General features: G+C 37.1%; 1 protein-coding gene and 1 long non-coding RNA gene across 2 annotated transcripts; one reads left to right on the top strand and one right to left on the bottom strand.

Annotated features, from left to right (window-relative positions):
- Positions 1–13,703: 13,703 nt before the first annotated feature.
- On the top strand, positions 13,704–20,800 carry LOC126606721 (protein TIME FOR COFFEE-like). The gene is made up of 12 exons (XM_050274106.1): positions 13,704–14,116; positions 14,219–14,668; positions 14,769–14,932; positions 15,035–15,353; positions 15,543–15,954; positions 16,034–16,094; positions 16,235–16,309; positions 16,410–16,674; positions 16,763–16,829; positions 16,946–17,012; positions 17,125–17,493; positions 17,591–20,800. Exons 1-12 carry the CDS (start codon positions 14,020–14,022, stop codon positions 20,117–20,119), a joined length of 4,875 nt encoding a protein of 1,624 aa, XP_050130063.1. The 5' UTR covers positions 13,704–14,019; the 3' UTR covers positions 20,120–20,800.
- A 34,236-nt stretch (positions 20,801–55,036) lies between these two features.
- Positions 55,037–56,207, bottom strand: LOC126609050 (uncharacterized). The gene is made up of 3 exons (XR_007618089.1): positions 56,060–56,207; positions 55,429–55,539; positions 55,037–55,293 (listed from the first exon to the last, which is right to left on the bottom strand). It is a non-coding gene; the product is annotated as an uncharacterized LOC126609050 (long non-coding RNA).
- Positions 56,208–60,948: the final 4,741 nt, after the last annotated feature.

The raw sequence follows: 60,948 nt of genomic DNA, 5'->3' as shown, positions 1-60,948 counted from the left end.
AGGGTAGGAATTGTGGAAAAATACACACCCAATTGTCTTATAAATAGGGGTCAATTGCTTCCTAATGTTGTAAGGGAAATACATACCCAAATAGCAAAAGGAAAATCAAAACAAGGAAGCACATTCCAACCAAAAGAAGGAAGCAAATTCCAAGCAAAAAAGGGCAAGTTTCAGCTAATTTGCGCAAGCATGACGTTTTTGGTGATAATTCGACTTTCCGGAGGAATTTTGATGCAAGGCCAATTAGAGAAGGAAGCTAGAAGGCTGATGATTGTTGTTTCAAAGTTTCATAACTTTTCCTAAAGTCAAAAGTTCCAGTTTTCAAAGTTAATCCCATAGAAGTTGTTTTCCCATCAGAATTACGCAGCTGTAGGAAAATGACGAGTTGAAGGCTTTCCCGATTTTTCCTAGTGGTGTGCGATATATGCCTGAAACGATAAGAGATAAAGCTACGTTTTCCATATTTTTACAGAATTTTCCAGAAGAAAAATCGACCTCAAACTTGGCATGCAAATCAGATGACATATTTCCCAAACCAACAAGGAAAATACATGTTGTTTTTGCAACAAAAATCAGCAAAGAGAAAAAAGGGAAACAAAAAATAAATAAATAAATAAGGAAAGGGCTTCAAAATTTCCAAAACAACAAAGGAAAGAACCCCTCCTTACCGTGGAAAACAAAAGGGGAAAGGAAAAACACCCTCCTTGCTTTGGAAAAAAAGAAAGGGAAAGGAAAAAATGCATATCCTACTTGCCCAAGGGCAAACATTAAATCTTTCTAAAACCTTGAAGGAAATCACCAAATCACCAAATCTTTCAACACTTTGAAGGAAATCACCCTCATTACCAAAATTAAAGGTGGTTCCTAACATTTTTCCCACAACTACAAGGAAAAAGTCCAAGTCTCAAAATACACCAAATGTATTTTGTCAAAAAATTATGGAAAATCAATACACACAATGAGTATGTGCTGATTTATCCATTTTCAAATTTTCTTTCAAGATCAAGCATCTATGGCCCTGGAAGAAAAAATTTCATTTCTTTCAAGATAAAGCTTCTACGGCCCTTGAAGAAAAATTTCATTTCTTTCAAAATCAAGCTTTTACGGCCCTTAAAGAAAAGTTTCGTTCAAGATCAAGCTTCTACGGCTATTGAAGAAAAATTTCATTTATTCAAGATCAAGCATCTATGGTCTTGGAAGAAATGTTTCGTTCAAGACATACGCCTTAACGGCCCTTGACGAAATTCATCGTTTCAATTCAAGAAATATGCCTCTACGACCCTTGAAAAAGAAACCTAATTCAAGATTAAGTCTCAACGACCCTTGAGTTAGAACATTCACATTGCAAGACTTCAAAACACGTTTCCTACATGTGACAAGCACATGCCTACAACGTGCCTTGAAGTGGGCATTTGTAGACACGTAAATTTTGTTGCATACAAATGATGCATCATAAAACTCCACATGGCATATGACTCATCACAAACGGACAAGCCATCAATGACATGTGGCATAAATCAAGCAAGGGAAGTAAAAAACATTCCCAAAATTCAGCTCAAGGGAGAAGACTCCCTTAAATTCGGCAAAAGGGTCTAAAATGATCCTAAAAATGGAAAAAAGCTAAGGCATCTTCACAAAACAAGTAAGAATTGAAGATTGTTCACAAAATAGGCAATAAAGCCTCTAAATTTCGGCCAAGGAGTAAAGGTGGCAAAAATTAAACACAAAATATGCCTAAATTATCCCATGGATGAATCAAGACACAAATCGAAGCTAAATTCATACAAAGGTAAGCTTTGAGAAGTCTATAAATACAAGTTCCTCCCACAAGCATAGGGTCGAAAATTACACATTCAGAAGAACCTCTGCCAAATCTTTGAAGACTAATACGCTGCCAAAGCTCTATTCGAAGAACGCACAACCAAAGCCAAAGCTTTCTTTTGACCAAAGCCGAAGCATTCCCTTGAAGAATCAACAAGCACTCGTGCCGATTCCTTCAAGACTTTGTTGCAAGCTCAAAACTTGTAACAGCGTTTGATTCGTGATCAAGTCACCAAGACCCTTGAATCAACGAAATTCTACATCAATACTCCCTTTGCCACAACCCTAAACCTGAGGTGAAGACTATCCACGCATTGTTTCAAGCTCAAACTTGAAGCAATTGTTCAATCGTTCGTCCGAGATCAAGTCATCGCGACCCTTAGATCAACAACCTACGCATTTACATCAAATTTGAAGATTGAATCAGAGGAAAATTGTAAACATAGATTGTAATCCTACAAATTCATCAATACAAATCTACTTTGTACACGTGTTCTCGTTTCATTCGATACAGAATTTTCGTGTTTACAACTCCCTCTCCCTTTTTCATATGATAAAAGAAAAAACAAAAAACTCAAGATGAGAGAAGGTGGGTGAATGATGGAGAGAGATTTATATAGGACGGGAATATGGAGGAGAGAGACGGTGGGGGAAGAAGACAGAAGGTTTCAAGTGAGATTTTTTTTTTTTTAATTTATTAATTTTGCAGAATTATTGCATTTTGGTGTAACAAGAATTATTTAAATTCATAGGTTAATCTACCATAAAATTAATCTGGAAGACCATATGAAAAACGACCTCACATGTTTTCAAAATAAAGACCTTAAGAGAACAGTTTTGCGACGTATAAACATATACATAAAGAGATAGGGTTAATATTAATGCCAAAATGGGGCTCGGCCTAGAAATTACAATCCTATTGGCATTTATGTGGCCCAAAGATGAAATTAGCCCACTTTTGGAGAGCGGCCCACCACGTTTAACCATCTTATGTGCTTAAATAGCTAAATTTATGCTAGGAAGTTTGTGGTTGTTTGGTACCCAACTGGAGAAACAATTTCTAGTTTTCAAAATTAATAAATTTTTTTTTCAATTTAAAAAAAAATGAATTTAATTTAATTAAATTATGAAGTAATTATTAGTTTCAAAATAAAAAATTGAATCCAAAAATGAAACCAAACATGTTAATATTTTAATCATAATGCTTAAAAAGTTTAAAAGCTTGTTAGGGCGCAAACTAACATAAAAAATTATGTGAATGTATGGACCATAGTTGAAGAAAACAAAAAATTTATATAGTTTATTAACTGATAACATCGTGAAGCTTAGCCTAGATTATTATTATCTCATTGTGAGGTTTAATCCACTCTCCTACCTTTTTAGTGTAGTTAATATTGTTTGTTAAGAAAAAAGATAACAAAATACAAAATTATTTATCGACTCAAGTTTCACAAAATATGATAATAACAATATTGGTACCATGGAAAAATTGGTTCAGTAATTAAACCCCATGCATGAACCAAAATGTGAATGTCTAACTAAATAAGAATTGCAACCATTTAGTACTACAGTTTAGTAGTAAGTGAGTGGTCTTAGGTTCGATTTTTATCAAAGATGAGGTGAATTCAAAATAAATTAGGAAACTGTTATTAGCACTCCAAAAATCTCATTCTACACTCCTCATAAGTATAATTTTCCTTCTAATTATAGAAAGTTTAGAGTGTAAAATGAAATTTTTTTAATGCGAATAACAATTCTCTTAAATTATTATGGTAGTCATTATGAGGATTTAGCTCACTCCCACAACCCTTAGACAAGGTTTGGTTGGCAGAAAGAGACATGAGAAAGGGAAATCACTTCATTTCCCATGTTTCGCAAGTCCATGTCGAAAAACTGTAATTAATGATGGAAAATATAGGGGAAAAGAAAATCCTCACCACCATGGAGAGATTTTTCAACTATTTATATCATGACATTTTTTATGTTTCGGGCCATGCTCCCAGCAAATTGAAAAATTTCTCCACCCTATGAGTCCTCCTTCCCATATTTTTTTGACATTTATTGCAACCAATTAACATTAATTGCAAATTTTTAGTACAATAATACCTTTATATAATATTAAAAACTCAATTATATTGATAATATATATTTTTTCGATAATATATCTTCATACCAAAATTTTATTTTCTTACTTTATCCTCCTCATTAAACTAAAACACTGAATTGTCCCTCTCTTCCCTATTTCATTCCCAACTTCACCAATCATGGCAATGGAAAAATGCATTTCTTATATCCTAGGAAAAGTCATGGGAAATTATTTAGAATAAATTCTTTTCTGCTTACCAAACGTAACCTTAGCGCATATAATATCGAATATATTACGAAAGAAAAACTACATAAAATTGCAAATCATTACCTTGCTTTTTGTTACATGACTCGGTATTAAGAAACTCACTATGTCAATGCAATAAGAAATTATGAGTTATTAATTTGGATGTGTCGTATTATAAAACATATATTTGATCAACGACTATTTAGTCGCTCTTACAAGAACGATAGCATTTTCTCCCCGTAAAATTACTTTACCCTTTTGTCCACAATACGTAAGCTTTGGGATCTTGAGATTTGAGGACAATATAATTATGTTTTTTTTTATATCTCATTTTATAGTAATAGCATGAATGAACTTGTCGTGTACCACTACCACACTTAAATGAATAGTTTAGTAAATAAAATAATTGAATTATTGCTTACTTGAGGTACAAATAAGTGGAAAGAGATCCTCTGACACACCTCGTCCCGAAGGAGAGCATGCTGGCCGTCACGTGAGAGTGACGTAACCATTTGAGGCACTTTTTGGTAAAGATTGTAGTACACCTTTGTACCATAGGTACAATATTATACACTTTGGAGAGTGTGGGAATCAATGAATATGCTCATATGGTGCTAAATGATGTTGCTTCCGAACTGACACACCCCGTCCCGAAGGAGGGAATGCTGGCCGTCACGAGTCCTGAACACAATCTTAAGAACGGGGTGTGTCATCCTCTCTGGATCTCTCTCTTCAAAACCAGAGATCAAGTGATTCGAACTTTTAAATTTTGATCCAACAGTAAAAAATTATTATAATTTTTAAAAGTTTTTACTAATTTCTTTGTTTTTAACTGTTAAATCAAATTTCAAATATCCGGATCACTTGATCCCTAGGCTTCGGAGGGAAAGACGCGGAGATGATCTATTTCCAAATAATCCAAATTCCAATAGAATATTGTTTGAAAATGTAATGTGCTTTTCTTAAAGAATTGTTCCATGTATTTAAGCAAATTAAAGAGAAGATAAAGGGGCCTTCTCTCGAAATAGAATTTTTTTTCTCATTTTAATTCGACTCATTTTCTTTCTTTCTCTCACAATTTATTCTTTGTCTTAAAAAATAAATAAATCAATGCAAAATATTAATCTGTCTTAATCATAATCATTTAAATAGGATGAAAAGAAAAAGAAGGGAGATTAGAAGGTGAAGAGATAATCTTGCTATTTAAAACTCAGAACTCGCACACAAGGACAATGGGAAGAGAGAACTAGAACCTTAGATTGGATTTTTATAAAAAATAAATTTAAAAAGCAAAAGTTAAATTAAAATAAACAATTCGTGAAAAAAAATCACTGTATGATCATTGATGCTACATGCTTTGTCCCACTTTGTGGACCTTTCTTATGCATTTTTGTCTTAAAACACTGCACCGCCAAAAAGTTTAAAGCCAAATAAACTTCACAAAGAAAGTGGCTCTACCATGGTAGTAGAAAAGAATTTGTTCTTGCAACATGACGTGGATTTGAATTCTCTCGATTTTCTAATTTAATATATAATTTAATAAATCTATTGTGTGATAAAAAAAATAAACTTAACATAAAGTTTCGTCTTCTCAAATTTTATTTATTATTTTTCAATTTAGGGTTTGTGGTCCTATATGACTAGCTCATGAGAGATTCTTTCTTACAATTAAAGTACAATCTTAAAATTTTCACATGTTCAGCATATGTTTGTTAAGTGTTTTAACAAAGAAGTTACTTGTTAAATAAACGCATGTCACATAAATAATTAGCGACAAACACAATCTCTGTGTTTAATAATTTTTCAATATATATTGTGTCATACATATAACTTATAAGGTTGTTTATATGAGCACCGTAGTCTAAGTTTGCCTTTACATATTATAGTATTTGCATTCCTGCTTGAATTTTTAATACGTATTTTATAGAACAAAATAAACAAAGTGCTATATAGTGTTACTTCTTAGCTGTTAGCAAATATTCATAAACAAATACCCCTCACTAATTTTTTATGAAATACTCATTAATTAATGTGCTGAGTTCAACAAGAAGGGAAATTGGATCCCATCCGGATCTAGGATCCCCACGTTTTAGTCATTCATCGTGTATCATGCGGTCAGAAATCATTTGATTTTTTTATTTAAAATTAAACACAAATAATATCTAACGAAAACTGACCGTAAGGTATACGATAAACGATTAGGATGTTGGAATCCCTAGGATCCCAACAAAATGAATCCGGACAGGATCCCCCTCCACAAGAAGGAACTAGATTTTCCTTTTTACTTCCCCTCTTCAAAATAAAAAGCTATGGAACAACTCTACCCTATTCTTTTTCTCCTCTCCATAAGAAATAAGCAATTTTAAAAATTAAAGGCTTAATTGGATTAATAGTTTCTGTGATAATAGAGTAGTCGGAAGATAGTTTCTGTGATAAAAAAAGGGGAATTGTTATTGGCACTCCAAATTTATCATTATACACTCCAAACTTTCTATATTTAGAAAGAAAAATACACTTGCGAGGAGTGTAGAATAATATTTTTGGAGTGTCAATAACACTTCTCTAAAACAAAATTAGGATTTAAACTCATGTGGTAAAGGATGTTAGGATTTAGGCCCAAGATGAAATTTTTTGTCACCTCTTTGTTGAATGTTAGCACATGAGGCTAAATGGATAAAGTTAGTCTCACTTGTAAACCGTGCTAACAATTAACGACAAGTTCTGTTTTAGTCTCATATGTGTGACTCACGTACTAATAATTAATGGAGAGTTGACAAAATTTTCAATTTTAATCATAAATCCTAACAGACTTCATCACAGGGGCTTAAATCCTAATCTTTTTACCACTGAAACTATCTTCCGACTACTCTATGACAATAGGAAGTAATAATCCAATTAGGCCAAAATATAAGTAAGAGATGGTGAATGACAAAAAGCTTCATAAAAATTGCACACGATTTTGTAGGACACCCACTGATTTACCAGTTTTAAAAACAAGATAAATGTAATTGAATTTAAAGTAAACTACCTAAATTTTCTCACTTAAATAATACTCACTTTGTTTCAAGTCGTAAATTGCTCTACTGGATATATAGGCCCTCTTTTTCTACTCATTATAGTGAATTCCCTTCTGCCTAGTGTAAATTATAATAGTTATCTTGCTAGTAATTAAAAAAATACCACTCACTTTCATATATTCATTCCACTAGCCGTCTCAAAAGTCTTCTGTCGCAAAGTTCCATCTCTTACTCTTCACATTTAGTTAAGGGGGTTGCGTTGGACCTCTACTGCCTAGCAATTGATTCAGGTTTGACCTCTAATCCTCTTGGTGAATTCTTCCTCCCTTTAGTTCCTGTTTGTCTCAAATCAAAACTGTGTTTTTAGATCAACGCTCCTCTCACTATAAACGGGTAGCCAAATTAGCGTCATGTGAAGCCTAACTATGGTGGTTGTGCTGGGTATGGAAATAAAAATGGCACCGTAAACAAGACCTTGACATGTCCAAGGACTAGATGCTGGAATCTAACAGGAGAAAAACAAGTCACTTTCAAAGATAAAGTACTTGCTAAATGTGTTTGGGATATAGAGGGAAACGCTAGTCAAATGTGATATTTCATTGCTAGTTATATCCGAAAAGTTACAAAAAGGGTATTAGGAAAGTCCAAGAGTTTTGTTCCACATCAAAAGGAATCTTGGTGGTGGAAGAAGGATGTACATGAAAATGTTAATGCTAAAAAGCAATGTTGTAAAATCTTGTACAAGAATATAACCAAAGAAACTTATGAGAAGTATAATAGAGTGAAGAATGAGGCAAAGAAAGTTGTGAGAGAAGTGAAGCTAGTGGCTTTTGAACACAAGTATAAGCGATTAGATACAAAAAAAAGGAGAATTCAATATCTATAAACTGGCTAGATTAAGGGAAAGGAACACAAGAGACTTGAACCAAGTAAGTGCATCTTGGATGAGAATGGAAATGTTCTAGCTACAGAGAACTTTGTTAAAGATAGATGGAGAGCTTATTTTCATAATTTTTTCAATGAAGGACACGAAAGGGGTACTTCTTTGGGTGAGTTGAGTAATTCGGAATAATGTAGAAGTTACTCCTTCTACTGTCAAATCAGAAAATGGAAAATGGTTGTAGCTTTGAAAAAGATGAAACATAGAAAAGAATTGGGTCCGGACGATATATCGATTGAAGTGTGAAAGGTATCACAAACATTTTCAATAAGATTTTGAAAATGAAGAAGATGTCAAATGAGTGGCGAAAAAAACTTTAGTGCCTATCTACAAGAATAAGAGTGACATACAAAATTGCATGAAGTATAGGGGTATTAAAATAATGAGTCATACACTGAAGCTTTAGGAGAAAGTAATTGAGCATAGATTGAGGCAGGAAAAACAGGTCTCAGACACTCAATTTAGGTGCATGCCAAAGCTCGACTATAGAAACAATCTATCTCTTAAGAAGATCGATGGAACTATATAAAAATATGCAAAAAGGATTTTCACATGACCTTTCTAGATTTGGAAAAGTGCATGATAAGGACTCAAGAGAAATTCTTTGGAAGACTATAGAAAAGAAAGTTGGACGAGTATCATATATCCAAGCAATAAAGTATATGTATGATGGAGCAAGGACTACATTATGAACTCATGAAGGATAAACTGCGCTTTCCTATAACAATAAGGTTACACCAAGGCTCAGCTTTAAGTTACCATTTTGTATTGGTAATGGACGAGTTAATGGGACATACTTAAGATGATATCCCTTAGTATATGCTTTTCACATATGATATAATGTTGATAGATGAAACGTAAGAGGAAGTAAATGTGAAGCTTAACCTTTGGCGGGAAAAGTTGGAATTTAAAAAGGTCTTTGCCTAAGTAGGTCAAAGACAGAGTATATAGAGTGCAAGTTCAGTAGATGGGGTCTAAATGAGATAGGAGTGAGGATTGAAGATCACGAAGTACCAAAGAGTGAACGCTTTCGCTATCTTGGATGTATCTTGCGAAAGAACGAAGAATTAGATGAAGATCTCAACCATAGAATACAAGTTGGATGGATGAAGTGGAAGAGTACATCAGATGAGTTGTGCGATTGTCGTATGTCACTAAAGTTCAAGGGAAATTTTTATAGGATGACAATAAGGCTAGCAATGCTTTATGACACGGAATGTTGGATGGTCAAAAATTAACACGTAGACAAAATGAGTATAGCGGAGATGAGAATGCTTTGTTGAAGATGTGGGCACACGAGAAAGTATAGGATTAAAAACGAGGATATTCGAGGTAAAGCAGGGGTGACTACAATTGAAGATAAGATGAGAGAAAATCGGTTAAGATGGTTTAAACACGTGAACTGAAGACCTATTGATGTTTTGATTAGAAGATGTGACTATGAGACGGAGGCTCAGAGCAAAAGGGGTAAAGAAAGACCTAGGAAGACTTGGAAAGAGACTTTAAAAAAGATATAGAGTATTTGGAGCTAACGAAAGACATAGTGCAAAACCAAGTGCATTGGCGTTCTATGATTCATTCAACCGACCTCACTTAGTGAAATAAGACTTGGTTGCTGTTGTTAATAAATGGAAAAAAATAATACTAGTTTTGAGTTTGGTGTGTGGTTTATAGTCTCTTTCCGGGAGTTTTGTTTTGCATGTCATTCTATTTCGTTATGCGATAGATTGTATTGGGGACAAGAAAATGTGTGATTTCGGTTGGTAAATTAGGTTTTCTCTATATGCTAATTTGCACATGATTCTCTTCAAATCATTTCAGTTTTTTACTTTAGATTCGTCTCACTCTAAGCAAGTAAACAAACTATATTTTCAATAAATTTATTGGGTTAACTCAAGCGTCGAAGGAAGTGAAATAATGAAATAGTTTTATGATAAGTTAGGGGTCCGATCTCTCAATTTAAAAAAAAAAAAAAACCTACATTTTAAACATGTATACCAAAAACGCTATATTTGTAATTTCGCCCGATTCTTATCTCCAAAAAAACACTTTTGTTGAAGTGATGACACAAATTAACCAAAGGACGCCATGTTACCATTGTGATAAACTACATCTTACATTGCGATGAACTCATCTTTTACCACTTAAATCACTCAATTATGTGTTAATGCCCATGATTGTGCAAACTTATACTTTCACATGCACTATGTAGAGGTGGTAATTGACAAGTAGTGACATCTTGTGTCACATCGTGTTATTCCGTTTCGAATTCATGCAAAATACAAGTAAGCTCAAACTTCGTTTATTTAGCTAATCATGTTAAATGACTTGACATTAATTTGATTTGTTCATTAATCATGTTATGTTCGATACACGCATTGTTAAAATAATAAACAGAAAATGTGACTTTCCATCAGCGTTTTTGACGTGTGTTCATTTACTCAATTCATACAACACATATTATGAAACGAAAATGAAAAAAATAGATATCAAGAGAAACGCTTATTCTATCAAACTATGCCATTTTAAAAAGTAACAGTAATCAGTCTAACTATCCAAACTCCCTAACTTCTCTCAAACTTGATATCACCTTCATTGCAAACAAGCAACCACGGAAAGGGATCATCTCCGGATTTCTTCCACCTAATCCTCATCATCAAACAATTTGGATCATTGAAATTTGATTCAACGGCTAAAGTTATTAAATTTTAGAGTGAGCACGTGTTTGTAACCGTTTAATTAAATTTCAAAGATCTAGATTGTTTGATAAGAATGATTAGGTAGAAGGAATCCGAAAAGGATTCCTTTCCGGCGACCACCAAGCCTAACTAGCACAATCAAGTCAGAAAATGCCAATCAATTGGATATAGATTGGGGAAGGGATAGATCACCCCACGTAATGGCATTTGACCCACTTTAAATTATGTTTTACATTTTACTTTCACGAATGAGACATCCATAATTCATGCTTAATTGTCCATGGGTCAAAGTAGACCCCTTGTCATTTTCCCCGTATAACTGGAAAATTTTGATTTTACAACTTCAAAATTATTGCGAAATATAACCATTTTTTTGGATACATTCTAATTAAGTCTGATAAATTTTTGTATAACCAGTTAACCTGATGCGAAATGATACAAAAATAATTGGTAGTTTTGGGGTATTTATTAACGAGTCGGGTTATTATTGGATCACTTGTTAAAAACTTAATAAGATATTATTTGCCACATCTAGATATTAGATATGACAATTTTTTGCATGACTCATTAGCCTGACACAAAAAGACGCGACACGTTAAAAAATCAGGTCCTTATTGGGTCATCTGTTAAAAATTTGTTGAGAACTTGAGATAACGGAGTTTAACACAATACAATCCGTTATTATAACATATATAACATGAAAATGACACAACTAAAACAAACACAACTTATTTGCTGGGTCTAATTCTAACTTCATAATTTTATTTTTCTCACAACTTTGCCCGATTAACAAATTGCCCTTTTATATATGCACCCGAGTCGGAAAAGGCCACAGATTGCAAATGCTTACATGCAATTATGCATTTAATTGTTTATTCTTATTTTGGTTGTCACATTATTATACTCTATTATGTTACCAAATGAGATTCTATAATTAATATTATAGAATTAATAATTATGTCAATCAAATCCATTTGGATTAATTAATTATTTATCAATTAATGGGGGGTGACTACTGACTGGTGAGGTTAGTCTAAACGCAACTAATGTTTGTGCAATTTATGTGTGTTTTGGTGCTGTTGACGGCTAGGGTTTTACGTAAGCGGCCATAAACAATGCCACGTAGGACAATAGCACGTTTCCCCGACACGTGGCACACCATCTGGACCTTGACGATAGCGAGGGGACGAAAACCCAAAGACCCCGCAAAGCGACAAAAGCTGGAGAAAGGGGATCCATTGTGGTGGGTCAACCATTTTCGGGCGGGGCCCAGTTTGACGTGGCACGCTTGTCCCCCGTATTATACTTTATTTATATTTTTTCTGTGGAGCATGAATTAACCTACCCAGCTGTGCCCTACGACTAAAACATGAATGTGACAGGCAGGTGAGAATATCGGAAGGATCCGAGCAAAAAGATATTTACCATCTTGTGAGCGTAGAAAAGTAGCCAATCGAGGCGAAATAATGGGGGGACACGTAGAATGTGAACTCCGCCATAAGCGCGTGGAGTTAGAGCCGGAAAAACGAATTTATTTATTTATATGAGTTTTACTTTTTTTTAACTGCGCTGTAAAATTTGACCGCGCGAAAAAATAAAAGAGAAAAAGTATTTTGATATTATTTTATTTTTTAATTGCTGGGCCCCAGTACACGTCAGACTAGGCTGCCATATCCCACGAGCGTGACAATAGGCCAACGCGAGGAAATTATTTCTAGATCGGCAGCTAACGCGGGACCTACACTTCTCAGAAGTTCCGTGACGGTGAAACCTTCCCTCGCTCATGCTCCTATATCTGCCGTTGGTTGGACTGGATCCTACGGTCCAGATGAGGCGCACTGATCTACGCGCACGAGCTCTTTTAGTTGGGTGCCAGCTAGGACGAATCTGGGTTTTGGGATATCTTTGATTATTTACTTATCGCCACGTCAGAAAAGTATCCGACGGCTAGTAAACTTCGCGTTACTGGTTACGGGAAGATCTGGACCGTGGAATGCGCGACTGGCTCCCATTCAGGTGGGGCCTACGTTTTCAATTTACGGAAATTGTTTAAGAATTTTGCCATCATCCGCAATTAATTGAACAAAAATATATAAAGAAAGGGCGGAAAAATGGAAAACAAAAAGAAAATGTGGACCGGAAACAATGAATTTGACCGGTTTGATCGATATTATCTGATAGTATCTTAGCTCACCACTCTAAATTATGGTGTATGTTGACTATCGTTAAATTTAAATTTCAAAATTCTTATAATCGATATACATAAGTCTTAAAATTCAAACACATATAATGATAATAAGTAAGTTGTGAACATGCACAACATGAGGCTGGTGAGTAAAAACACACTCCATTATTTGGGGTCATGCAAATACCTTGTTATCGTCATGTTGCTTTTGCCGAGGTCTCTATGACCGGGAATAGCCGGTTAATGACGTTGATTAGGCTAATTTCTGGGGATGCTATTTTTAATTTAAGTAAACACCCTGATTGGATTGGTGGGCTACGGTGTTCTTCTTTTGAGTGGAATAAAATAATTAAAAATATTAAAATAATATAATCTTTTATTGATACATTAATTAGTGGTATTTTATTGATTTGTTTACCGATTTTTATAGTATAAAAGTACCGAATCGTAGTGATTGAGTAAACATGGAAGCTTGGGTAGGAAGAAAAAATTAAAAAATCTGACACGTGGCGGCACCAGACAGAAAAGGTTGGGGCAGGGGTGTGGACGGCGAGGATTTTGCCATGTCAGCTTAGGTGGAAATGAGCCGCAGGATGTATCTCGGAATGTAGGGTGGAGATTGAAGGATGTGATGCAGCAGGTGAATCGTGGCCGTCGATGAGGCTTGCGAGTGGGTTTCGCTCCAAGTGAAATAGCGGAGTCTGGATGAGATAGACTGATAGACAGCACAAAAAGGAGACAGAGTTGGAAATAGAGAGAAACGGAGAGAGAGAGAGATAGAGAGAGAGAGAGAGAGAGAGGCAGTGAGAGGTGGAAGATGATAAGCGAAAGCTGAGATCTTTGGGTGGTGTGGGAATAGCCTTGTGAGAGATATCGTCGTTGACGGGGTTGGGAGTCGGAGCATACAAATCAGGCCCGGTGGGTTTGACTAAATTATCCGGTGAATTATGGTGGGTTTCCGGTGATGAGAGATGGGATTAGAGTCCTGTGTGTAGCTGATTTGTCTGTAGTTAATATTATTAGATATGGATAGGAATAGGGATGCGAGAAGATCAGCTATGGCGGCCCCAAATGGCCTGTCACGGCGGAGACACAGAAGTAGCAACCTCAGAGACTCCCCAGGTGCGGCTCCTACCAGATCTAACCCCTTTTAGCAATACCCAGCTGCTGGTTTTCGATTCGTTTTAATGGTTTTTTTTTCTTCGATTTTTTTGTTTTTTGCAGAGGACGATGGTCCGGTGGAGTTACAAGAGACATCGAGGCTCAGAGATCGGAAGAAGGACCGAGATCGGGATCGGGATCGAGAAAGAGACCGAGATCGCGATAGGGATCGGTTGAGCCGGAGCAAGAGGCGGAGAGGCGAGAGGTTAATGCACGGAAGCAATAGAGAAGACAGCCGCGATGATAGTTCGGAGGAGAGTGTGAACGACGAAGATGAGGACGAGGACGAAGACGGAGGTGGAAGTGGAGTCGGCGGCGGTGGGTCCTCGATTCGGATGCTTCCGCCGAACCACCCGTCGTCAACGGCATCTCTGTCATCTTCTATGATAAATCACCGGAAGAGTTTCTCGCCAGTTCATAATCTTAATAGCAACAAGCATTTCAGACCGCTCACGGCGTTGAAGGTCACCGACGAGATGATTGGCGTTTCGGTGCCCCGAAAAGCACGGTCAGGTAGAGCAGAAATGAAGTGATTTAAGGGAGAAAAAGCTGCCATACGTTTGATTTTAATGGATTCCAGGATACTGATGTTCTTCTTCCTGTCGTTTTTCAGCGTCGACGAAGAGGTCTAACGAATGGCCTTCTAGTTGCGGTGTTGTCGGAGACCAAATTCACCGCCAGGCTTCGACGTCCCCTGTTCGGCCGAGCGTGTCATCGTCGACGCCGGCTCCGACTTCACCTTCTTCTTCCCACGCCTCGGCGGTCCGGAAGAGGCTGGTGGGTCTTCAATTACATCAAATTCGATTCATTTCTCTGTTTTGGGTTTTTTTTTTGCTTATTTTCATTTCTAACATTTAGTGACATTTTTTTTTGTTGCAGAAGCCAAACGGACCCAAACTTCGGCCGCCGAAGATGTCCTTGTCGACCAAGACGGCGTCGTCTAATCAGGACGAGATAGAAATAGAGGTCGCGGAGGTGTTGTACGGGATGAAGAGGCAGCCGCAAGGGCCGACGAAGCAAGAAATTACACCCACCGATTCGATTAAGTTCGAATCCAGAGAAACCAACAACAAATTTACCAGCGACGCCAAATCGAGAGTTTCGTCGCCGATCTCGAACTCGCCTTGTGTGGTTCCTCAGCTGACGTCGCCTTTCCCTCAGAATTCTTGCTTCTCTGTCACTTCCATGTCCGCCGCCGGTGGGTACTATAAGTTCACTGAGCTTTCGGTTTTGTTCATATCTTTCTGGGTACCCAAAATGCTCCGTTTGGTTGCTGAGAGACTGAGAAAAAGGGATTGAATCAGTTTTTCGGTGAGCAAACGGAACTGGGTTCTTTGTGTTTTTTTGGTGACTGATGAAAATTTGGTGTCTTTGTTTGAATCCGCAGCATCCAAGAGGAAAAGACCGCGACCCGTGAAGTGTGAAGACGAGAACCCATCAATTTTTGCAGTTCAAAACAGTCCCGTTTCGTCTACGGCCAAAGTGGTGGCTGATCAGCCTTCGAAGGTTGAGACTTCCTCTCCAAATTTGGAGAAAAACCCAGGATCTGCAGCTGAAAATGGTGGCTTTGCGTACGATTTGCCCGACTCTCAAGCTGTTCCAGCTGCTCCGGCATCAATGGAGGCTCAGCCAGAGGCAATTAAGCCGGAGAGCAACGCCGTGTCAAATTCAAGGCCAGCGAACGACGAATCGGAGAGTAGAAATGTTAGAACGAGCAAAGTGGAACTTCAATCTCCCAAGAAGGAATCCACTGCCATCAGATTGGATGATAAACGTGAAGAAATCACCTTGACCAAACCGTGAGCATCAAAGATTTTTTTTTTTCGGATACAAAAAGCTTTGAATTTTCTAATTTTCTGTTCGTGGGTTTTTATCTAGGAGTTTAACAATCCCAGAAGTTGAAAACCACCGAGAAGAAAAGTTCCAGATAGATCTGATGGTGAGGATCATCAAATTTTCTTTCTTTTTATTTCTATTTTTTAAAGGATAAATTATTCATCTTTTTATTTCTTTCTATTTTTTAAAGGATAAAATATTAATATTGAAATATTTTGGTTGTTGATGTGTATATAATTATAGGCTCCTCCAGAAAGGGATGGTGAAGTTGATTTTATCTCCGTAGATCCTAAGCCTGCGGTCGTAGATACAGAAACGGTGAGTGGGGACCACCTCTGCCATTTGCATATTTTGGTGTTATAATTTTTGGTTTTTGAAGATTTTTAGTTTAATGTGTGTATTACTGTTTGGTTTGCAGGACTTAAAAGCTGTGAGCAGAGAGGATGACAGCAAAGCTTTGAAAATTGGCAACAAGGAAGAAGTGCAGCCTTTAAATTTGGAAACTGAGAAGTCAAAAGCAGCTGTGGAAGAAGCAGAAGCAGCTGATTTGAAAAAGCAGACTTCTTCCGTTGTTGGTGGGAAAGAAAGGAATTTTGATCTGCAGTTTGATTTGGAGAAGACTGAGAGTTTTAGTGGAAACAAGCTGCCCCATAATGTTGCTAAGCAAAACACTGAGAAAACTGGTAATTTAGTCTCTCTCTCTCTCTCTCTCTCTCTCTGCCTCCTTCATTTGGGTTGGTCAGTCAGTGATTTGGTCTTCTGATTCTTCAGTGCAATCGGGTTCTGTACCTTTGCCGATGTCTGTGGCGGGCTGGCCGGGCGGGCTTCCTCCGATGGGGTACGCTCTTCGGTTGTTATGTTATCTGTTCTTTTGCCATTTTCTTGGTCATTAGCCTTCATCTTTGGTTTTGAGATGTACTTATTTTGGGGGAATGGATGTGTTCTCATGAGCAGATATATGGCGCCCTTACCAGGAGTTGTATCCATGGATGGGAGCTCCGTTTCTTCAGCTCCGATACAAGTATGTAATTTTTTGTTATTTTATGAACAACTTTTTTTTTTTCCCTCCTCGTGAAACTAAAGTGGAGCTCTGTTGCTTTTTTGTTTTCCAATGGAATTTTCAACTGGTGCAGCCGCCGCATTTGTTTTTTAATCAACCTCGGCCAAAGAGGTGCACAACCCATTGGTACATTGCAAGGAATATATACTATCACCAGCAAATCTCAAGGATGAATCCTTTCTGGCCGGTAGCAGCTGGTTCGGGATCTCTGTATGGAGGAGCCAAGCATAGCAATCCCAATGTATTACCTCCAGAATTGCTTGGCAATGTTCCAGGGAGAGGGGTGAATCCTGCACAGGACAAGGGGCAGGGGATTGCTATGTTTCCTGCTCAATCTGCAAAGGAAAAAACTTCACAAGCAGCAAACCTTGTGGATGCTGTGCAGAGAAAGCAAATCGTGCTCCAGCAAGCTCTACCTCCCGGGCCACCTAGTAATATATTGGTACGTTTCTCGTTTTGATACTGTTTGTTACATTTGTTAAATGATATTGTCACGGGGGTTTGAATATTGATGCGTTTTCTTTTATTGAAAATTTCAGCATGGTCCTGCTTTCATTTTCCCATTGAGCCAGCAACAGGCCGCTGCCGCTCCTGTCCGACCTGGGTCTGTGAAGTCTTCTAATGCTGGTGGTGCAGCTTCATCCAGTGCATCTAACTCTGCTTCATTGAGTGCGACAGCTGCAACCGCTGCTGTAGCTCCAGCACTGAGTTTCAACTACCCAAATATGGCTGGAAATGAACCCCAGTATTTGGCGATTTTGCAGAACAATGCATATCCATTTCCAATGCCAGCTCATGTAGGCGCACAGGCGGCATACAGAGGACCCCATGCTCAGGCAATGCCTTATTTTAACGGGTCTTTCTATTCTTCTCAAATGCTCCATCCGTCTCAACTACAACAGCAGCAGCAACAACAGCAACAACCACCACTGCCATCTCAATCACAGCAAAGTCAACAAGGTCACCCAAACACTACTATTTCAAGTGGTTCTTCGTCGTCCCAGAAGCATTTGCAAAATCAGCAGCAAAGGCCACATCAAAGTGTTGTCAATGGTGGCAGTGGAAGCTTGCAAGGCTTTCCTTCCTCAAAAAACCATCCTTCGCAAGTAACACAGCTGCAGCAGCAGCAGAACCTGCATGTTTCGCGCCAACTTGAGCCTGAAATGGGTGGCGAAGACAGCCCGTCAACTGCTGATAGTCGTGTCTCTCGTGCGAACATGAGTATTTATGGTCAGAATTTTGCAATGCCAATGCCTCCGCCAAACTTTGCTTTGATGACACCTCCTTCGGTTGGAAGTGCCAGTGGTGCAACAGGTTCTAGTGGTAGTGAAAAGAAGCAGCAGCAACAGCAACAGGGCTCAAAGGCTGGGGTTGAAGCATCCCAAGCTTTTGCCATGTCTTTTGCTTCCTTAAATGGTGCCACCGTTTCTCCTGGCATTGACATAACATCGATGAATCATACAATTCTACAGAGCTTTCCAGATGTTACTAGGCACAGTTATCATCAATATATGGCTGTTGCCGTGGCTGCCCAAGCTGCACAACAGAAAAAGAATTATCGAGGTCCGGAAGAAGGGAAAACCGGAGGAGGGGATTCCTCTAATGTGGAAGAGGAAAGAAAGGCCATGGCTGGGAAATCTTCATCAAATGTTGGGCACTCTATTGCTTTCTCCAGGGCAGATTTGACCGATACATCTGGTTCTACAATACCGGGCAACAATGTGATTGATAGTTCAGCAAGAGCAGTTAACCTCAGCTCCACTCCTGTCCGATCGTCCAGTTCTGCTATGCCAGCTGCTGTCAGCCCTGCAAATGCACCCATACCCCAGCAACAAATGCAGCAACAGATGCGGAATCACCAGCAACAGCAGCCGCAGCAGCAGCAGATGTATCAGCTTCAGAAGCAGCAGTTTTCTTCTGTGGCTCCAGCTCGTAACAAAACGCCAACGAGTAATGGTGGCAGTGTGTACTCTGATCACCTCCCTTCAACCTCTTCTATGGCTGCAAAGTTTCCTAATGCTCTATCATCATTCCCCCAAAACCTTGTCCAAAGCAGCACCAGTCCAGCTCAATCTCCTCAGTGGAAGAATTCTGCAAGGATAACCACTTCCCAAGTTCCTTCACCGTCTATGGCCTCGTCAACCTCTTCGTCCCTCAAAAACCTTCCTCAAAAGCATGGGCGGACACAGCAAAGCCACACACAGATTTCTTTTGCGGCAAACACCAAGGCTTCAACCCAATCTCAAGGGTTACAGCCTGCCAGTAGCAATCAGTCTCCATCTCCTCCTGTAATGGTTGGTTCTCCCACAACCACAACGTCATCAATGTCTAGAAGTGCTGGTGGAAGCCCCAGGACAACTACTTCGACTTCCACAGGAAATAAAGCTGGCCAAATATCTTCTTTGTCATCTCAGCAGGCCAAGAACTCACCATCAGTGCCTAGTCAGAAGTCGTCTCCTGTTGGCGGGAGGAATGTCCCTTCGATCCTAGGCAACACCCATATTACCTCTTCGAGCGCTAGTACTAAGCCACAATTGCAGCAACAGCATCAGCATCAGCATCAGCAACATCAGCACCAACAGCATCAGCAACATCAACATCAGCACCAACAGCAACAGCAACAGTTATATAAGCAATCGATTCAACAACCGCTGTTCTTCTCTAATGCCTACATGCAGCCTCAAGCTTCACATTCCAATAGTAACACCTCTACTCAATCTCCTTCAAGCGGGTATTATCATGCTTCTAAGCGCCGACCTGAGCAACAGCAGCAGTCACAAGGCTCATCAGGAACTTCTTCGAGTGGGATGTTGTCACTCTGCCCTCCTGTTACGCATTCAAATACCAGCACCAACGATCCTGCAAAGGCGGCTGCTGCTGCAGCTGCTAACAACATGAAAGGCGGTAACATATCCTCGCAGACTCTTATGCATACTCAGTTTACTGCTGCACCGTCATCTGGGCCACACCAAGTTGTACCTGGAGGATTCGCTTATGTACATGCTGCTGTTCCGACTGTGGTTCAGGTAAAACCGGCAGAACAGAAGAAACAACCCGCCGGTGAGTAGAACAGTTATCCCTTGGTGCTACATTGCAGCCCCCATAAAACCGGCAGACTGAAAACTGGAAAAAGAAGCTGAAAGCACTTTTGGTGGTGGGGATTGTGAGCAAAGGAAGGAAAAGCTTGATTCTTGCCCAAGGAAATGAGAATTTGCAGGCACCCTCGGAGAAGAAATGGAAGATGCAAGTATGTGATCAAGCAAGCACAACGGGAAAAAGGTAGGTGGAATGGAATTTCGACCCACAATTTTGGAGTGAAAGTTTAGCAAGTGGGGGTAAAATTGTCATAGGGAAAAGTATATGTACACTTCTGTGTGTATAATCTGACAGGGTTGACGGTGAAAGTCTAATTAAATTTGATTGGTTTGATGAGAGGATAGGATGGGGAATGCAGGAAAAGGAAAAGTAGGGATCTTCTGTTGGGGCAGAAAGAGGGAAGAATGGCAAAGGTGGATGTAACAGTTGATTTCTTTTTTGGGGTTTTAAATGTCCATAAAGGGCAGTAAAACTTTTGACATTCTATATTTTTATATTATATGGGGAAGAAGAAATGGGAAGAGGGTGTAATGGTAAAAAGCCCACTTGGATTTTAGGGATTTTTTTTTTATTAAATTTAAATTGTGTTTTTATTTGTATCACAACCTTTATTCCTTGTTGGATTATTTGAGGAGTATTTTTGTGGCTCTGAATGTTAGGTGATAAAAAGTATGACTAGACTTGGCAGTTTTTGACACGACACGATGACACGACACGAAAACGACACGAAAATAACGGGTTTCGGGTCAACACGATAACTTATCGGGTCACTATCGGGTGACCCGTTAAGAATCCGTTAATAACGGGTTCTTAACAGGTATACACGCTGGTAACACGTGGGTAACCCGTTTCGACCCGTTAAGAAAAAAAATATTTTAATAATTTTAAAGTTTAATTACTAAAAGATTTATTATAAAATACAATAGTCATATTAATATATACAATATATTCTATATTAAATATATAGTTTTGTATTATTGTTCTATATAAATTATAAAAAAATTAAAAAAAAGTTTTAGTCATTATTTATTTTTATTATGAGAGTTCCTTATTATCATTACTAGGATAAATTTTACATAACATATTCTTGTCCAAAATTAAAATATACTGGTATAGTATTTGTATATGCAAGAACTAAGAAGACATACATACAAGTATGAAAAATGTGAAAGAATATATAAACACTCGTGATTTATCATTATTCCTCCACGAATAGATAATTGTTACACTTATATTATCGTTTAGATTTTTTAAATCCTTCAAACCCTCATGAATAATGTTTTTTATTTGAGGGCAAAATTAATAAAATTAATAATAATTATTGTAGAAGTGTAAAAAATGTAAAAATATATATATAAAATCACTCATATATAAAAAAATGTAAATGCTTTAAATTAAAGATCAAATTTATTCATTACATTCTTATAGGGTCGAGGAGTGTATCTGTAAAAAATCATCAAAATCAGAGATAAAATAACCGTTAAATTATGATTTTTCGTTTATAACCGCCGAAAACTTTTGTTTCATTACGTAATATCTGAATGTTTATTTTTTACGATTTTTTACATATGCGATCTCGGAATGTGTACAAATAAGTTTGACGATGGATCGTAGAAAAAAGTTTCATAGAATGCATATTGTGTCAAAACGGTAGATTAAGCAAACACTTAGAGTTAATATTATACTTCTATTAAGTATAAAATAAGTTTTTCTAGTGTAAATATTTTAAATTAAAGATCAAATTTATTCATTACATTCTTATAGGGTCGAGGAGTGTATCTGTAAAAAATCATCAAAATCGGAGCTAAAATAACCGTTAAATTGTGATTTTTCGTTTATAACGGTCGAAAACTTTTGTTCCGTTACTTAATCTCTGAATGTTTTTTTTTTATGATTTTTTACGTATGCGATCTCGGAATGTGTACAAATAAGTTTGACGGTTGGATCGTTGAAAAAAGTTTTGTAGAATGCATATTGCGTCAAAACAGTACATTAAACAAACACTTAGAGTTAATATTATACTTCTATTAAGTATAAAATAAGTTTTTGTGGTATCCACTAGTGTAAATACTTTAAATTAAAGATCAAATTTATTCATTACATTCTTATAGGGTCGAGGAGTGTATCTGTAAAAAATCATCAAAATCAGAGATAAAATAACCGTTAAATTGTGATTTTTCATTTATAACCGTCGAAAACTTTCGTTCCATTACGTAATCTCTGAATGTTTGTTTTTTACGATTTCTTACGTATGCGATCTTGGAACGTGTACAAATAATTTTGACGGTTGGATCGTTGAAAAAAGCTTCGTAGAATGCATATTGCATCAAAACGGTAGATTAAACAAACACTTAGAGTTAATATTATACTTCTATTAAGTATAAAATAAGTTTTTGTGGTATCCACTAGTGTAAATACTTTAAATTCAAGATCAAATTTATTCATTAAATTCTTATAGGGTCGAGGAGTGTATCTGTAAAAAAATCATCAAAATCAGAGATAAAATAACCGTTAAATTATGATTTTTCGTTTATAACCGTCGAAAACTTTTGTTCCATTACGTAATCTCTGAATGTTTGTTTTTTACGATTTTTTACGTATGCGATCTTGGAACATGTACAAATAATTTTGACGGTTGGATCGTTGAAAAAAGCTTCGTAGAATGCATATTGCATCAAAACGGTAGATTAAACAAACACTTAGAGTTAATATTATACTTCTATTAAGTATAAAATAAGTTTTTGTGGTATCCACTAGTGTAAATACTTTAAATTAAAGATCAAATTTATTCATTACATTCTTATAGGGTCGAGGAGTGTATCTGTAAAAAATCATCAAAATCGGAGCTAAAATAACCGTTAAATTGTGATTTTTCGTTTATAACCGTCGAAAACTTTTGTTCCGTTACGTAATCTCTGAATGTTTGTTTTTTATGATTTTTTACGTATGCGATCTTGGAATGTGTACAAATAAGTTTGACGGTTGGATCGTTGAAAAACGTTTTGTAGAATGCATATTGCGTCAAAACAGTACATTAAACAAACACTTAGAGTTAATATTATACTTCTATTCAGTATAAAATAAGTTTTTGTGGTATCCACTAGTGTAAATACTTAAAGATCAAATTTATTCATTACATTCTTATAGGGTCGAGGAGTGTATCTGTAAAAAATCATCAAAATCGGAGCTAAAATAACCGTTAAATTGTGATTTTTCATTTATAACCGTCGAAAACGTTTGTTCCGTTACGTAATCTCTGAATGTTTGTTTTTTATGATTTTTTACGTATGCGATCTTGGAATGTGTACAAATAAGTTTGACGGTTGGATCGTTGAAAAAAGTTTTGTAGAATGCATATTGCGTCAAAACAGTACATTAAACAAACACTTAGAGTTAATATTATACTTCTATTAAGTATAAAATAAGTTTTTGTGGTATCCACTAGTGTAAATACTTTAAATTAAAGATCGAATTTATTCATTACATTCTTATAGGGTCGAGTAGTGTATCTGTAAAAAATCATCAAAATCAGAGATAAAATAACCGTTAAATTGTGATTTTTCGTTTATAACCGTCGAAAACTTTTGTTCCATTACGTAATCTCTGAATGTTTGTTTTTTACGATTTTTTACGTATGCAATCTTGGAACGTGTACAAATAATTTTGACGGTTGGATCGTTGAAAAAAACTTCGTAGAATGCATATTGCATCAAAACGGTAGATTAAACAAACACTTAGAGTTAATATTATACTTCTATTAAGTATAAAATAAGTTTTTGTGGTATCCACTAGTGTAAATACTTTAAATTAAAGATCAAATTTATTCATTACATTCTTATAGGGTCAAGGAGTGTATCTGTAAAAAATCATCAAAATCGGAGCTAAAATAACCGTTAAATTGTGATTTTTCGTTTATAACCGTCGAAAACTTTTGTTCCGTTACGTAATCTCTGAATGTTTGTTTTTTATGATTTTTTACGTATGTGATCTTGGAATGTGTACAAATAAGTTTGACGGTTGGATCGTTGAAATTGTTTTTGTAGAATGCATATTGCGTCAAAACAGTACATTAAACAAACACTTAGAGTTAATATTATACTTCTATTAAGTATAAAATAAGTTTTTGTGGTATCCACTAGTGTAAATACTTTAAATTAAAGATCAAATTTATTCATTACATTCTTATAGGGTCAAGGAGTGTATCTGTAAAAAATCATCAAAATCAGAGCTCAAATTACCGTTAAATTGTGATTTTTCGTTTATAACCGTCGAAAACTTTTGTTCCGTTACGTAATCTCTGAATGTTTGTTTTTTTATGATTTTTTACGTATGCGATCTCGAAATGTGTACAAATAATTTTGACGGTTGGATCGTTGAAAAAAGTTTCGTAGAATGCATATTGCGTTAAAACGGTAGATTAAACAAACACTTAGAGTTAATATTATACTTCTATTAAGTATAAAATAAGTTTTTGTGGTATCCACTAGTGTAAATACTTTAAATTAAAGATCAAATTTATTTATTACATTCTTATAGGGTCGAGGAGTGTATTTGTAAAAAATCATCAAGATCGGAGCTAAAATAACCGTTAAATTGTGATTTTTCGTTTATAACCGTCGAAAACTTTTGTTCTGTTACGTAATCTCTGAATGTTTGTTTTTTAAAGATTTTTTACGTATGCAATCTTGGAATGTGTACAAATAAGTTTGATGGTTGGATCGTTGAAAAAAGTTTTTGGACCGCCAGCAATAGATAATTTTGTAGTAGTGAAACCTTAAATTTATTTAACCGTTAACTGTTATTTACACTTTATTCTTCTGACTGAATTTCATTTTTAAAATTTTATTTTTTGAAAACATGATCATCTGGTGGATGTAAGAAGATGATATCACGTTTCGATATTTACGATTAACTGAAATATGAGTCAATGTCATATAATTTGTAGAAACTTTATAAACATCAAGCAATATTTTCACTAACTGTAGAACTCTAAATATAATATCAACGATCCAACGATCCAAACTGTCCATCTACCTGCACCCTCTAATAGATCATGTTTTCAAAAAAAGAAAATCTAAAAAAACGAAATTTGATGAGAACAATGAAGCATAAATGTAAACAACAATCAACGGTTAAATTTTGATCTATGATTTATATGATTATAGTGGCGAATTTCGAAGTTAAGCTCTTCATGAAAGTTATAAAGCTTGTCATTACGAGTGTTTATATATTTTTTTCTATATTTTTTTACACTTCTACATTAATTAAAAAACTATTAAAGACTTTAGGTAAGCGAAAATATACTTAAAACAAAATTGCGTTTTTATGTTTTGGATGTGATAATATGGAATGTATATACTTATTTAGTATTATGTTTTTCATTTGATTATTTATTGGTTTAAAATATATTTTCCTTAACGGGTAACGGGTCGGGTCATATTACCTGTTAATATTATCGGGTCGATTTCGGGTCGGGTCATTTTACCCGTTTATTTTAACGGGTGTTACACGACACGACCCGTTAAGATATCGGGTATGACACGAAAACGACACGAACACGGAAAACACGACACGAATGCCAAGTCTAAGTATGACATGTGATGGGAGGAACAAAAATAAATAGGCACACACACACACACACACACTACATAGTTGCCTTGTTGAATTTAACTTGAGCAATGTATTTTTAGCTACTTATAAATTATAGTCTGTCTAAGAGGTCGCACTTGATGATGCGATGACAATTGCTTTCGCCTATGAGCGGTAGGTCTCGGGTTCGAGACTTGGGAGCAGCCTCTTCATAAATGAGGGTAAGGCTAGCCGATATTCACTTTTTCCAGATCCTGCGTAAAGCGGGAGCTTTGTGCACTGGGTACGACATTTTATAAATTATAGTCTGTCTGATATTACTCTTTAAAAGTAGAGTTGAGCACAATTTTTGGTCTCGAACAGAAAATGACTCTGGAACTGTAATTTGTCGGCAAAGCGGAAAAGTTGGAAGAGCTTCATTTTGAGATTATTATACGGTGGGTCCCACTCTTGTGATTTGCAATATAATTCAACTTTGACAACATTTGTTCCTTGTTGAAGAGGGCGCGTCCCTTTGTTGTCACCATCTGCTTACACGTGGCCGATGTCCATTATTTTAAATGTACATGTCATGGGGGATTTGTAATCAAGTCGTAATCTTGTATTCAATTAAAAGACCTAGCGGCTAGGTCATCCAGGACCCGGAGATCTCCCTTTTCAGTTTCCAGGTTTACCCCTTCTCAAGAGTCCTACCTGAGAACAGCCATGGCCCACAGGGCTGTTCGGCCACTTCCCCGAAACCCTATTCCCACTTTCCTCGGTGTGTAGGGATAGGGGTAGGGGTAGGAGGTCGCAGGACATGTCGTTCTGAAGGAGTAGGATTCTTTCCTTTTTTTTTTTTTTTTTTCTTTTTTTTTGCTCTTTCTATTTAAATGATTAGGTTAAATTACGTTAATATTTTATATTAATTTTTTTTATAAAAAGTGAAAGACAAAATAAAGAATGTGAGAGAAATAGATGGAAGGGGATGAAAAATGGAGAAAAGAGAATCCTACTCTTATTCTCAAAGGTTCCTGCCACCATTGTAAGCCTCATCTGCACACGTGTTCACATCTCCTTCTTCTGTTTATTTATTTGTTTTTTTTAAAGAAAAGGCCACATACTTTAAAAGCAGGAAATTTTAATATTTGCCCCTTGCTATTGAAAATAAGAAAGTGATGTACAATATTGGGTGGACCACGGTCCACAGCGGACTTCTTATTATATAATTGGGCGGGACCACAGCAGGTCGTCCACTGAAGAAGAAAAAAGAGAAAAAAACTTGCTCACAATTTAGTAGTGGTAATACTTATCACTCTATTTATTATTATTAAATAAATTTAAATTTTAAGATATGTGTGAGTGACACAAATTAAAAAAAAAAAACTTATCAAATAATAATAAATATAGTGGTGAGCAAAAAACACCTAAAAAAAATAGACTTTTTGGCATAAATAGTCTCTAAAATTTGCATAACTACTCGCTTTGGTTCCTGAGATTTGAAATTGATTGAAAATGTCCTTGATTTGGTTCACAATCAATGATTTTGGTCATTCATGAAAATTTCTGTTAAATAAGAACTAAAATGAAAAAAAAATACTCTCAGTTTAATAAACAATGATCCAAAGTAATTTGACAAAAATTGAGTATGTTTTTGTCGTTTTATTCTTATTTAATGAAGATTTTGCACAGAATAATCAAAATGATTGATGATAGATCAACTCAAGTTCCACTTCCATCGATTTTAAATCTTAAGAATCAAAACAAAAAGTTATACTAATCTCAATGAGCATTTTGGCTAAAAAGCCAAAACCATATACAGTATTGAGTGGGTTCGTTTTTGGAGACACCCCCCATCAACTAAAATATTTAAAAAAAAACAAAAAAAACAAAAAAATCTCTACATACGTACATAGAATCTATTTCTTAAATTATATAGATCTTTCTCCCAAAGTTAGGTAATTGACCTAACATTATATACGATTAACTATTATTCATTATATTATTCTTTAGTTTATGATTTTTTAATTAAAATCAAACTGCTTGCTTAGTTTGTGTACACAACGGCTTGTAACATATTAAAACTTGATAGTGTTTGGCGAGCCTAAAAAATGGTAGAGGTCAACGAGATTAGATAACCAACTTCTAAATGGTCTTGATGCTAATCTGTTAAATCCCAACAAACAAATACCTAATAAATCATAAGGAATTTAACAGATTATTAACATAAGATGAAAAAAAATAGTTATAAAAATGACATGGATGTAATGTTGATTGAAGACTTTCTAATAGTTTAAATAAATGAAGAGTTATTATTGATGGTCGTCTTGCACTCTTTTGTAATCACAAACAAATAATTTAAAAGTGGAAGATGATTGCAAATATGAGCATAATCATAATAAATAGAGTTAATAGGCTATCTCTTATAAATCAAGTTTGAATTTGTTTTTCCGTAATTAGATTAAGTTAAATTACATGCATAAAGTCCAATATTTTACCAGATAGATACGTCTAGGGTTCGAAACTCCTCATTCTCTAAATTATTGTACTAGTTACTATTTTTTTTAGTACATCGATATTTTTCCAAAACAGGAAGGGAGAGTTTGGCTAAGATACATAATGGGTAACCAAATTTGGTATCAAATTCGCCATTCATGAGATTCGAACCTAAGATCTCTCACTTCCAAATTTAGTACTATACTAGTTACTATTAAAACGGTTTGTTTATTTAAAATTCATGTTTTTATATTTTTAAATTAAAGAATGTTTTCTCCTATTTTATGGATGACCACTTCTTTTCTGCTAAGTAGAATTTGTTTTGAAGATAAAGGAAAAGACCTAGTCTTTCTCAACTACGTGATAAGTTGCTAATTCTTTGGCCATCTTTTCTCAACTCTTCCAACGTTAAACTCAATCCTTCTCTGTAAATACTAGAGTTTGATAAAGCTTCCAGGAATAAGAAAAAAAGGTTAACTAGTATACATCACTTTTATTGAGTTTTTTGAGCAACATAGAAGGTGTTAGTTTTCGGATCTTCCTCAGTGCAAAGGAGGGTCTAGACAAAGGTGGTTCTGGGCTGTTTCTTCCTGGGGACGGCGTGGCATTTAGATTGTTTGCACAACTTGGGCAGAGCTGTAAAACGTCTTAAACAGAACGACATTGTTAGGTACTCAACCCCAAAAATTTTGTTTGACCGTTCTTGACTCACTAGTTACTTAATTTCTTGTTTTTATTGTGCTTCAACAATCTTAAGACGTTTCATTTGCCATGGATGTTAAAACCAACTCTGTCGTCAATGATCACAATAAATCCACCAAGTTTGAAGGATTTCACTTCAAACGTTGGAGGCAAAATGTGTTGTTTTTCTTAACCACCAAGAAAATTGCCACTAACAGCACATCTAAAATGTCATCACTCCCTAATCAACCCAATGCTGAACAATTCAAGTTGAACCAAACATGGACTGACAATGATTTTCTTTGCGAGAAATACCTCTTGAATGATTTATGCGATAATATGTTAGACTATTATTCTTCCTATAAGACTGCTAAGGAATTGAGGGACACTCTAGAAGAAATATGATACTAAAGAAGCAGATGCAAAATTTTTTTTTGTCAGCCGCTATGTAAAGGTTGCTCATGAGATGGTCTCTGAAAGCATGAATTTGGATGAACAATTTCAGGTTAATGTGGTCATTGACAAGCTGCTACCTAGTTGGAATAAATTTAATAAGGACTTGCATCACAAGACCAAGGAATTTTCACTGTAGAGCCTGATCACACGGGCTGCAGAAGATTGCCCACGAGATCGTCCCTAAAGGCATGAACCTGGATGAACAATTTTAGGTTGATGTGCTCATTGATAAGGTGCCACCTAGTTGGAAGGACTTCAAGAAGGACCTGCGTCACAAAACTAATGAAATTTCACTTCAAAGCCTGATCACCCACATTCGAATTGAGGAAGAAACCAGTAAGCAAGACATGAGGGAAGAAATGCTGGTTGTTTCGAACAACAGCAACCTGAAGAAGGCTTATAACAAGAGTCATGCTGCTGTGGTGCTCAAACCCACTAGTCCGAACATGAAGAATTCCTCCATAACTTACAGCAACAACAACAAAAACTCCTTGAAAGTACATAATCCTCAGAGAAATTAGAATAGGAAGATACCCCCTCATGAGATGAAACAACTGAACCATTATTGTGCTGCAATTGTGACAAACATGGGCATTTAGCTCAAAACTATCACAACAAGCGTTTGGTTGCTCCTCAGGCAAACCTAATTGAGGAATAGCTTGTCACTATGATGTCTAAGGTCAACTTAGTTGATGGACCCAAGGGGTGGTGGGTCGACACTGGTGCCTTACACCATGGCTTGCTATGACCGCGGACTTTTCCAGTCCTATTCTGAGGCTGCAGATAGAAAAGTTTTGTTGGGTGATTCTCACTCAACTAATGCTGCTGGAATTGGTGAAGTTGTGCTAAAATTCACTTCAGGTAAGACTATATATCATTCTGAAAGAGGTGCTGCATGTTCCAAAAATAAGATAGAACCTTGTCTCTGGCTATCTAATCAACAAAATTGGATTCACTCAAATAATTGGGGCTGACATATGTACTCTCACGAAGAATGGTGTTTTCGTGGGAAAGAGGTATGCTACTGATTGAATGTTTATATTGAATGTTGATGCTATGCATAAATTGCTTCTTCTGCTTACATGTTGTGTTCATTTTATGTTTGGCATGCAAGACTTTGTCATGTAAACAAAGGACTGGTCAAACAAATGAGTAACATAGGGCAAACTCTAGAACTTTTACTAAAATAACTTTGAGAAGTGTGAATTTTGCGGTCAAGCAAAGATAACAAAAGCACCACATAAATAAGTTTTAAGAGAATCATAACCACTTGATCTAATTCACTCTGATATTTGCGAATATGATGGTGTGGTGACTAGAAATGAGAAACAGTATTTCATCAATTTGATAGATGATAGTTAAAATTATTGTTATGTCTATCTCATGAAACATAAAAGTGAAGCTCTTGACATGTTTAAACTCTTCATAACTGAAGTAGAAAACCAATTCATTGAAATAAAAAGCTACGTTGTGTTAAGTCAAGAGTATGAATTTAGAGCTTTTGACGAATATTGTAGCTACACCATCCTCTCAAGAAATGAACGGTAAAGTTGAAGAAAAAATATGACACTAAGTGAATTGACTGTGGATGTTCTACTTAACTCAAGTGGTGCATCATTTTGGTGGGGTGAGATATGTTGACTGTTTGTTATGTACGTAAACTTGATCCTAACATATGAAAATTGGTTAGTAGAGCATATGAGTGTGCGGTTTCATTGGTTATGCATACAATAGAAAAGCATATAGGTTTTATGATTTGAAGAATCATGTTGTTATTGAATCAAATGATGTTGATTTCTTTGCGAATAGGGTTCCTTTTAAATCAAGAAATAAATTATTTGAATATACCTAGGACTGGTGAACGTACATTTCCAGATTCGGTCAAAACTGATTTCGAAACCAAGGAAAAGTAAAAGAATCAAAATTGCCAAGGATTTTGGTTCTGATTTTCATGCTTAAACTTTGGAAGAAGATCCCAAACACTCCAAGAAGCGTTGACCTCCTTGGACACATAATAACTTCAATTAGAGTTTTGTTTGCATTAGCTGCCATTTACGATCTTGTTGTGCATCAAATGAATGCTAAAACTGCCTTTTTGAATGGTGACTTTTAAGAGGAGATTTATATGTATCAACCTGAAGGTTTTATAGTTTTTAGACAAGAGCATAAAGGGTGTAAGTTAGATAAATCTCTTTATGGCTTAAAATAGGCTCATAAACAATGACATGCTAAATTTGATAGTTTATTCATCTCCAATAGTTTCAACAATATAATATCGTTTTTCTTCTTAAAAAAAGAAGAAGTATTCCTCAATTCTCAATTATCAATAAAGTTTATATTGCAGGGTCGACTAAACATGATAACATGTATTTTTTCTTATTCGTTTATAAAGTTGTAAACTTTCATATTTATTTTAAACTATAATTGGATAAAGTAAAGTTTATATTGCAGGGTCGGGTAAACAGGATAACATGTTTTTTTTTCTTATTCGTTTAGTTGTAAACTTTCATTTTTTTTTATATTTTAAATTAGGCTATAATGTCAAAATGGTCCCTATGTTATAGCCATATGGTCAATTTAGTCCCTGTGTTTTCGATTTGGTTAATTTAGTCCTTGTGTTTGTTCTATTAGCCAATTAAGGACATTTCATTCAATATCCTTTAAAAAATTCATAAGAAAAATCATACAAGAAATAATTACCTTTTCTCTTTACAAAAAAATGCAAATCAATGAGAAATAACAAATATAAGAAATAAAACTTCCAATCTAAAAAATGATTAAGATTGTGACATAGAAAAGAGAGGGGCTAATGTTAGGAAGGTCGAAGAGTTGGGAAGAGAATAATTTTTCTTTTAATTTTTAATTTTATTTCATTTTAAATGGAAATGTCTTGATTGGTTAACGGAAATAAACACAATGACTAAATTAGCCAAATTAAAAACACAAGGATCATTTTAACATTTAAGCCTTTGATTATAATTGAATAAAGTAGGAATCTCGCGCTACACCAATCATAAAACAATATTACAACAATCTAGGTCAACCAATACAAAGAATAGAAAGAAAAAAAAATTCAATCCAATGATTTCATCCAACATACCCTAACTAAACCAGCTGATCGTAAGGACCTCCACTTTTCTTTACGCTTCTTCTCTTTTTTTGTTTGTTTGTTTTTGTTTTGTATAATTTACCTTTTCTTTATTTTCTTTTCTTAATTGTATAATTTACCTTGCACTCCGCAATAAAATTTAAATAAAAAATGGGCCACACTAATCTCCCACCTAAGTATCCTTGCTTATTGGGTTAGTTTCAGGCATAAGAATTAAACTGGGAAATTTTATTTAAACTCATTTAATCTCTTTTTATATCCAACTTAAATTTTAAATGTTAATTGTCTATTTTATCCTATTGCATAATTACTATTAAGTACAAAAATGAAATTAATAATAAAACTCAAATTTATCAATAAACCCAAACACTATAATTAAACCCTATGATCACTCTTTGTTTATCCTACATTCATTCTGACTAAAACCTTAATAGCTCTCATAGAGAAAAACAATTTTTTTTTTTATTGATGGATGGTGATTTTGAAGTTTTGAATCCTCCAACCAAGGTATGACTCAATTTATGAAATTTTTGTTCGTTTAATTTCAATTTTTTAGAGTGTATAAGTTACTTTACTGTAATTTTTTTCAACAAATACAACGAAAGCATCCTACCTTCCGGCTAAAACAAACAACAACGAACTCCTCAGATTTTGTTGATAGCCTTTGGCTTAATCGCCATGACACAAAAAAAAAATTATGAAGGAGTTGCTGCCCCAAATTCCAAAAGCAATACTGAAATTCTAATGATTTCTTGCCTTCAAGTCCAACCCTAGTAGTCTGCAGAATATCCTACCAATCCTTCTTCCCATATGTTTATACATTAAACCTCCTTTTGAATTACTACTTACGTATGATGAAAAAATATCTGGTGTGAAAGGACCCAGTAACCATGATTCCCTTGCATTATCTTGCTTAGTTGTTTACTCGTTACTAGGACTAAGAATATAAGTTATTCTTCTCTACTCTCTGGGCATGTTTGCATTGTATAATGTTCTTATTAATCAAAGCCTATTGTCTCTGGTACTTCATTTTTTAATATGAAGGTAGAAGTAGTTGCTTTGTCCAATTACAAAGAGAAGGAGGAGAAGTTTAAGGAGGAGGTAAACCCTTTACTATCAGAAGTCAAGTGACATAGCGGTAGCTTTTGAGTTAAAAATTCAATGGGTGTAAAAATAAATCCACATATTGAATTGGGTTTATAGGGTATATTAGGTATTAAATTTGGGTTTAAAGAGATATTAATAGGTTAGTTAAAAATCAAATGGGTGCAAAGAATAAGTTGGGTGTATAAATAAATTAGATGAGTTTAAATAAAATTTCCCAATTAAAAATTGATGAACCCACCATTAACCACATTGGTGTTGCTGTTGTTGGGGTCCATGTCCATCTGATAATTTTAAATTATACCAAAATTAACGTGAAGCATGCAACATTTTGTCAACGTTTAATACTGATGAGCTGAGATTTTGATCCATAAAACAAAGAGGTTTCAAATTATAAACTTGGGTTCGAAACTTGAAAACCCTCATGATCTTGAACCAAAACACCCTGCCTCACTAATCTGGTATTTGCTTTTTCAGAATTGAGTAGATTATAATCAATGAACCTTACGTAACCTTAGATTAGACCAACCTATAAAATTGCTTGGCCTTTGGTTCTGGGTAGGGATGGGCAACGGTTATGGTGGGCTGGTAACCACGGTTATTTACCCATAATCGTTTATACTCATACCCGCATAACCGTTTACCTATTAGGTAATTGTCTAAATGGTTATACCCATACTCATAACCGCATAGCCATTTAACCGTAATCGTTTAATACCCATTTTCCTATTTTAACCCGTTTATCTTTTTTTTTTCTTTTTTTTTCTTTTTTTTACCATTACCGATTTTTCACCCGTCTACATGTTTTTTAACAACTTGAAAATTAACAAAAAAATTTCATAATTTTTTTTTATAATTAAACACCATTATAGGTACATTCATCATACATTTCCGTATTTTAATTTTTTAAGTTCTTATACCATTCTAATAATTGAAATAATAGTTTACGGACGATATTTTTAACTATTACCAATGAAGGTAAATATAATTTTTGCTAAGTATTATTGGGTTACAAAAATTGTTTAGAAGACATTTCTTTCAAAGTATTTATGTCAATTTCATGGTTACCCGCAAAGAATTTAAATTAATTTGACGAATTCCTTGATGATGAGAATCATCATTCCTGTAGCAGTGTTATTGAGAGAAGGACCGATGAATTCCTTGCTAATTTATTGGGTGCTAAGTATTATTGGATCAAGAACATGGTTTGTGTTAGTTTTACATATATAAAATAAATGGGTAAACGGTTACCCGTTTATAACCGCGGTTAATAGCCATAACCGCCCATTTAAATTTCATGGGTAAACGGTTATACCCATAACCGTTTATGTATCTAAACGGTTACCCGTAACCGTAACCGTTTAATTTAAATGGGTGGGTAATCGCGGTTACTCATAACCAATGGGTATTTGCCCATTCCTAGTTCTGGGTCAACGTAGATCAATGAAATCTTGTTGTCATGTCAGAGCTTGTGGAGTATGTAGTAGAAAACAACTTATATAGAATGAGTTTACTATTAGCGTGACGTTTCAGTTTAAAAGTGTAGTGTTATGCATAAAAAAAGTTACACGCGATATTGTATTATTAAATTATGATATTAAGCTAGTAGTAAATTTATTTCATATAAATCATTCTCTGTTGTAAACATTCCTAGAATAAGTATGATTGTGTAAATCCTAGATTAGATTTGATTCTAGTTATCCATTCCTATTACAACTTGTATTACTTGGAGGAGAAGGAATATCTTTTCTCCCTTTACTATTATAAATAAAGGCACAATGTAGGAGGGATAACAACACACACATTCCCCTACAATTCTACAAACACACATCTCTCTTCTCTCTCCCACTACCGCCGGCCCTCTCTATTTTGTTAGATAAAAATAGGCCACAACACGTTATCAGCACACTCCTACCGCTGCGCTTAGGAATCTGACGTTGGAGATTTTTTTCTGCATCAAACCAGTTCATCCATATCATCACGCAATCAGGTTCTTTCCAAACAACGGCTTTTAACTCGATATTTTGCAAGCCCTGATAGCATGAACATTCACCATGATGCATGACCCAACTTTACGTTTAACGTATTTTAGATTCTACATAAATTGTGTATGCTTCATAACCAAAATTGCTACAATTATGTGAATTTGATATTTGCCATGAATTGAATCTTACATATGTACATGCATTGAAACTATTATTTGCATATGTATCAACGTAAATATGTGATTCATTAGAATTATACATGCATATAATATAATTGAATTAAAAATAAAATAAAATAATTTTTTTTTTTTTGCGATTGGGGAATTAGGGTTTTGTTCGAACCCGTGCACTTGCACCATGCAAGCCACAAGCCACCAGGCCCGCAGCCTATGATGGCCTAACTCATCCCCCATGCTTTCTTGAGCCGAGAACCAATCATGGAGCCACGGCTCCAGGCCCCAACACCCAGACCTGACACCCAGAAGGCGTCGCCACCCATGAAATCGTCAACCAACATGGCCTGCAACCATGCCCAGTTACCCCCGACGACACACACCCAGCACTCGTTGGGGTGTTTGATCCCAAAAACCCGAGCCCTAGTGGGCTCCTGTCCCTCGGCCTGCATCAGCGCCCACATAGCTACTAACTAGTAAATAAATTAACAACCAAACAAAAATTTGTAAAAATTGAAAAAAAATAAACATGCACATAACATTTCGAACTTAGGACCTCTCATTAATTTTAAACGACAAAAACCATTGCTTCTAATTAAACTTCTTGATCATTTAGGAAAATTTTATAAATTTATACTGTTATGAAAAGAAATTTGTAAAAATTGGAATGTAAATAAGCACACATGGTGTTTTGAACCTAAGACCTTCTCATTCATTTTAAACAACAAAACCACTAGTTCTAGTTAAATTTCTTTGTCACTAAACCAAATTTTATAAATTTATACTTTTATATAAATATACCACCCTAATAATTTTGGTGCCTCCAATTTTTTGGGGTCCCGGACAGTCGCCCTGCCCGCACTGGGCCTGAGCTGGGCCTGCCGGAAACCAATGCCACGACAGTGCTGTTTGATTTTTGGTGGTGCCGGGAGGCCCTAGTTCTTTCTACTTGTGGGTTAGGGTGACAACTCTCTGTCGCTTTAGCGTTCAGTTAGTAATCCAAAGTTGGGCATGTGAGGGTTCTGGCATGGTAGTTACTAGCAAGGTCTAAAATATCGATATTATCCCGATATTTTCATCGAAATTTCCGTGTTTTTGGACTACTGATATTTCCGCTATCATCGATATTTTGGATCTTGATAGGAACTCTATATGGTACTAAGTCACTCATGTATCTTACCATGCAATGTATAATGTGTAAAATATTGTACTAATTCATTATATATAAATAATTATGGTGTGTTTAAACTTCTTTCATTAATTACTACATATTTTTTACACTCACAATGTTTGTCAGCTCGCTATATAATCAACTTAAATCAGTTAAATCCATCATGCAATGCATTCCCTTCCAATGTTTTGTGATAAACTAATAGATAATTGACTAAATAAACATCTTGCAAAGTTTCAATAAAAATTTCCAAGTTTTTCTTACAATTTTCATGGTTTTTATTCAATTTTTATCGATATCGATAATATTCCGATATTTTATCGAAATTTCCGTATTTTTGAACTACCGATATTTCCAATATCATCGATATTTTAGACATTTGTTACTAGTTAATAAGCGTTGAAATAAACATTCATGATTGTCGGACTAAATTGTAGTTCTTATTTGATGTGACACTCGGTCGCCCAACTCACTATTTTAACTTAATTTTATCTATAAACACATTAGTAATTTGTCCAATGGTATTACTACAACTCTTGTTAATTTTTGTCAATAATCTTCTTTAATTTATTCTATTCGACAGACAAAAATTAAATTAAGTGTATGAAAAGTAAAAATGAGTACGGCAATACTACTCCCCTGTTTAGAATTGGGCACAGATCATAGTGAATAGTAGCCATATATCACTTTGTGAATAACAAACTGATGACTTGTTTGACCAAAAAAAAAACAAACTAATGACTTGACTCTTGACCAGTTGCGGAGCCAACAAGGGACATTAATTGCCACTGACCCAACAACTTCAAATATCCTCCCCTTGAAATTTTTATATGACCCCAATAATAGTTAAGTCAAACAAAATAGAGTGACCATTTATTGATATTTTCATAATTAAAACTATAACCTTTCCAAAATAGAGAGAGGTTTTTTAGTGATTAATATTATAAAGAATCGACATCATATAGATACTCAATGGTTAAATAATAACTTGGTTGCATACAATAAAAAAGTAATTGAAAATCAATAGTTTAATGATAACTTGTTTATATACAATGAAATGTATTTCTATTGATAATGTTATCATACGACGTTCTAAAATATAAGAATATGTAGTTGCCAATTATAAATGAAAGTAAGGAAAACTAATGAAAATGACTTGAAAACTTTGAGTTTTAATGATAAGGACAAAATAAAGGGTAAAGTGAATAGTATCAGGATTGACTTTTTAGTGTAAAAATGTGATTTTTCGTTAAAGTGAACAGTACCAGGTGCTTTTCGTTAAAGTTCCATACTTAATTTTCGAAACTTGCTTGTTCATGATCCCATTACCGTAACTTTCTGGCCACACTGCTCTTGACACATATGAGAACTCAAATTACACCACGTGAAGTCTGCTAAATCTAGGTCCAAAAAGTTATGCTAGAAAATGGGATTTTTTATCACAAAAGAATATTTGGACTTTGGCGATACATAAATAATTAAAAACCTTGACCAAGATAATTGAGTGCACAAGATATTTACACACGTATGTTTTGGGATTTGGATCCCATCAATTGTAGGAATTTTAGGGATCCTGACATCTTAGTCATTCATCGTACATAGTGCAGTTAGAAATTATTTAACTTTTTTTATTTAAAATTAAATACAAATAATATCTGACGAAAATTGATCGTACGTAGTAAAGTTACTAAACACAAATAGGATCCCAACAATTAAACAGTAAAATTATGAGACTAGTATGCTTAATTATGAGACTAGTATGCTTAATTACTAAACTAAGATGTCCGCATGTTTTTTTGGTTGAAAAAGATTTCCACAGTTTGAACCACCGCATATGTATAAACAACTACGTTTATATGAAACTATCTTCTAGTTGATCATCATCACTAGGGGTGCGGAGAAATGAATAAGAAATGAACGAATGCATGAAGAGAAATGCCAAATAAAGTATTGTTTGTGCGTTCTAAATTATAGAGCTCTCCACACTTGAACGCATTTTTATTCTTTGGTGACATCGTATTGTATATTTGTATTCAAACAAAAATAGTGTTTTAATATTCCAAATAATCAAAAGGATTCATGAATAATCCGCATCATGCATTTGTGAATTCCTTCGATATATTCGCACTGTTCAACTTTCGGAACCTTAAAATATGTAATAAATAATATATAATAGTTCCTAGCAAAAAAATCAAATATAATAGTAATCTTATATATTCAAGGTCTTGTTAAATAATTGACGTTGGGAACTATTGGGAAATTTGGAAAACTAACCAAATTTGGGATCTTAAATAGAATTCTAGCCATCTTTTTAAATTTATGATAATTATAACAAAAAATTGATATGAAAGTTGTGAAGACCCGTCCCGAATTTATATTTATTTATCCCCGATAGAGTGGAAATGACTATTTTGCCCTTGAGCATTAGGTTGTGATAGTATTAATGGATTAAGAAAATGGAAGAAAACAAAGGGCTAAAAGAATGGACCAATTATCTAATTTCCTAAGTTTTGGGATCCAATTGAAATTGTAGGGTTGTTAGGACCAAGTTTGAATAGCCTAATTAGAACTTAGGGATATTAGGTGGGTGCCCAATCCGGATCAAAACACACATACACACACTCACACGTGCAACCTTTCCCATACTCTCTCTTTCGTTCTCGAACCCTCTCCCTTTCCGTACACTGAAAACCAGCCCAAATCCCTTCAAACCATTGCAGATCGAGCTAGTGGTAGTTACCTTCGAGTTCCTTGCAAGCTCAGGAGTCTAACCATACCATTAGTTTAACGTGAGGACTTCGGGAACCTGAGAACCTGTGAGCTCCGACTAGGTGCCATGTTGCTCGAGCTTGATCGCGAGTGTTTCACGGGGTTTTAAGGTACGAGAGAGTCTTAAAACGACTCTGCTAAGTTGTTAGAGGAATTTTGGAAGGTTTTGGACGTCGGGACACTCGAGTTCAACGAGTTGCAGACTTAGCCGGTTTCCACGAAATGATTCCTGCTAAATTCTGTTGGTTTTAGGACTCCAAAGTGGTAAGATCATGTTCTCCTAGTTGAGAACTTCATTTTGGTACAAATTTCATGAATTTTGGTGTTGAAATGGAAGAGATATTGAAGTTTTTCAGTTTTCTAGTTTCCGGCAAGTGCAGCGGTGACCGGTGTTGGACTCTGGCAAACCAAGGAAGGAGAAGGGGAATATTCCGTCAACTTTGACGGCTAACGGCGTCAAGTAAATTAAACGGTATATTCCATTATTTAATTGAATATTCCCTAACACCGTTAGGGATTCTGTCCAACGTGCCAAGCACGTGGGAACTTAGAAATTTTTTCTAAAAATATGGGGATGTTCGTGGTGTTGAGTAGGCCACGATGGTATATTCAAACACCTCAATTGAGCAACGTATGAGAAGTTATTTCCTAGTTTTGATTATGTGCTTAAAATAACGTTAAAATACTTGTTTCACATATAAGTGAGACGTTTTCTGAGGACGAGCGTAGTCAGGCGAGGCTCAGGGGTTACGACCCTTCCACATATCACTGAGTGGGCTTTTGGTTTTCAATATATATATATATATTCTTGGTATTTTTTCCAGAAAACTTATTTAAATGGTTTTATGCTTTGAAATGCCATGCCAAATGTTTATTATTTAGAATATGCATTTAGTAGTTGCATATGTTATTGTTGACGTTGCGGACACTCAGGTAAGTTCTAGGTGAGTTTATAGATTGTGAATGTCACAGCCCGCCCCAGAAGATTATTTTCGATGACAATTTTACCTTTGGATCTTAAAGTGTATTGTGTGATTTAAGTTGGATTTGGACCCATTTATTATTTTTCCCTAAGTAGTTGGATCCAAATTGGAAGTAAGGGAATTATTGATTTTTGATTGGTGGCTTTTGGACCACACACATACCTTCTCTCTCTCCCTTGGACTTCTTTCTCTTCCTCTCTGCATTTTCGTACAGGAAATCCAGGAACCATCTCAAACCTTGCAGATTGAAACCAAGGTAAGCAATTTCGTGTTCCTTATGACCTCAGGAGTCCATTGGTACAAGTTTTAGAACCTGAAACCTTCGAAAACCCCGTGAAACCTAACCCTCAAATTGTGAACTGTTCATGCACACGTAAATATGTTGTTTTCAGGGAATTCTAAGCTCATAGGAAGCTTAATGAGGTACTCACGAGTCTCAGGGTAGTTCATTTGAAGAATTTGGACGTCGGGATCGTGGGAAACGAAGAGGTGCAGGTTTAGTCGGAAGTTTGAAGCTTCCCCGACTTGATTTCGTGAGATTTGAAGCTCTAAATAGGTATAACGCCAATTTTTCGGCGACCGGCGACTCGTTGGGGACAAAGACGAAATATTCTGTTAGTTTGGACGGAATATTCTCACGACGTCAGTTAATTTGGACGGTTTCTGTTGGGTTTTAACGGAATATGAATATTCCTAATGGCAGTTAGGGAATCCGTCCCTGCGCATGGTGGCGCGTTTTGCTGTGCACCCGCCTGCGCGTGGCGGCGCGTGGGAGGTCCAAAAATATTTCTAAAAATATGGGGATGATCCTGAGGTTATATAGATCACTGTGGTATATTCATATACCTATTTTGAGCAATGTATGAGAAGTTATTAGCTAGTTTGCCTATGTGCTTTAAAAATAACGTTTTTATAGTTAATTCGCATATAGGTGAGACTTATCCCGAGGACGAGCGTATCCATGGGCGACTCGGGGGCTACGACCCTTCGACATATCAATGAGTGGGCTTTTGTTTTCTGTATATATTTATATACTTGATATATTTCCTAGAAATGCATTTTAAGGAAAGTATGTTTTAAAATATTATGCCAAATGCTGCTATATTCTGAATATGCATTGCATGGTTGCATATATATATATATAGATGTGGTGCTATGGAGGCACATGTGAGTTCAGGTAAGTTATGTTTGGTTGTGTGAATCATCGATGATGTGATATGTGATATGTGATTAAGTAATGTTGAACTCATAAAGCTGCACCTAGGGTGATTGTGAATTAGCCAGAGATATGAATTACAGGCCTGTTTATTTACGTCACCTCCCGCACTATATGCTCATATTGGATCCAACTTAAGTGCACAATCTTGTCGTACAGACCTTATTCATGGTTCCGACTCGTAGGTGACTAGCGATTCATCGCCCGACTATTATGAGAGGATGGAATTGAGCATAATTATATTTCACCCAATCTTGTCGTACAGACCCTCTTTAGTGGTTCCGACTTATGTGCAGTATATTGCCGTATAGGTCATTGTAGTGACTCCGGCTAGATTGACTTTTGAGCTATGAATTCAACCGTACAGACTACCTCAGGGGTTCCAGCTAACATATCACATTTCTATAAAATCATTCTTGCCTGGATTGTTTACTTTGTTATATTTTGGCATGGCATACATATGAATATGATTATGTGAAGTATGAATTGAATTGATATGATTTCATATATATTTATGTATATGCTTATATCTTGATTTTGGGAAAAATTATACATGTTTTACAGTGAGGGGTTAGATATGTTGTTAAATGAAATGGTTTTGTAAAACATTTGTTTTTGCCCACTCACGTTTTCTGTTTTGCGCCCCTCCAGGTTTTAAGTAAGCTTGCTGTCGGTGGCTTGGGATCGTCGGCAGTTCTGACCTATTTGAATAATAGTAGGACATTTCTGGTACTGTGTAACTAGTACTTATTCTACTGGACTGCACCTCGACTTTATGCTCTTATTAGGAGTGTTCACTGTTGTAACTAACTCCTATCACTTTCGTTTAGTAGTGCACTCTAGTAATCTGGTTTTTAATTATTCGTATAGTTGCTATCTTTATCGCTTCCGCACTGTGCACATGGCTACGTCACCCTCACGTGACGGCCAGCATGCCTTAACCTCAATCGGGGTGTGTTAGTTTGGTATCAGAGCCTAGGTTTTGCAGTCCTGTATAATTCTTGAATGTTTTAATCCTTGTGATGTCTTATGTCAGAACTATGCTGCCTTGTAGAGAGCCCCGTCAACCAGCTAAATCTAGTTTCCCTGATATTGCTCAATTAGGGGAAGCTATAGTTTTTACCATTTAGACAGCATTCCGTACTCCCTAGAGGACACCTCTTGAGACAGTCCATAATCTGAAGTTGACTCACTTCATGGGTAATGAAGGTCATGAGGGGGCAGAAAAATGGTTGAATCATGTGGAGAAGACCTTCCAGGTGATGCAGAGTTAGGGGAATCTTCCTCCTGATAGGTGGGTCGAGACGACTACCTGGTTTTTGGGAGAACAACCTACATCTTGATGGAGATAAGAGTCTTACGAGATGACCCCAGAGGAGATTGTGGACTTGGGAGTGTTTAAGGAGCGGTTTCAGAAAAGGCTCATTCCTCATGCATATATCGATCTTAAGAAATATGAGTTTACTCATTTAAGGCAAGGAAAGATGTCTGCTAATGAGTATTACAGGATGTTTACTGATCTGTCGAGATATGATCCAGAGGTTGCTGCTAATTCGGTAGAAATGCTTCGCCGTTTCAGTTTGGGTACTAAGAAGAAATTGCGTTCCATAGCGACATAGACTCAATGTGCCTCTTACCAGGAGTTTTATGAGATTCTTTTGAGGATTGAGGCCTCAGAGAACATGCCTAGTGAAAGTGAGGATGAGGAAAGAAAGAATGGGGGCCAGAGACGAGATGATAAAGCAAAAGGGCAAGCATCTTAGGGACCCTACAAGACTCAGAACTTTAAGAGGAGTGGTGGCAGTTCCAGCTCTTCTAGCGGGGGATTGAGAACTAATATGCAAAGGAGAGGTGGTAGATTCACAGGAGGTCCGAGGTTCCAGAGACAGAGATTTTGGTGGCTCAGGTGGATCCGGTGCTCCTTTATGCCGTAGGTGTAATAAGCGGCATTTTGGGAAGTGTAGGAGAGGCAACAATGGATGTTTTACTTGTGGAAAGATGGGTCATAGGGTTGCTCAATGCCCTCAAATTCAGCAGAGACCCTAACAGCCTTTATTCCCACCTCATGCACCTACCCAGCACGCTTCAGGATCTGGTGGTTACACTCAGACTGGACGAGGAGGTGCCTACCACTATTAGGGCGATACCACTCCCTACACCTCAAGTCAGCAGCAGTACTCTCAAGATCTTCAGTATCAGAGTGCGTACCCACAGTACCAGGGATGATCTATGTCTTATCAGCCTCATTCGGCCGGAGGATCTCAGTGGTATCAAGGGGGACAGCCCCAGCAGGGAGAGATTGCTACTAGTAGTGCATGATCTTCGAGGCAGTCGGGTCAGCAGAGGCAAAGACGTGGTGTTCACGCCAACAGAGGTTGCAGTGGACGACAACAGAACTAGGCACGTATCCATAACATGTCATTGCAAGATGCCCAGAATAATCCAGATTTAATCATGGGTACGTTAAATATTCTTGGTCATTTTGCTAGAGTGTTGATTGATTGTGGTGCTACACATTCTGTTATTTCTCATACATTTGCTCAAGTGACACAACCTCATCCTACACCTCTAGGATATAATTTAGAATTTTCTATGCTTAGAGGGGATAGCTGTTTTGTGGATCGGGTATATCTAGGATGTTTAGTGATTGTAGAGGGTATTATTATGCCAGCTAATCTTATGCCGTTGGATATTATGGATTTTGATGTGATTTTGGGCACTGATTGGTTGCACTATAATCGTGCCAAGATAGATTGTTATGGGAAGGCAGTCATATTTCATTGTCCTGGATTACTTGAAGTTACATTTGTAGGAGAGCCTAGTGGGGTGAGGCATGGTATTATTTCAGCCATGAAAGCAAAGAGATTGTTGTCGAAAGGTTGTCAGGGATATTTGGCTCATGTGGTGTTGAATGATGATACTCCTAGTAGTGTGGAGGATGTTTGTGTGGTCAAATATTTCCTGGATGTATTCCTTGAGGATTTGCCTGGATTGCCGCCAAATAGAGAGTTGGAGTTTGTTATTGATCTGCTTCCAGGTACGAATCCTATATCTTTAACTTCTTATAGAATAGCTCCTGCTGAGTTAAGGGAATTAAAAGTGCAGTTACAAGAGTTAGTGGATAAAGGTTTTATTCAGCCGAGTACTTCACCTTGGGGAGCTCCAGTTTTATTTGTGAGGAAGAAAGATAGAACTTTGAGGTTGTGCATCGATTACAAGCAATTGAATCGGGTAACCATTAAGAACCGTTATCCATTGCCTTGGATAGATGATTTATTTGATCAACTCAGAGGTGCCTGTGTGTTTTCTAAGATTGACTTGAGGTCAGGATACTATCAGTTGAAGATTAAAAATGAAGATGTCTTTAAAACCGCATTCATGACTCGATATGGTCATTATGAGTTTCTTGTGATTCCATTCAGGTTAACTAATGCACCAGCAGCTTTTATGGATTTGATGAATCGAGTATTCCAGCCATTTTTGGACAGGTTTGTTATTGTCTTCATTGACGATATCTTGGTATACTCTAAGTCTAAGGCTGAACATGCTAGACATCTGAAGTTGGTATTGAGCAGTTTGAGGGATCACCAACTATATGCTCAGTTTAGCAAATGTGAATTCTGGTTGAATCAAATGGCATTTTTGGGACATGTCATTTCTGCTCAAGGCATTCAAGTGGATTCTCAGAAAGTGGCAGCTGTGGAGAATTGGGAGCAACCTCGAACCATCACTGAGGTATGGAGTTTTCTTGGCTTAGCAGGCTATTATAGACGGTTCGTTTGAGGATTTTTCAGTGATTGATTTTCCATTGACGAGGTTGACACGAAAGGATGTTAAGTTTGAGTGGGATAATGAATGTGAGCAAAGTTTTCAGCAATTGAAGTACTATCTCACCTATGCACTTGTTATAGCACTTCCAGATGATAGTGGTAATTATGAGGTTTATAGTAATGCTTCTCTGAATGGTTTGGGTTGTATATTGATGCAACATGGTAGGATAATTGCTTATTCTTAGAGACAGTTGAAACCTTATGAGAAGAATTACCCTACACATGATTTGGAGTTAACGGCTATCATCTTTGCTTTGAAGATTTGGAGACATTATATTTATGGTGAGAAATGTAAGATCTTCACAGATCATAAGAGTCTCCAGTATCTGTTTACTCAGAGAGATCTTAATCTTCGTTAGCGGAGATGGATTGAGTTACTTAGTGACTATGATTGCACGATTAAGTACCATCCTGGTCGTGTAAATGCGGTGGCGGACGCACTTAGTAGAAAGACTCAAGCCTGACTTAATGCCATCTATGATTGTCATGTTCCTCTTCTAGCATATTTGAGGTCCACTGGAGTGGACCTATGAGTGGAAGATCGAGGAGAAGCCTTGCTTGCTAATTTCCAGGTTAGGTCAGTTTTAATTGATCGTGTGCTTGAGGCTCAAATGATTGATGAGGAGAGCCAGGAAATAATTCAAGTAAGGAACCAAGGTTGTTTATACCATACTTGACCAATCCCGAAACTACTAAGCACCGGTTAACGTTATACCGTCAAGGACCCAGAAGAGTTTCCCTCCAACCAGGAGGCCAATCACAGCACGACACGTGTCGACATCAGAAGCAAATCATAGCGCGACATGTGTCAACATCAAAAGCTAATCACAACACGACATGTGTCAATGTTAGAATGAAACTAGAAACTCTCTTCTATGAATAGAGATCATTCTCTTACAATATTTCCGAAGGTCATTTATACTAAATCATTCACTAGTACTCACTAAAGGAGAGCTTGAACCTATGTACTTGTGTAAACCCTTCACAATTAATGAGAACTTCTCTACTCCGTGGATGTAGCCAATCTGGGTGAACCACTTACATCTTGTGTTTGCTTCCCTGTCCCTATCCATTTACTTACTTATCCACATTAGTGACTGGAGTAATCTAGCGAAGGTCACAAACTTAACACTTTCTGTTGTACCAAAGTCCTCGTTGATTTTGTGTATCAACATTTGGTGCCGTATTGGGAACGATTCCCATTCTCTTCAGCTTTGCCAAGCTGGTTTCCACCATTCGTACACTCTCTGTTAACCAGGCATCCCTCTCCAACATGGGGAGCGAAGAAAGCCACAGCACACAGAATGACACCCTTCTTGCATCTAGTGCGAAGTAACGAAAGAAGCAAGGAAAGAGGGTTGCTTTTTAAGCTAAAGTCAATGAGCTAGAAGCTCAGAACAACAAGATAACAATGAAGAATGAGGTTCTCTAGGAGCAGTATGAGAAGCTCTTTGAGACGCTCCACGAAACTAGGCGTACTCAAACACGCGGGCTCGTTGCACCTGTGGACATCAACCATCATCTGAAAGACTCAAGGGTTTCTAAAAGAGTCGGTCCCCTCCTATGACCCAGGCCAGCTGCCAATCTAGGGAAGGAATGACAGGTCCCAGAGGAACATGAAGGTACGGGGGACTCTGAGGTATTCCGACAGATTCACTTGTACCAAAGTCCTCGCTGATTTTGTGCATCAACAAAGGTAAAAAGAAAGATTTTGAGATTTGAGAAATTGATGGCATGCTTATGCAGGAAAGCAGGATATATGTGCCGAATAATGCAGAATTAAAGAAAGAAATTTTGGATGAAGCACATATTTCAGCATATGCGATGCATCCAGGAGGCATTAAGATGTATCATACCATTAGACCATTTTATTATTGGCCTGGTATGAAAAGAGAAATTGCCGAATATGTGAGTAGGTGTGCCATTTGCCAACAGGTTAAAGCTGAAAGAAAGAAGCCGTTTGGATTGATGCAACCACTTCCCGTTCCACAGTGGAAATGGAAAAATATTACTATGGATTTTGTGTACAAGCTCCTTCGTACCCAGAATGGTTATGACGACATTTGGGTGGTAGTTGATCGGCTTACAAAGTCAACGCATTTTATTCCAGTGAGGGAGAAATATTCGTTAAGCCGATTAACTAAGTTATTTATATAACAGATTGTGAAGTATCATGGTGTGCCAGTTAATATTATCTCGGATCAGGATCCCAGATTTACTTCCAAGTTCTGGATAGCATTCTAAGAAGCTCTTGGTACGAGATTACTGTATAGTACGACATATCATCCTTAGATAGATGGACAATCTGAGAGGACCATTCAGACATTAGAGGATATATTGAGATCTTCAGTGATGCAGTTTGGAGATGGTTGGCATGATTGTTTGGATCTGATGGAGTTTGCCTACAACAACAATTATCATTTGAGCATTGGTATGGCACCATTTGAGGCACTTTATGGGAAATCTTTTCGTACGCCTCTATGTTGGTTAGAGGTTGGCGAAAGAGTTTTGGTGGGCCTTGAGATTGTGGATGTGACTACTCAAAATGTTCAGGTAATTAAGTTTAACCTAAAAGTGGCCTAAGATCGACAAAAGAGCTTAGCAGGCAAGCATGCTACTGATCGGAAGTATGATGTGGGCAATTGGGTATTTTTGAAGCTATCACCTTGGAAAGGTGTTGTGCGATTTGGAAAGAAAGGAAAGTTAAGTCCTAGGTACATTGGACCATATATGATCACCGAGCAAGTTGGTGAGGTTGCTTACAGGCTTGAGTTACCTTCAGAGTTGTCCAAGGTACACGATGTGTTTCATGTTTTGATGCTTCGACATTATGTTTCAGATTCTTCACATATGATTCCTCCTCAACCCATGGAAATTAATTCAGACTTGACTTATGATGAGGAACCAGTGACTATATTCGATTGGAAGGATAAAGAACTGAGGAACAAGACCGTGGGCCTAGTAAAAGTATTATGAAGAAATTATTCAGTGGAAGAAGCTACTTGGGAGACAGAGGATCGAATGAGAGAGATGTATCCATGATAGGAGCATATTTATGCGACTTAGTTAGCTTGTTCTTGTGCATTTATGTTGTTATTTCTTAGTTAATTATGTATTTTAAGCTATTTTCGTGTGTTTGTAGGTCCATAGGCCTTATAAAGCAATAAGGTCCATTTTGGTGCATTTTGGAGCAATTTTGGGCTTGCAATGGATAGCACATGCATGAAGCAAAGTGGATGGACGAAATTGAAGACTAAAGAGGCTAGGAATGTGTTAAAGAGAAATAGGAATTAATGTAAAAAGGACAAAGAGCTCAGCAACCAAAGAAGAAACATGAGTCAAGATTACGTTATCTTGATTTAACCTTTCTTAATCCTAATCCAACTAAGTTCCAGCCACAAGGAGGGTTCCCAAAGATATTAGAACACTAAATAAGGATTCTAGAAGCCTTAATCTCAGCCACAAAGGGGTGTCAATCCACCATTCACCTTCCATGCCGTGCCATCATCATTGTCCATTCCTTGCACTCATTTGATGCTCCACTCCTTCACCTTTCCATCAATGCCATGCCATCACCATTGTCCACTCCTTTGATCCAGATTTCATGCACCATTGCAATCCCCTTGGATTCCCATGCCGTGCATCATCATCCATGTTCCCTCCTTGCACTCAATTAATACACCATTCCTTGTTCCTTCCATCATTTCAGATTTCATGCATCATTTCATCACTTTAACCTCCACTCCTTGCACTCATTGATGCAACATTCATTTATCCCTCCATCATTTCAGATTTCATGCATCATTTCATCACTTTAACCTCTACTCCTTGCACTCATTGCTGCAACATTCATTGTTCCCTCCATCATATCTAATTTCATGCACCATTACATTGAATCATTGCATTCATTAATGCACCATTGCACTCCTTTTGGATTCCCATACCGTGCATCATGACTCTTGCTTCACCCTTGACTCATTTCTGCACCATTCCACCTCCCTTTCTTTTCTCTACCATGTGCACAATCATTCATGTCCCCTACTTGCACTCATTGCTGCACACACCACTCAATTTTCCCTCTAAACGCCGTGCACTACCTCTATAAAAGGAGTGTGTGTGTGCAGCCATAGGGAGTTTATATTTTGTTAGAGCATTCACCACCATTTCAACACAACCTTCATCCAAACACATCCATTCATCTTCACATCCATTCCTCCATACAAACAAACCTTCAAACACTCACCAACACCTTGTGCCGTAGCAAAGGAAGGGAAGGAAAATGCTTGGACGTGCTTGCTGTCCAACTTGGATCGTTGAAGCGTTTAGGTGTTTTCTTTATTTTGTTTCCAATGTTTAAATTCATTTTCTTTCATTTTGTTGTGAACATGAGTGGCTAAATCCCTCTTGGCTAGGGATGATTTCAAAGCCATGATTATGTGTGCAATATGATTTGATACATTCTAGTTATGAATTCTTGAATCGTGAATGCAATTGGCTTAACTATTTGATTGATAACTTATTTGTATTTGTTAATTAAGGGTCGACACTTAATTGGCATGCATAAATCCATTGCTAGAGTATAAGGAAGTTTCACATAATCGTTACAAACTTATATTCACATGTAGTGAAGGTCACTTATAAACGATCGCATTAAGTTTAATTCCTAGCATGAGTGACATGATGTCATAGTTGCAAGTGCTTTATCAATGCTTATGATTTTCATTAAACGTAATGATCTTTGATGGTATCTCTATTATGATCTCATGTAGGGAACTTTTAAAGAATGTTTTGGGTTGTCGAATGATGTCATCCAATCCAATAAAACAAGGAAAATCTAAGAGTTAACTAGTGATGTCACGGTTAATTTGGAGCATTGTCGTTCATAATTTAATGAAGTAGTAACTGGAAATCAAGATGTTTGCATACATGTCATGTGTGGAGGAAAAGCCTCTAGTTATCCCATCATCCATCTAATTTCCTAAATTTGTTTTGAAACCTATTTTTAAGTTACAATTTGTTTTGGTATTCTAAGTTCGCCCAAAACACAACCCCCCTTTACTTTCTTGTTTCAAATTGTTTTAAACTTGTTTTGTTTGGGTTCTAAGTGTTTTGAGTCAAGCCCAAACCTTATTTTCGTCCAAAATTGTGTTTAGTGTTAAAAATTGCCTAGTTGGTGTTTTTAGGCAGTTTTGAGTATTTTTATCTTATTTTGAGTCTTGTGAACTAGTTTTGAGTCTTTTGAATCTATCCTATTGTTTTTAAGTTTGTTTTTGTGTCTTTAAGTCAGTTTAGAATCAATTACCAATCCCTCCTAATCCCCGGCCTAGAACGATCCCTACTTATACATATACTACAATTGTCAAAAGAGGGTTTAATTTGTGTGTTAAGTTAATTTTCGCATCAAGTTTGTGGCGCCGTTGCCGGTGATTAGCAATTTTGCTAATCCCTTGTTATTTCTTTTTGTTTAATTTCATGTGTTTTTGTTCCTAGTTGCTGACTTTACTTGTTTTCTTGTTTTAGGTGGTTTATGACTCGAAGTTCTCAACCTGTTCATAAGTACATCCTCGACTTTGACGACGATTTTGAACGAACTTTGAGACGAGCAAGGAATCAACAAGTACCCCAACCACCTCAACCTACACCAGATCATGAAGAAGACAAAGTAGAAGAGAAAGAGGAGGCCACGACAGGGACTTTTGAAGAAGTTTAAGATATGGCAGTAGACAATCGAACAATCAAGGAGCTTTCCGCTTCGGGATTGAACAATGCTATGCCCTTATGCATTCAATATCCAAGGATGGCCCAAGATAAGACCGACGAGTTCGAATTAAAGTCCAGTTTATTGCACCATATTCCTAAGTTCCATGGGTTGTCCATGGAAGATCCTAATAAACATTTGAAGGAGTTTGAGTTTGTTTGTTCGAGCATGACCCCTGTGAATGTTGATGGGAGCATTCTGAAAATGAAGGCTTTTCCCTTTTCTCTCTTGGAAAAGGGTAAAGATTGGTTGTATGAACTAGCCCCCAGAACTGTCACATCATAGGAGAGTATGAAACGGGCATTTTTGGAGAAGTTTTTCCCAACTTCTCGAGTCATTCTACTACGCAAAAGGATTAGTGGCATTTAGCAAAACCAAGGTGAATCATTTCCAACTTATTACGAACGTTTTAAAACTCTGGTTGCTTCATGTCCACAACACCAAATGAATGAGGAGCTGCTCATTCAATACTTCTACGAAGGACTCCTCCCCATTGAACGCCAAATGCTAAATGCCTCAACGGGAGGAGCTTTGGTGGACAAAACACCTATGGCTGCCAAGACCTTAATTGCTAACCGAGCATTGAATGCTCAACAATATGAAGAGGCAGCAACAAGTTAATGAGGTAAGTGCTATTTACAAACTTCAAAATCAAATGGCTAATCTTACTACTCTTCTTTCACAGGTGGTTGAAAAACCAAAAGAACAAAGTGTAGCTACTTGTGGCGTGTGCTCAATGCAAGGACACCTCACGAATAAGTGTCCTCAATTGATCGAAAATGGAGGGTGGGAATCTGCCAACGCCGTGGGTTTTGGGAGTCAAAACCAACCAAGAAATGATCCGTTCTCGAATACATACAATCTAGGTTGGAAAGATCATCCAAATTTCAAATGGAGGGAGCCCCAACAAACCCAACAACAAAGTGCATTCAGACAGCAACCTCCGGGATTCTACCAAAGGCCGTATGTACCCACACAACCCCAAACACAACTTGCCTAAAATAACTCAGGTTTATCTTTTGATAATGCTCAAGTTATTCAGTTACTAACTACGTTGGCAAAGGGTCAGGAAAATCAAGCCAAAGATATGCATAATTACGCCAAGGAAGTGCAAAATCAAGCTCGAGAGGTGACTGAATTGAAAAGACAAGTGGGACAAATGGCTGAATTCATGGGGCAATTTAGTAGAGAACAAGGTAAGTTACCTAGTTCGACGGATGTGAATCCAAAGGGAGGCTTCGAATCTGCCAAAGCCATCACCTTGCGAAGTGGAAAAGAAGTTGGATTTGATCCCAGCCCATCTAAATCCAATCAAAAGGAGGATGAAAAGATGCAATTTGAGGAGAAGGAACAAGGCCTGCCCTCGACAAGGATTGAGCAATCTTTGCCGCAGCCACCTACACACCTTAATTCGACCACCAAAGGTAAGTTGGGTTCAAATTCCATGACTTCTAATTCCATTCCACCCAATGCACAATTTCCTCGCAGGTTTGTGCAATCAAAGAAGGATGAGAGTGACAAAGATATCCTTGACACATTCAGAAAAGTGCAAGTCAACATTCCACTTCTAGATGCAATTAAACAAGTCCCCAAGTATGCTAAGTTCCTGAAAGAGCTGTGCACTACAAGGAAGAGGGTTTCAAACAAAGAGGTGGTAAGGGTAAGTGAGAATGTCTCAGCCGTGTTGCAATGAAAATTACCTCCTAAGTGCAAAGATCCCAGCAGTTTTACAATTCCTTGTGTTATAGGCAATACTTACTTTGAATCTGCCATGTTAGAGGATGTTTTAGTGCAGGTGAATCACCATTGTCCAAAAGGTGTTTTAGAGGATGTTTTAGTGCAGGTGAATCACCTAGTCTTTCCGGTGGACTTGTACGTGCTTGAAATGGAAGACTCGAACTGTTCCCCTCAATTAACAATCTTACTTGGCCGACCATTCATGAAGACTACCCGTACAAAGATAGATGTATTCAAGGGAACATTGACCATGGAATTTGATGGGGAAGTTATTGATTTCAATATTTTTTATGCTATGAGATATCCTCATGATGGTCACTCTTGTTTCTCTATTGATGTGATTGACTCTTTGGCGCAGGAACTCCTTGATGATTTGAGTGAGGATGCACTTGAAAAGACTCTCACGCAAAGCATTGGACGAAAAAACGAAGGGTTAGCACTTAGGCATGCCCACGGCAACAACAAGGAACACTTTGCCATGCCTATTCAAGAAGAATTGGTGGAGATGGTTGCTGCCCTAGAGTCAAATCCAAGTTATATTGGTAAGTCTCCTAACCTTATTTCAATTCCCATTTCAACTAACAAGTTGCTTCCTTCTGTAATCCAGCCACCTTCCCTAGAGCTTAAACCATTGCCTAGCCATTTGAAATATGTGTTTTTGGGAGAACGAGAGACGCTAACCGTCATCATCTCTTCTTCACTCACTGCATAAGAGGAGGACAAGTTGGTGAGGGTGCTTCGGGAATACAAAACTGCCATTGGGTGGACATTGGTCGATATTAAGGGAATTAGCCCTACCACTTGCATGCATCAAATACTCTTGGAAGAAGGAGCCAAACCATCTAGAGAAGCACAACGCCGACTCAATCCACCCATGATGGACGTTGTGAAGAAGGAAATCATCAAGCTACTAGATTGTGGAGTGATTTACCCAATTTCTGATAGCCATTGGGTCTCTCCGGTCCAAGTTGTTCCTAAGAAGTCCGGAGTCACTATGGTAAAAAACGAAGATAATGAGCTTGTGCCCACTCGAATCCAAACCGGATGGAGAGTTTGTATTGACTATCGGAAGCTCAATGCTACAACAAGAAAAGATCACTTCCTGCTACCCTTTATTGATCAAATGCTTGAAAGGTTAGCCGATCATTCTTTTTATTATTTTCTTGATGGCTATTCGGGTTATAATCAGATTGTGATAGCTCCCGATGACCAAGAAAAGACTACCTTCACATGTCCCTTTGGTACCTTTGCTTATCGACGCATGCCATTTGGGCTATGCAACGCACCAGCCACATTCTAAAGGTGTATGGTAAGTATTTTCTCAGAATTTGTGGAAAAGATCATTGAAGTGTTTATGGATGACTTTAGTGTTTTTGGTGACTCATTTGATGCATGCTTAAATAATCTAACTTTGATCTTACAAGGATGCATCGAAACTAATCTTGTCTTGAATTGGGAAAAGTGCCATTTTATGGTAAAACAAGGTATAGTTTTGGGGCATATCATATCAGAAAAAGGGATTGAGGTTAATAAATCCAAAATAGATCTTGTACGTTACTTACCCTCTCCCACTTCGGTGAGGGAGGTTCGTTCTTTTCTTGGCCATGTAGGATTTTATAGGAGATTCATCAAGGATTTCTCAAAAATCTCCCAACCCCTTTGCCGTTTACTCCAAAAGGAAGTAGCCTTCGAGTTTAACAAGGAGTGTGAGACCGCTTTCAAAACCCTCAAGGACATGTTGACTTCGGCCCCCATCATCATGCCAAGGGCTGGGTTCGGTTTAAATCGGTTCAGTTTTTTGACAAAACCGAAACCAAACTGAAATTTCTGTTCGGCCCATTTTTTTTGGTTCGGTTTTTTTCGGTTTTGGTTTTTTTCGGTTCGGTTTCGGTTTTTTTTCCCAAAAAAATTAAAAAATTTGAAACTTGAAAATTTAACATCTCTAACATAATCACAGTTCAAGTCTTCCACACAATCACACTTCAAGTCTTCCAACACAAAAAAATCAAATAAACCTTCAAGGTTTCATCACTTCATGCCTTTGCACACATTTCTTCTCTTCAAGTCCTCAAACTCAAGCTTTCCCAAACACCAATTACATAACATATACCTGTAAACAACAGAGCATAACATCCAATGGGTTAGTTGGAAGATACATAACTGATGCAGGACCATTTGAATAGTTGTATGGTTAGCAATCAAATCGAGAAAGAAGATCAGTTCAATTGTAAGGTAAAGCATTCACCATGCCTTCACGATGGCATAGCAATCGGGTTTCAAATTCCCCTTCAAGCAGTGGAGATGTACATTCGCATTAAGAAAAACACATCAAGTTATTATTTGCATACAAGCTGACCTGGGAAGATGAAAGCAAGTTAACAACCGAATTAGTAAATGCATAATTCACCGCTAGAAGGTTTAGATATGAATAAATCAGACAACCCTTTGATGTACCATAATAAGTGAAGATTAAATCTTTAAAAGAGAAGAACCAAATCTCAATAATAAGTGAAGAGATTAAACCTTTAAAAGAGAAGAACCATTAACCATACACAAACAACCCTTTAATGTACCCACAGATCACGGCAATCCAAGAAACAACATTTTTCTCCAATGGTTACAAACCCTTAAATCAAATATATTTACCACATAGGGCTCCACAAAGACAAATCCAAGAACAACATCAACCAATTTTTCTTCAAAATTTCACAAAGTCAACAAATAAATTCACAAAGCCAACAAATAAATTCACAAAGCATATTCAACAAACTAAAGAAATAAAAACTATTAATCAATAAATAAAAAAAAACTACCATTTTCAGCACTCAAAGAATTAAACAAGAAAATGAAAAAAAAGGAAGAAATTGAATACTTACTGTTAAAGAAATCCGGAGGAAGGAGAGCTGAAGATCCATGTTACAACCATGGACTTGGCACGTTGGAAAGAGGAAGAGAGGAATGAGAGTTGAAGAGTTGAAGAAAGGAAGAGAGGAAGAGAGGAAGGAGGGAGAGAGAGAGCAGCGGATGAGGGAGAGAGGAATGAGGGAGAGAGAGACTGAGGAATGAGCGAGAGTGTTTGAGAAAGAAAATGAGTGACGGTTGCTAGGGTTTGTAAACTTTACAAATTTTATAAAGCATTAGAGATTAGAATACCTATAAATGATATACTGGTACAGATATAGCAACAATAAGCCTACAGTCAAGTTGACTTGAATGAATTATCCCCACCTGGACGGAAGGGGTTCGATTCCTCACAGCAGCAGGTTTTGAGTATTTATATTTAATTTGCATATTTCGATTCGGTTCGGTCCGGTCCGGTTTTCAAATCTCAAAAACCGAAACCGAACCAACTAAATTCGATTCGGTTCGGTACAACACATTCGATTCAGTTTTTTTTTCGATTCGGTTTTTTTCGGCTTTGGTTCGGTTTGGTTGTCAGTTTTTTTCAATTTTCGGTTTTTCCAACCCACCCCTAATCATGCCACCAGATTAGAGCCTTCCATTTGAGCTAATGTGTGATGCATCCGACTATGCCATTGGTGCTATTTTAGGCCAAAGGAGGAACAAACAGCCTCACGTCATCCATTACGCTTCCCGGACCCTAAATGATGCTCAATTGAATTATTCTACCACTGAGAAAGAACTTCTTGCAGTTGTCTTTGCTTTAGATAAATTTCGTTCATACTTACTTGGCACTAAAGTGATTGTATATTCTGACCATGCAGCGTTGAAGTATCTTCTCACCAAGAAGGAGGCCAAACCAAGGCTGATTCGTTGGATGCTCCTACTTCAAGAGTTCAACATTGAAATAAGAGACAAAAAGGGGAGTGAAAACATGGTGGCTGACCACCTCAGCTGTTTGGTGCACGAGGAAGACTCCTTACCCATTTTAGAGACATTCCCTGATAAGCAATTGCTGTCCCTAGAGGTAAGTAAGCCTTGGTGTGCTGATTTGGTAAATTATTTGGTCACAAAACAAGTTCCTAGCACTCTAGATAAATACAAGCGTGATAAACTCAGAAATGATGCACGATTTTATGTGTGGGATGATCCATATTTGTGGAAGTATTGTCCTGACCAGATTATTCGTAGATGTATGCATAATTCTGAGTTTAATTCAATTCTTGCATTCTGCCATAGTTATGCATGTGGGGGTCATTTTGGCACTCAAAGGACGATCCTTAAGGTTTTAGAGAGTGGTTTTTATTGGTCTACATTGTTTAAGGATGCTAGAACGTTTTGCATAACTTGTGATAGATGCCAAAGAACAGGTACAATAAGTGCCAATGACCAAATGCCGCAAACCCCCATCTTTAATGTGGAGATCTTTGATGTATGGGGTATGGATTTCGTGGGACCCTTTCCACCCTCATATGGTTTTACTTATATTTTGTTAGCCGTTGATTATGTGTCGAAATGGGTGGAAGCCAAAGCCACTTGTACTAATGATTCTAGAGTGGTGGCAGATTTTATCAAGGTTAACATATTTTCCAGATTTGGCATGCCGAGGGTGTTCATAAGCGATGGAGGCTCCCACTTTTACCATTGCACCATTGAGGCGTTGTTTAAAAAGTACAATGTCAAGCATCGGGTTTCCACGCCATACCACCCCCAAACAAGTGGCTAAGCCGAAGTTTCAAATAGAGAAATCAAGCAAATCTTGGAAAAGACTGTTGGGCCAACCCGGAAGAATTGGAGCTTGCGTTTAGACGATGCACTATGGGCATATCGCACTACCTACAAAACACCTCTGGGGATGTCTCCATTTCGACTAATCTATGGCAAGCCGTGTCACCTACCTGTGGAACTAGAGCACAAGGCGCATTGGGCTGTGAAAACATTCAATTTGGACTTAGATGCTGCTGGAATAAATAGAAAGCTCCAATTGAATGAACTTGAGGAGATAAGGAACGAAGCCTATGAGAATGCACGAATTTACAAGGAGAAAACAAAGGCATTTCATGACTAAATGATTCGGGGAAAAACATTCTCAATTAGACAGAAAGTGCTGCTATTCAATTCCCGTATACATTTGTTCCCTAGTAAGTTACGTTCTAAGTGGATTGGGCCATTTATTGTTACTAATGTTTTTCCCCATGGTGCAGTCCAAGTTAAAAGCTTAAGGAACGGCGACGAATTCTAAGTGAACGAGCATCGTCTGAAGTTATACTATGAGAGTAATATGGGGCAGATTGTGGAAGAAATCCCACTCACTGCCATGGGCCCTATCCAAGCTTAGAAGGAAGTGTCGTCCGGCTGCAAGACGTTAAAGCAAGGGCTTCTTGGGAGGCAACCCATGTATTCAAATAAGGAAGATCTTTGAATCGCTCCACGATTAGTTTTGCGTTCCTAAAAACCTTCCCTTTTCTGCAATTTTTTATTTTGCCATGATTATCATTTTTATTTTTTTTGCTTGTTTGATTGTTTTTGGTGTGGGTTTATGTTTGAAACATTGACAGGTATGCAAGGTGTTTTTACATTAATCTTCGTGGAAAAAGGAACATTAGGTAGAAAAGAAGAAAAATACAAGAAAGTGCAAACAAGCAGGAATGAGCCTTTATTGGTCAGGTGGTGCCTCAACATTCGACGGACCTCCAGAAAGAAAAAGCACCAGAGATTGATTTTCCAGAGCCTTAACACTTGATGAAGCGCCAGATGACGAAGGCAGAAGTTGTCGCTGGAGTAACACAATAATCCTTTGATGATCACTTTGAATCTGAACTTCGAACTCTTGTAGCTGGTCAAGCTTCCTCTTTATACTTGTTGAGTAATTAGTTGAGAGCATGTGCAACTCCTTATTCTCGTGCCTAAACACTCTGAACTTTTACCGAAGACTGGCCACTTCAGCCATCAACGACTCAACCTGACGAGAAGAGCAAGAAGACGTTGGCCCATGTTTGATACTGAGCCTACACATCAGACGTTGTAGGCCAAAGAGTCCTGAACAACCAGCTCGTCAGACCGCCTGGAAAGTATCCTAGTGTCTTTAGGAGTGAGAAGATTTCTGGCCACCACCGAAGCGGTTGTATTGTTCATCATCATAGAATCCCCAACTGTAAGAGAACTATTAAGGGATACGAAGGACGGATGCCAAATGTTGTCTGGAGAAGACATGTCAATATCTTCCCGACATTCAAGTTAATACAACAGTCAGATGGGCAAGACATTCCTAAGGTGTTGAAGAAAAGGTCAGACAAATCAAGATTTCAGAAGTGTAAAAAGGGAATTTCTACAGGTGGTAATTCAAGTTTACTTTGAAACATAATGCGTGCCTTTATAAAAATCAGCACTCGACGGAGCTTCAGAAATCGAAGAGGCGCCCACTCAAAAATCGAAGAGACGCCTCTTTTCTCAAAAGCTGGGCTGCTTAGAGACCACGAGCCGATCTCAGAAATTGAAGAGGCACTTGCTTTTTCAGACGTGCCATCACCTATAATATGCACACTCAGCTTTGCAGAAATCACGGGCAGTTTGTCGAAGCGTCGATTCCAGATATCGAAGAGGCATCTGTTTTTCCAGACGTGTCAGCACCTGTCACAAGCACCCTCAGCCTTGCAGAAATTACAGGCAATCAGTCGAAGATTTCTGATGAAGTAGAAAACAAGTGAAGTTTACTGTTCAATTATCCAGCGGTTGCCGACAAGAGTGAAAGAATAGTACCGGTTATTAATTCATATAAATGTAAACCTTCACCCTCTATAGCTAGGCATACATACATAACCTTTCTTCATCTCCGAGAATGCCTTCCCAACGAAGCCTCTCGAGTCACTCAGTGTGCCTTATTCCCTGGGGTACCTCTACAAACAACTCATCAAAAGCAAAAGTATTTCATATCATGAAGGTTGAAAGCAAGAGTATCTCATATCATGCTTTCTCCTTGTCCTTCTCCTTGTCTTTGTTTTCACCTGCGGGATAAGGAGAAAGAGAGCAATCAGCCAGCACCTGGTATCAATCTTCCGATCTGGAACCGACTGCCTGGAACACCTTCCTGATTGCTTACCTAGCATTGCTCTCGAGTACTCATCTTCAACATCTTATGCTTCCTGAAAAGATACCACATATGACTGGAAAACAGATAAAGGAAGTGAAAATGATACCTCAAAGCATGTGGAGACAATGTGCTAATTCATCCTCAGCTAGGGACAAGGAGAAAGAAAGCAAATGGTCGGCACTTGGAAAGATTGAAAAAGGAAACAGACCATCACCTCTACCTCGTGCCTGCTTGCCGTGCAGAAGAAACAAGCAGAGAAGAATGCAGACTGCATAATCAAATCTGTTGTAAAACTACTCTTCTATCAAACCAAAACAATCACCCAAAACATGAACAATGGAAACTTACTTTATTGATTTATAAAGTATTACAAGAAACTCAAACTCACACAACTAGTTTCTTGCCACATAAGTCTCTCACACTATACTCATATATGCACACCCTAACGTTAAGGTTCTCTTATATACTAGTTACAAACATAATCCTAAACTAAGTTGGAATCCTAAACCTATTTGAAACTTGCGTCCAAGTTTCCCATACCTATTACAATTAGAACTCCTATCTCAGCTAGGAACCCCCTCTCGGATTCTATACCAATCTTCAACAAACTCCACCTTGGTAAGAAATCCATCTAGAGACTTCATCTGCTTCCACTGCTCCACCATTTCCAAGTATTAAACCTTTCTCACATGCACCAAATCCAGACAATGTTTGAATTTTGATGCACCAACTACCTTTGTTAACATATCTGCAGGATTATCAGCCGAAGCAATT

This window comes from Malus sylvestris, chromosome 16, assembly GCF_916048215.2.
Source record: "Malus sylvestris chromosome 16, drMalSylv7.2, whole genome shotgun sequence".
Classification (NCBI taxonomy): domain Eukaryota; kingdom Viridiplantae; phylum Streptophyta; class Magnoliopsida; order Rosales; family Rosaceae; genus Malus; species Malus sylvestris.
This window is presented reverse-complemented; position numbering and strand designations above follow the sequence as displayed.

Bases quoted from the DNA above. Each gene is read 5' to 3' on its own strand.
- LOC126606721 (XM_050274106.1), top strand. From the start codon at position 14,020: ATGGATAGGAATAGGGATGCGAGAAGATCAGCTATGGCGGCCCCAAAT. The intron at 14,669-14,768 runs GTAGAGCAGAAA...GTCGTTTTTCAG, and splicing joins GCCCCGAAAAGCACGGTCAG to CGTCGACGAAGAGGTCTAAC. The intron at 16,675-16,762 runs GTAATTTAGTCT...CTGATTCTTCAG, and splicing joins GCAAAACACTGAGAAAACTG to TGCAATCGGGTTCTGTACCT.